The sequence below is a fragment of the Phyllobates terribilis genome, unplaced genomic scaffold (assembly GCF_046119375.1).
Source record: "Phyllobates terribilis strain yellow unplaced genomic scaffold, ASM4611937v1 Scaffold_13__5_contigs__length_258822181, whole genome shotgun sequence".
NCBI lineage: Eukaryota > Metazoa > Chordata > Amphibia > Anura > Dendrobatidae > Phyllobates > Phyllobates terribilis.
In genome coordinates, this window is record NW_027362773.1 from 197320115 (window position 1) to 197392203 (window position 72089).

Sequence of the window (72089 nt, forward strand, 5' to 3'; positions counted from 1 at the left end):
CCGAGGAGAGGATCATGGGCTTGTCACCTGGAGAGTAGTTTTAGCTTGATAGGCTAGAAGGCCATTCACATCATAGCAGATGCCTTGGGGGGAATCCAACTCTGCATCCAACTGTAGTCGTCCCCCCAAAGTAATTCTTCCTCTCTGGCAGGGATCACGGGAACAGTTACACCTTTCCTCAATAATCTACTCAGCTCCCAGCTGTTAGAACTCTCCTGTTAGGTATTTTCCATCTTGCTGGTCACATGACCTTTTTGCCTATTTAGTCCTGCTCCGCCCTCCTGGCCTTGCTGGACTTCATTGTAATTTCTACTCTTAAGCTAGCTTGGTGCTTAGTTACCTTTCTCAGTCAGTTTTGCTAGGTCTTCGGACCTTTATGTTCTATGTTGTCTGTTTGTCTTTTACTGCTACAATTTCTGCTAGGAGGTGTCCAACTTTATCCCAGTCCCTAGTTCTTGTAGGGATCCCTCCCTTGCATCTATAGGTCTTCGTACAGACTAGCCGAGGACTTTAGCGGGTCTGATCGCAGGATCAGGTTCCCCGTTACATCGTAGGGATCTAGCTTAGTTCTATTGTAGGGACAGATCTCCTTTCTTTCCTTAGTGCTTGTAGCAGATCATAACAGTAAGTCCAGCCCAAAAATATCTCTAAGGAAAGGCTTCCAGTTTCCATCATGGTGTCGGTTCAGGATTTGGCTCAACGCCTGCAGGGACTCTCTCTGGAGGTGGCCGAGCTCCAACAACAAGTGAGTAGTTTTTCTGGAGCACATTTTGTGGAGCCAAAGGTACGTTTGCCTGATTTATTTTTTGGTGATCAACAAGAATTTTTTTCTTTAAAAATGCTTGTTTGTTGTATTTTCGTTTGAGACCGAGATCCTCTGGTGATGAATCACAGCGCATAGGGTTCATAGTGTCACTTTTGCGCAAAGAACCTCAGGGATGGGCCTTTTCTCTCCAACCTAGTGATCCATGCTTTAGATCAGTGGATAGTTTTTTTTCTGCTTTGGGTTTGTTGTATGATGATCCTGATCGTGTCTCATCAGCTGAGACTGAATTGAGACGTTTGAGGCAGGGATCAGGTAATGTGGAAAAATATTGTTCTCGCTTCCGTCGATGGTCTGCCCAGGTGGGGTGGAACGATTCAGCTTTGAAAAGTTTGTTTCTTGCGGGGCTAGGTGAAAGGGTTAAGAATTTGCTGATTGCTTATCCCACACCTGGAAACTTGCAAGAGGCAATGCAATTAGCTATACGGGTGGACAGGACACTGCGTGCAAGGGTTAATGAGAGTAAATCCTCTGCCATGTCAGCTCCGAGTCTTGAGAGCGTCTGTACTGACATTGGAGAGCCAATGGAGATTGGGACGATGGCACCCCGCTCTCAGGAAAAAGACCGCAGGTCTTCTGAAGGTTTGTGCTTTTATTGCGGGAAATCTGACCATTTTATTATGAACTGTGTGCTTCGTATGAACAAAGAAAAAAAAAAATGTCAGTTACGCCCGTATAGCCTGTTTAAATACTAAGGGTGTATTTCTTTCTGCTACTACTGCTGCTCAGGAAGAATTAATTGAATTTCGGGTATTTGTGGATTGTGGTTCTACTCTGAATGTGATTGATGGGGGATTCTTGGAAAAACGTAAATTAAAACCCAAACCTTCGTCATCCCCTATTGCTGTGATTTCTGTCAATGGCTCTTCCTTGAAGAGTGTTACTCACAAGGTCTGTGAATTTCCCTTCACTATTAATGGTGTTCACCAAGAGAATTTGGATTTGGTAGTATTAAATAATTTGCCTTCTCCAGTAGTTTTGGGATTGCCCTGGTTAAAATTGCACAATCCTGTACTGGATTAGTCTACCAATGAAATTAAGTCCTGGAGCCCTAAGTGTTATGACAAGTGTTGTAACGGACGTATTGCTGCAGTGGAAAAAGGGGAATTACCTGTACCTATTCAGGATTTTTGGAGAGTTCTTTCTGAGGAGGAGTCACAAATTTTGCCTCCCCATAGAGACTATGATTGTACCATTGAATTTGTCCCTGGAGCGACTCTTCCTAAAAGTCGTTTATTTAATCTTACTATTCCTAAGAGAAAGGCTTTGGAGGAATACATACAGACAAGCTTGGCCGCCGGTCACATTAGGCCTTCCAAGTCTCCTGTGGCTGTTGGATTTTTTTTTGTTAAAAAAAAGGACGGCGGTTTACGTCCTTGTCTGGATTTTCGTGAGATTAATAAAATTACTGTATGCAATCCTTACCCACTGCCATTGATTCCTGATTTGCTTAACCAGTTAGTGGGGGCCAAGTGGTTCTCTAAAATTGATCTCCGGGGGGCATACAATTTGTTGCGCATGAAGGAGGGTGATGAATGGAAGACTGCTTTTGACACTCCTGCGGGTCATTTTGAGAATCTGATTATGCCTTTTGGTCTTACCAATGCTCCAGCATTTTTTCAGAATCTTATTAATGACATCCTTAGACCTTTGATCAGCAAAAATGTGGTTGTGTATTTGGGTGACATTTTGATTTATTCACCGGATCTGGAGTCTCATTGGCGGAGCGTACGTGAGGTATTACAGTTATTAATTGACAATTCGCTTTTTGCTAAGCTGGAGAAATGTGAGTTCACTGTACAGAGAATTCATTTTTTGGGCTACATTATCTCCAGCGAGGGCTTTGAGATGGACCTGGTGAAAGTTCAAGCTGTGCACGAATGGCCTAGGCCTATTGGTTTGAAATCGATACAGAGGTTTTAGGGTTTCGCCAATTATTACAGAAAATTCATTAAAAATTTTTCTATTATTGTCAAACCACTGACCGATCTCACCAGGAAAGGTGCTAATGCGGTTCAGTGGACTACTGAGGCCATTGAAGCTTTTGTGTTTCTAAAGGAGAGGTTCAGCTCTGCTCCCATCCTTATGCAGCCTGATGTGACTAAGCCGTTTTTGGTTGAGGTTGATGCTTCTTCGGTGGGGGTTGGTGCGGTGTTGTCTCAGAAAAACAAGGATGGAGTACATCCCTGTGCTTTTTTTTCAAAAAAAATTTCTGAGACTGAACTTAATTACGATATTGGTAATCGGGAATTGCTGGCTATTAAACTCGCATTTGAACACTGGCGTCATCTCTTGGAAAGTGCTGAATTTCCCATTCAGGTTTTCACTGATCATAAAAATCTGATCTATCTTGATGCTGCCAAGCGCTTGAATGCCCGTCAGGCTAGGTGGGCACTTTTTTTCTCACGGTTTAATTTTTCCGTTACTTACATCCCGGGCACCAAGAATGTTAAAGCTGATGCTTTGTCTCACAGCTTTTCTCCCATGGTCGGTGCTGAGGAGGAGGAGAGCATTTTACAAGAAGGTGTTGTGATTGCTGCTTTGGACTCCGTTTTGGAAGATGAGATTCTTAAAGCACAGGAGAATGCCCCATCTAACACTCCCCATGGGAGGTTGTTTGTGCCTAGGACCTTTAGGAGAGATTTGTTTGTCGAGTGTCATGAGTCTCGGTTGGCAGGTCATCCAGGAATTTCTGAGACCAAGAGACTTGTGGGTCGCAGTTTTTGGTGGCCTGGATGGCAGAAGGAAGTCATTAAGTGGGTGCGTCAATGTACGGTGTGTGCTAGATCTAAGTCTTCACATACTCCTGCAGCAGGGTTGCTTTGCCCTCTGGAGGTTCCTAGTGCACCTTGGACACATCTGGCTATGGACTTTATTACTGACCTTCCCCCCTCTGAGGGTTTCACGGTCATCTGGGTGGTCGTGGACCGTTTTAGCAAGATGTGTCACTTGGTTCCTTTCATCAAACTGCCCTGCGCTAAGACACTCGCTAAGGCTTTTGTCAAGGAAATTGTCAGACTACATGGCGTTCCTACTGACATTGTTTCGGACAGGGGACCTCAGTTCGTGGCTCGTTTTTGGCATGCGTTTTGTGACAGGTTGGGAGTTCATTTGTCGTTTTCATCCGGATATCATCCTGAGTCTAATGGCCAGACAGAAAGAAGAATCAGGATGTTGAGCAGTTCTTGCGTTGTTTTGTGGCAGACAATCAGGAGGGGTGGTCTGAGTTTCTGCCACTTGCTGAGTTTGCTCTTAACAACCATACATCCTCTTCTGCTGGTTGTTCGCCTTTTTTTTGTTGTTCTGGGAGACATCCGTCTTTGGGGTCATTCTCCAAATTGGTATCGGCTGTGCTTGAGGAGGAGAGTTTTTCCGGTGATTTGTAGAGAGTTTGGACGGATGTGCGTGGTAATCTTCAGGAGGCTAACAAAAAATCTAAGAGGTACTTTGATAGGAAACGGCAAGAGGTTTTGTTTGCTATTGGTGACATGGTTTGATTGTCCTCTAAGAATCTGCGGTTGAGGATTCCTTCTTAAAAATTGGGTCCCAAGTTTGTAGGGCCCTTTAAGGTGCTTCAGGTAGTTAACCAATCTGCTGTTAGGTTGGAGGTTCCTACCTCCTGGAAGATTAATCCGGTGTTTCATGTTTCTCTGTTGAAAAGAGCTTATGTGTCGGATGGTGACGCCTCTGCCACTGTTCCTCCGGTGGTGGAGGACGGGGAATACGAAATTTCCCGCATCCTAAATTCTAGACGGTATAGAGGGAGTTTGCAGCATCTCGTCGCTTGGAAGGGTTTCGGACCCGAGGATAACTCATGGGTGAGGGCGGATGATGTTTCTGCTTTCAGACTTGTCAGAGCGTTTCACAAGAGGTTTCCTGATAAGCCTGGGCCTAGGGGATCTGGAGGATCCTCATAGAAGAGGGGGTACTGTTAGAACTCTCCTGTTAGGTTTTTTCTATCTTGCTGGTCACATGACCTTTTTTGCCTATTTAGTCCTGCTCCCCCCTCCTGGCCTTGCTGGACTTCATTGTAATTTCTACTCTTAAGTTAGCTTGGTGCTTAGTTACCTTTCTCAGTCAGTTTTGCTAGGTCTTCGGACCTTTATGTTCTATGTTGTGTGTTTGTCTTTTACTGCTACAATTTCTGCTAGGAGGTGTCCAACTTTATCCCAGTCCATAGTTTTTGTAGGGATCCCTCCCTTGCATCTATAGGTCTTTGTACAGACTAGCCGAGGACTTTAGCGGGTCTGATCGCAGGATCAGGTTCCCCGTTACATCGTAGGGATCTAGCTTAGTTCTATTGTAGGGACAGATCTCCTTTCTTTCCTTAGTGCTTGTAGCAGATCATAACACCAGCACACTGTACACACTCTGCATCAGGATACTACACAATTCATCTGCTCCAACAGCTTCCTGCTTCCACTAACTAAAACACCATCAAGTCCACCATAGAGTCCTTTTCAGAGGCAGCAGAGTTCTCTTGTGGCCAGCTTCCAATACTGCAACAATGTCCAATCATTCCCATCTCAGAGTGAGACATAAAAACGTGCCAGTTTTACTTTTGTTGTGCACCAGGTTGCGCTCATCTAAAAATCATCTATACTAATCTAGATTCATTGGCAAATCATATTCTGCCTAATAAACACTGGACGAACAGCAATCAGGATCCCCCCGGGCTACCTAATATCAGAATGCAAATTAAGCTTTAGGGTTTATATAGACTAGAGATGAGCGTTGTTCTACTCGAACTGTTCGCCAATCTCAAATTCGAGCTGTTTTGGGCGGTGTTCGAGCCGATCGGCGAACACGAACAATTTGAGAAAAATTCGGCTGTTCGAGGTTATGTTCGATAACTGTTCGTGCACCAAAATCATAACTGGATTTTTTCTCAGTAATGATGAAAATTAATGTTAATACGCAGTTTGAGTGTACAGCGGGGCGGGGGGAGGGGCAGGGGATGGATCTCTGCAGGAACAATGAAGATCTCCATTTTTTTTTCTCTTTCCCGCATTTGCAGTGGGGAGGTGCAATCTGTCAGCCTATCAGCAGCGCACACACGGAGCGAAGTGCTTTTTTTCACACAAGCAAGGGCATGTGTCATTGGCAGTGTATGTCACATGTCCTTGCCCTATAAGACCAAGCCATTTTCCCCGTCGCCACCATTTTCTCACTGCTGCAGCTGCGTGTTAGATGGCACCGCTGTTGCTGTGTGCGCTATACCTTGTTAATTTCAAGCCAATTTTCGCACAAATATACAGATAGCTTGGGAGTAGGGAATAGTTGTGATTGCAGTCCTTTTAAGGACTAGGTTACAGCATTTCCTACGACTTTTATCAGGCAGGTCTGTGCTCTTAAATAGATAGATTGTGGGAGTAAAGACTAATTGTAATTGGTGTCCTTTTCAGGACTAGGTTACATCAGTTCCTATCAGTTTTTGCCAGGCAGGTCTGTGCCAGTGCTGTGCAAGTTTTTTTCACAGCATTTGGCTGAATCTAGCAAAGCTAATCCTTTTTGGCCTATTGCAGAGTGTGTTAGTCAGTGGAGTAGCCTATCTGTGTTGCAAGATATACCACCTGTGTATAGAATACCAATTTTTTTACTGCACCTAGTGAAGTAAAATCTTTTGGGCATAGCATCATTCTATTAGTCCATCTATACTGACCTCCATCAGGTTGCAAACTGAATATAATTTTTTTCTGCATCTAGCTCTGAAAAAATATTTGGGCTTCTAGCAGTGTGTGGGACTTGGTCTATTAGTCCATCTATACTGACCTCCATCAGGTTGCAAATTAAAAATAATTTTTTTCTTCATTTAGCTCTGAAAAAATATTTGGGCTTCTAGCAGTGTGTGGGACTTGTTCTATTAGTCCTTCTATACTGACCTCCAGCAGGTTGCAAATTGAATATAATTTTTTTCTGCATCTAGCTCTGAAAAAATATTTGGGCTTCTAGCGGTGTGTGGGACTTGGTCTATTAGTCCATCTAAACTGACCTCCATCAGGTTGCAAATTAAAAATAATTTTTTTCTGCATCTAGCTCTGAAAAAATATTTGGGCTTCTAGCAGTGTGTGGGACTTGGTCTATTAGTCCATCTATACTGACCTCCATCAGGTTGCAAATTAAAAATAATTTTTTTCTTCATTTATCTCTGAAAAAATATTTGGGCTTCTAGCAGCGTGTGGGACTTGTTCTATTAGTCCATCTATACTGACCTCCATCAGGTTGCAAATTAAAAATAATTTTTTTCTGCATCTAGCTCTGAAAAAATATTTGGGCTTCTAGCAGTGTGTGGGACTTGGTCTATTAGTCCATCTATACTGACCTCCATCAGGTTGCAAATTAAAAATAATTTTTTTCTGCATCTAGCTCTGAAAAAATATTTGGGCTTCTAGCAGTGTGTGGGACTTGGTCTATTAGTCCATCTATACTGACCTCCATCAGGTTGCAAATTAAAAATAATTTTTTTCTTCATTGATCTCTGAAAAAATATTTGGGCTTCTAGCAGCGTGTGGGACTTGTTCTATTAGTCCATCTATACTGACCTCCATCAGGTTGCAAATTAAAAATAATTTTTTTCTGCATCTAGCTCTGAAAAAATATTTGGGCTTCTAGCAGTGTGTGGGACTTGGTCTATTAGTCCATCTATACTGACCTCCATCAGGTTGCAAATTAAAAATAATTTTTTTCTGCATCTAGCTCTGAAAAAATATTTGGGCTTCTAGCAGTGTGTGGGACTTGGTCTATTAGTCCATCTATACTGACCTCCATCAGGTTGCAAATTGAATAAAAAAATTTTCTGCATCTAGCTCTGAAAAAATATTTGGGCTTCTAGCAGTGTGTGGGACTTGGTCTATTAGTCCATCTATACTGACCTCCATCAGGTTGCAAATTAAAAATAATTTTTTTCTGCATCTAGCTCTGAAAAAATATTTGGGCTTCTAGCAGTGTGTGGGACTTGGTCTATTAGTCCATCTATACTGACCTCCATCAGGTTGCAAATTAAAAATAATTTTTTTCTTCATTTAGCTCTGAAAAAATATTTGGGCTTCTAGCAGTGTGTGGGACTTGTTCTATTAGTCCTTCTATACTGACCTCCAGCAGGTTGCAAATTGAATATAATTTTTTTCTGCATCTAGCTCTGAAAAAATATTTGGGCTTCTAGCGGTGTGTGGGACTTGGTCTATTAGTCCATCTATACTGACCTCCATCAGGTTGCAAATTAAAAATAATTTTTTTCTTCATTTAGCTCTGAAAAAATATTTGGGCTTCTAGCAGTGTGTGGGACTTGTTCTATTAGTCCTTCTATACTGACCTCCAGCAGGTTGCAAATTGAATATAATTTTTTTCTGCATCTAGCTCTGAAAAAATATTTGGGCTTCTAGCGGTGTGTGGGACTTGGTCTATTAGTCCATCTATACTGACCTCCATCAGGTTGCAAATTAAAAATAATTTTTTTCTGCATCTAGCTCTGAAAAAATATTTGGGCTTCTAGCAGTGTGTGGGACTTGGTCTATTAGTCCATCTATACTGACCTCCATCAGGTTGCAAATTAAAAATAATTTTTTTCTTCATTTATCTCTGAAAAAATATTTGGGCTTCTAGCAGCGTGTGGGACTTGTTCTATTAGTCCATCTATACTGACCTCCATCAGGTTGCAAATTAAAAATAATTTTTTTCTGCATCTAGCTCTGAAAAAATATTTGGGCTTCTAGCAGTGTGTGGGACTTGGTCTATTAGTCCATCTATACTGACCTCCATCAGGTTGCAAATTAAAAATAATTTTTTTCTGCATCTAGCTCTGAAAAAATATTTGGGCTTCTAGCAGTGTGTGGGACTTGGTCTATTAGTCCATCTATACTGACCTCCATCAGGTTGCAAATTAAAAATAATTTTTTTCTTCATTTATCTCTGAAAAAATATTTGGGCTTCTAGCAGCGTGTGGGACTTGTTCTATTAGTCCATCTATACTGACCTCCATCAGGTTGCAAATTAAAAATAATTTTTTTCTGCATCTAGCTCTGAAAAAATATTTGGGCTTCTAGCAGTGTGTGGGACTTGGTCTATTAGTCCATCTATACTGACCTCCATCAGGTTGCAAATTAAAAATAATTTTTTTCTGCATCTAGCTCTGAAAAAATATTTGGGCTTCTAGCAGTGTGTGGGACTTGGTCTATTAGTCCATCTATACCGACCTCCATCAGGTTGCAAATTGAATAAAAAAATTTTCTGCATCTAGCTCTGAAAAAATATTTGGGCTTCTAGCAGTGTGTGGGACTTGGTCTATTAGTCCATCTATACTGACCTCCATCAGGTTGCAAATTAAAAATAATTTTTTTCTGCATCTAGCTCTGAAAAAATATTTGGGCTTCTAGCAGTGTGTGGGACTTGGTCTATTAGTCCATCTATACTGACCTCCATCAGGTTGCAAATTAAAAATAATTTTTTTCTTCATTTATCTCTGAAAAAATATTTGGGCTTCTAGCAGCGTGTGGGACTTGTTCTATTAGTCCATCTATACTGACCTCCATCAGGTTGCAAATTAAAAATAATTTTTTTCTGCATCTAGCTCTGAAAAAATATTTGGGCTTCTAGCAGTGTGTGGGACTTGGTCTATTAGTCCATCTATACTGACCTCCATCAGGTTGCAAGTTAAAAATAATTTTTTTCTGCATCTAGCTCTGAAAAAATATTTGGGCTTCTAGCAGTGTGTGGGACTTGGTCTATTAGTCCATCTATACTGACCTCCATCAGGTTGCAAATTAAAAATAATTTTTTTCTTCATCTAGCTCTGAAAAAATATTTGGGCTTCTAGCAGTGTGTGGGACTTGGTCTATTAGTCCATCTATACTGACCTCCATCAGGTTGCAAATTGAATAAAAAAAATTTCTGCATCTAGCTCTGAAAAAATATTTGGGCTTCTAGCGGTGTGTGGGACTTGGTCTATTAGTCCATCTATACTGACCTCCATCAGGTTGCAAATTAAAAATAATTTTTTTCTGCATCTAACCCAGCCAATAGTTTTGGCCTAATACCACAGTTTGGCCACTCAGCTCTGCTCGGTTACCATCCATTGTTTTTTTGTGCAAACAACTCCAGAGTTGTGAATTAGTTAACCACCAAAATGAGTGGAAAAAGGCCTGCTGCTGGTGGAAAGGGGAATAGGCGTGTTGGGAAGGGGAAAAAAGGTTGTGTCCGTGGGGTAGGTGCAGAAGAAAGACCATCTTCCAGCCAAACTAAAATGTCTACTTCTTTTAGCGGACAATGTGATAAGATCCCTTTCTTACGGCCACGCCAATCGCTACAAATTCCAGATGAGGCACAAAAACAGCAGGTGCTTCAACGGATATCAAGTGCTCCTTTAAGTGGGCTCTCCTCCACATCAACTTCAACATCACAAATACTCCAGTCCTCAAAGGTGTCACCCAAATCGCACTTGCTTCCTCACAGCTCCCAAATCTCCAGCTGCCCGTCTGAGTATGAGGTAGAACAGATGGTTGAGTCTGCAGAGCTGTTTACTCATACTATAGCCTGGGAATCAGAGGTCGACTCCAGCGCTTCTGTGAATCCAGACGAGGAAATGATCTGCACTGATGCCCAGAATCTTTATGAGTCGGATCCAGGACCAGACGCAGAAGGTTCTGACCATAATGTAGACCCTCATTCCCAAACTGTAACTCCTGTTGGTGGAGACAATGAGGAAGACGATGATAAGACTCAAATACCTGATTGGAGCGACAACTTTAGTTTTTTGTCAGGGCAGGAACAGGTTGGCTCTGAGGACGATGGGTGTGATAACGCACAGGGTGATGATGATGAGGTCGGAGATCCCACTTACTGTCAACCCACAGTCAGCCAAGAGATGAGGTCAGCAGAGGAGGTGGAGGAAGATGCTAGTGACGACGAGGTCAGGTTGCGCCTTCCTGGACAGAGACGTAGTACTGGAAGCACGTCAACAACTGCATCCTCAAACACAACTCTGCCTCTCACCACAAGTCGTGGTGGCTCTTCAGGTCGCATGGGTGCTAAGCCTTGCATAGCCTGGGCATTTTTTCAGATCGATAAAGATGACCCAACTCGTGTTATCTGTAACATTTGTCAGCAAAAGCTAAGTAGAGGCCAAAAAATACATAGTTTGAGTACTTCATGCATCAACCGGCACATGGACATGAAGCATAAGTTGCAGTGGGAAGCTCAGTGTGCTACAATGCGGTCTAGCCGGCCGGGCCAACCACCGTCTGCCATATCTTGTGCATCCGCGGCCTCTTCATCCTCTGTGACTGGGGGGACAGCAGTCACACCTGTTTTGGGGCGCAGACCTGCCACCTCTTTACCCGCAACAGCCAGCGTGATTGGCAGGTCATCATTTTCTTTGGAGGTGGTAACACCAGCTGGTCTTGAGCGCTGTCCGACATCGATAGCACCACCTTTGGATCAAGGCAACCTAACATGTCCACCTGCATCTTCCTCACAGACCGTCAGTTTGCCGGGGACACCCTTATCAACCCCGTCTAAGCACAATAGCCAGCCCTCGGTCCCTCAGATGTGGACAAGTAAAAGACCATTTCCTCCTAGCCATGAGAAAGCTAAGAGGTTGAATTTCACCATCTGCAAGCTCTTGGCTACAGAAATGCTGCCTTTCCGCCTGGTGGACACAGAGGATTTTCGAGACCTTATGTCCGTCGCAGTGCCCCAGTACCAGATGCCCAGTCGGCACTACTTCTCAAAGAAAGGTGTGCCTGCGCTCCACCAGCATGTCGCACACAACATCACCGCTTCTTTGAGAAACTCTGTGTGTGACAGGGTGCATTTCACCACAGACACTTGGACGAGTAGGCATGGACAGGGGCGTTACATGTTGCTGACTGGGCACTGGGTAACTATGGTGACAGCAGGACAAGGGGCTGCTGTCCAAGTCTTGCCGTCCCCACGAGTTGTGCGTCAATCCTCTTTATGTCATTTTTCCTCCACTGCTTCTGCCTCCTCAACCTCCTCTCGGTCTTCCACCTGCACCCAAAGCCTGTCTGGTCATGCCACAAGCTTTCTAACTGCGCAGAAGGGATCCTGCACACCTCCTTACTATGCTGGCAGTAGGGCTCAACGTCATCAGGCGGTTTTTACATTGAAATGTCTGGGAAATGTGAGTCACACAGCTGAGGAGTTGTGGTCAGCTCTGGAGAACCAATTTCATGAATGGTTGTCTCCACTGGACCTGAAACCAGGGAAGGCCGTGTGCGAAAATGCTGCAAACCTGGGTGCGGCCCTTCGCCGGGGCAATGTCACACACGTGCCTTGTATGGCTCACGTGTTGAACCTGGTTGTCCAGCAATTTTTAGCCCACTATCCCAGACTAGATGGCCTTCTGCAGAGGGCACGGTCGCTGTGTGCTCACTTCCGCCGTTCGCATCCCGCAGCTCAGCGACTTACATCTCTACAGAAGTCGTTGGGCCTGCCACTTCACCGGCTAAAATGCGATGTGCCTACCCGGTGGAATTCAACTCTGCACATGTTGCAGCGACTGTGGCAGCACCGACAAGCCCTGGTGCAATACGTTCTGACGTATAGCCTGGGCCAACGAGATTCAGAGGTGGGGCAAATCACGCTGGAGGAGTGGTCTCAGATCAGGGACCTATGCACCCTTCTGCACAGTTTTGAAATGGCGACGAAGATGTTTAGTGCTGACGATGCCATTATCAGCATGACTATTCCGGTGATTTACATGCTGGAGCACATGTTAAACAGAATTCGGAGTCAGGTGGTGGCACAAGAGGAGGTGGAGGAAGTAGAGGAGGAGGAGTTGTATGCGGAAGGGCTAACATCTGCAAGGTCCAGACGGTCGGCAGCACCAAGGCGGCAGGCATGTGAGGGTGGGGGAGATGATTTTACCAGGGCGCATGGTAGCAGCCAAACTAGTGAGGAAGGTGCAGGAGCCCAGGAAGAAGTGGAGGACGAACTGATGGAAGACTCATCAGATGAGGGAGACCTTGATCACATTTCTGTTGTGCGAGGTTGGGGGGAGAGGACAGAGGAAGGAAGCATGATTGCTACCTCGCCACCAACACAACAGGGACTTGGTGCTCCTGGATGCGCAACACACATGAGTGCCTTCTTGCTGCACTACCTGCAACATGACCCTCGAATTGTGAGAATTAGAAATAATCCTGACTACTGGGTTGCCACACTGTTAGATCCCCGGTACAAAAGTAAATTTGCAGAAATTATTCCTGCCATAGAAAGGGATGCACGCATGCAGGAGTATCAGCAGAGACTGTTGCAGAATCTTACATGTGCTTTTCCACAAAATACCAGTGGTGCACGTAGTGAATCTCACAGTTCCAACTTGCCAACCGTGGGACCGTCAAGTGTTCAGCACTCAAACCGTAACAGAACCACAGTATCTGCTGGTAACATCAATTTTGCGGAATCATTTCACCACTTTTTTAGCCCATCCTTTGCAAGGCCACAGGAGACAAGAAGTCTGACACATAGTCAACGCCTAGAGACGATGGTACAGGAGTATCTCCAAGTAAACATTGAAGCCACGACTGTGTCACTGGACCCTTGCTCTTTTTGGGCTTCCAATCTGGATAAATGGCCGGAGCTAGCCACTTACGCCTTGGAGATCTTGTCATGCCCCGCAGCCAGCGTTCTGTCTGAACGTGTGTTCAGCGCTGCTGGTGGTGTGCTGACAGATAAGCGCACGCGGCTCTCCACTGATAATGTAGACAGACTCACGTTCATAAAGATGAACAAATCATGGATCCGAAACGACTTTTCTACCCCTGTGTCATCCTGGGGAGAGTAAAAGCTTGATGATTGGTTAAAATCACCCTACCAACCGTTTTAAGCTTTCAAATTACTAATCATGTTTATCTGTATCTTGACTGGAAAATAATTTGGGCTTTGTAGCAGTGTGCAGCACTGATCCTATTAGGCCATCTATAATAAGCTTCACCAGATTTAAAATTAAAAATAATTTTTAGCTGCATCTAGCCCGGAAAATAATTTTGGGGCTCCGAGATGCGCAAGACACATAAGTGCCTTCTTGCTGCACTACCTGCAGCATGACCCTCATATTGTCAGAATTCGAAGTAATCATGACTACTGGGTTGCCACACTCTTAGATCCCCCAAACTTTTCGATCAACCTTTTCATTTTAATAAAGACCAAAAAAATGGTCATTTTTGAAATTATAAGCATTAGCAGGTTGTTAGAAACTGAAATCAAACAGTTTTCAACTCAAAACTTTATTCTAGGTGATGTTACATTTTCACATAGGACCCCTTGTTCGAAAGGAGCTTCTGAACTCTCTCGTCCATTGAATTTGTCAGGTTTTGGATGGTTTCTGCTTCAATTGTTTTGCATGAGGACAGAATACCCTCCCAGAGCTGTTGCTTAGATGTGAACTGCCTCCCGCCATCATAGACACTCCTTTTAATGATGCTCCAAAGGTTCTGAATGGGGTAGAGGTCAGGGGAGCATGGGGGTCACACCATAAGTTTGTCCCCTTTTATGCCCATATCAGCCAGAGATGCAGATGTTTTATGTGCAGCATGAGATGGTGCATTATCATGCAGAAAAATGATCTTGCTGTGAAATACACGGTTCTTCTTCTTGAACCATGGCAGGAAGTGCTGTTTGAGAAAATCCACATACATTATGGAGTTCATCTTTAGCGCCTTCAGGGATCCTAAAGGGGCCGACAATCTCTCTCCCCATGATTCCAGCCCAAAACATTACTCCACCTCCTCCTTGTTGGCGCTGTAGCCGTGTTTGCGTGGGGTGTCCATCAACCAGCCATCCTCCACTCCATTCATCTGGACCATCGAGCGCTGCACGGCACTCATCCGTGAACAAAACAGTTTTGAAATCAGTCTTCATGTAATGTTTGGCCCACTGGAGCCGTTTCTGCTTGTGTGAAGTGGATAGAGGAGGTCGACAGGATGGCATATGCACAGCTGCAAACCTCTGAAGGACCCTGCATCTTGTTGTTCGGGGGACGTTGGAGGCACAAGCAGCTTCAAAAACTTGTCTGCTGCTATGACAAGGCTTTTTTGCCGCTGCTGTTTCAACCTGACGTAATTGCCTGTAGGAAAGAGTCCTCAATTTGCCCTTATCAGCACGCACACGTGTGTACTGTGAATCAGCTACATACTTCTTGATTGCCAAGACACTTCATCCTGATCATCGCACAATGTTGATTGTAGTCATGCCTTGACCTAAACACTCCACAATTTGTTGCTTCTCAGCAGCCGACACATCCTTTTTCTTTCCCATTTTGGCAGAAAATGTAGGCTGCTTAATAATGTGAGAGAGCCTTCTTAAGTAGTCTTGCCTTTCATTGGACACACCTGCCAAACTAATTAGCACAGGTGTCTGCAATTGCTTACAGTGATATAAAGAGCCCTGACACACATCACCATCAATGAGTTTAACTGACAAACAAACAAATTCTTCCCTTATCACTCCTAAACACTTTTTGCATAATAATTTGGAACGCGGTGTACATGTGCTTTTCCACAAAACACCAGTGGTTCACGTAGTGAATCTTACAGTTCTAACTTGCCAACCGTGGTCTGTATGGAATTGTTCAATAAAGGGCCCAAAATTAAGATAACATAGATGGGAGAGGTCTCTATGAATAGGAATTCCTAAGTATTTGATACCCTGTGAGGGCCAGGCAAAGGGAAAGTTGGACTGGATGGAATCCTATATGGATTTAGGGAGGGAGACATCGAGGGCCTCAGACTTCGCTGCATTGATTTTAAAATTTTACCATGTAACAAAGTGATCTATTTCAGCCATAACAGCAGGGATGGATATATGTGATTGAGTGATATATACTAGGACATCATCAGCAAATAGAGAGCACTTGTACTCGGTGCCTCCCACCTCAATCCACCTAATATTGGGGTTATGGCGAATTGATGAGAGCAGGTGCTCCGTCACTAGGATGTATAAGAGAGGGGACAGAGGACATCCCTGCCTTGTCCCATTGGTGATTGTGAAAGGTGATGAAAATGTTCTGACGCACCCCCTGGGCCTTGGGACACCCGGAGCCGGACCCTTTTTGGTGGATGCTGGTGGTTGTAGTCTTCGTGGCGGCGATCCGGTTCCGTGGCTCAGGGCGGTCAAACCAGTGGCGGAACTATTTATGTGGTTTTGATGTTTAAATGTCCGACTACGCCACCCGTGGATTGCGGTCAGAGTGAACCGCCGCTACAGGGCAGACCGCTAAGGCTGGTGTTGTGGGTGCAGCAGAGCGTAGCATAACTCCCCACGGGAGGAGTATAGCCTCAGGGCAGTGTATGCGGAGGATGGGGGTGATGGTGCAGGGCAGCAGCAGTAACGACACGGAGTCAGTGATGCAGTTCAGGGCCTTTACTCACAGTTCTTATTATCCAGACCACGTCTGCAGGTAACGGCTGCCCACGTCGTACTGTGCTCACCAGGTGAGGGGCTCAGACAACTCCCAGATAACTTTGGAGCGCTTCACAGGACCCCCTTTGTGTGTCCTTTGTCTGGCCTTTCTTACCAACACTTCTGTCCGGCTGCCTCGGGCCTCCTCTTGGTAAACTTGGCGCCAGTTTCCCTGACCCTATGTGGTGCCTTCCTAGCGGGTGGAGCAAGGGGCTGCGCCACATAAAATGTCAGAGCCTCCGGTTTCTAGCTGAGGGTCGTTTCCTGCCTCCACTAGTTCGGGGACCGGTCTCCCCCTTTGGCCTGACCCCTCCACGCAGGTGGATTCGGGCGTGCGGTGGCGACTCGCCCGTCCGCACCCCTGGGATCCCTTCATTCCTCGTTCCTGGAGCCTTCTCCGCTCCTCTTCCTTCCTTCTCCCTCTTGCAGGCCTGGGCCTCTGTTACTAGGCCCGCCTCCGGAGCAGAGCTCATGCAGAGCCCCTGCTCCCTGCCACTTCTGCTCAGACTTCTCTGCACTGAACTAAGATGGTGCCCACCTTTTATACTCCCTTCTCAATGCACCCAGGAACTGCTTCCTCCCTGCTCCTGCACTGCAGGGTTCCCCTTCCTCAGTGTTCCCTCCCCCCACTCCAGCCAGGGACAGGGACTGTCGTGCCCATCTCAGGGGCATATTGGTCGCCCTGCCCCACGGCAATGTGGTGTAATGCATGCAGGTGTCGGGTCCTGATCCACACTCCATCCTTATCTGAGAGTGAGATATCACACCTCTGGGTGAGGTGCAATACGTCTGTAGCAACCGAGCCCTCGGTGCTACAGTTCCATTTATCTTCAGCCTAGGTGATGTATTGTGATACAGGGCCGTGATTTTGGCTATAAAAGGGTCCCCTAGACCCCTACCCCAAGCTTTTTAAGAGAATCATATATGGCGTGCCAGGAGACTCTATGGAATGCTTTCTCAGCATCCAACGAGAGTATCTACTTACAAATTTTTAACTGCATCTAGTCCAGGAAATACTTTGTGCCTAGTAGCAGTGTCTGCTAGTCAGCGGATTATCCCGGCTGTTAAGCAAGCTACACCACCTGTAGTTTGGACACTTAATTTTTTCAAAGGAAATGCTTCGGGACCACGGCAAACTTAGTGAAGAGCATCAGGAGGCACCCCAAGGCATAGGGGCTGGGACTGGCACTAGGATGCCTTGCGGTGGACAGCCGAGCTCGATCCTTATAAAAGCTTTTTAACTGCAGCAGCTTTAGTGGACGTTACTGGAGCTGGAATTACGCGGCTGCTGGCATGAGACTTGCCCTCCAATAGATCCTTGTAAATGGATTTAAAGTGTATTCATTTAAATTAGAGGGACAATTTAAATTAAAAAGCTTAGAGCTGCCTCCACCACAGGGGGGCTCTCTCGACCCACCAGCGGACAGGCACCAGTATTGGGAGAGGGGGGCTGGCCGTCAGGGTTCACCGCGGCTCTGGCACAAACCCGGCGACACGGAGGTGGCACGGGCAGGAGCGGACTGGCCGTCTCGGCTTCTCACTTTTTGGATTTTAGAAGGGCATGACATGCCTATATCTGTGTCTCCCCCTCCTTTTACTCCTCCACCTCTTTTCTTTTCGCATGACTATATGTACTTGTCACTTTTCCATGTGTTAGTTGTGTCTTCTGAGCAGTTTGTCAGCTTTTGGACACCTTTGAAGGTGTTTTCTATGTGTTTTTATGTGTTTTTGTTTGCCTGCCATTGGTTTTAACGGTGTTTGAAGGTGTTCGACGAACAGTTCGACGAACAGTTCGGCGAACACACGGGTGTTCGACGAACCGAACCGAACTCGAACACTACGGGGGTGGCTCAACACTAATATAGACCCTAATTAGACCTCCAGGCAAGTAGAATTTAGTGGGTAGGGAAACATTCAACTTCACCTGTTCTCATGTATTTTTCCAGGCAATTTGATTTGCGGAGAAGTTATTTCCTGTCAATTTAACATCCCTTATCATGGTCTGAGGTTTCTACATCTACATCTGACCCCAGAGCATAATAAACATAACATGTAAAAAATCAAAAAACATTTTTATGCTCACCTCTCCAGCCCCTGCAGTCTTCATCTTCACTCACATGGTCATCGAAGCATCTTCGGATCCATGACGCTCTCATTGATATCCCTAGGAGTCCTCACACTAGGCCATGATTTCCGGTTTTGAGGCCTGAGAGTGTTCTGCACCCCCTCTCCCAGGCTTGCTCAGGGCCTCCGCAGCCGGCACAATACTTACCTCTCACCGTGACTCCGCAGCAGCTCCGCGTCCTCTGACTGTAACGTCTCAGGTCAGAGGGCAATGTCGTCCTCTGCTGAGCCGTCACAGGCAGCGCAGAGTGGGAAGACGGCTGCATGGGTGAGGAGACCTGAGCAGCGGCAGTGGGTGAGAAGTGAGGTGAGTATTTGATTTTTTTTTTCTTTATGTATGGACGCATGGGGCATTATATGGGAGGGGAATGACATCCTACATGGGGCATTATATGGGGGGGAGTGACATCCTGCATAGGGCATTATATGGGGGGAATGACATCCTACATGGGGCATTATATGGGGGGTAGTGACATCCTGCGTAGGGCATTATATGGGGGGAAGTGACATCCTGCATGGGGCATTATATGGGGGGAGTGACATCCTGCATGGGGCATTATATGGGCGGAAAGTGACATTCTGCATGGGATATCTTGTAGGGGGGGGGGACAGACTGCATGGGGCATTATATGGGGGGGAGTGACATCCTACATGGGGCATTATATGGGGGGAAGTGACGTCCTGCATGGGGCATTATATGGGGGGGAAGTGACATCCTGCATGGGGCATTATATGGGGGTGACATCCTGCATGGGGCATTATATGGGGGGGAGGAGTTACACCCTGCATGTGGCATTATATGGGGGGGAATGACATACTACATGGGGAATTATATGGGGGGCGAGTGACATCCTGCATTGGGCATTATATGGGGAGGAAGTGACATCATGCATGGGCATTTTGTGGGGGGGGAGAAACAGCCTGCATGGGGCATTATGTGTGGAGGGGGGATAACCTGCATTGGGCATTATGTGTGTTGGGGAGAAACAGCCTGAATGGGGCATTATGTGTGTGGGGGGGGACAGCCTTCATGGGGCATTAAATGTGTGTGGGGAGATACAGACTGCATTGGGGCATTAAGTGTTTTTGGGCCGCAAACAGCCTGAATGGGGCATTATTTAGGAGGGAGGTGCCATCCTGAATGGGACATTTTATGGGGGGGGATGACATCCTGCATGGGGCAATATATAGGGGAGGAAGTGACATCCTGCATGGGACATTATATGGGGGGAAGTGACATCTTGTATGGAGCATTATATGGGGGGGGGGAGTGACATCCTGCATGGGGCATTATGTGGGGGGGATAAACAGCCTGCATGTGGCATTATGTGGGGGGATAAGCAGCTTGCATGGGGCATTATGTCTGTGGGGGGGAACAGCCTGCATGGGACATTATGTGTGGAGGGTGGGAAACAGCCTGCTTGGGGCATTATATGGGGGCCAGTATTCTGCATGGAACATTATATGGGGGCCAGTATTCTGTATGGAGCATTATATGGGGGCTAGTATTCTGCATGAAGCATTTTATGGGGTCCATTATTCTGTATGGAGAATTATATGGGGTCCATTATTCGGTATGGAGCAATATATGGGGCCCATAATACTGTATGGAGGACTATATTGTCCGGTCTGCACTGTGCGCTCCGAGGATTCACTGGTTTCTGAGCTATTGTGGAATTTACAATAGATATCACTCATGTAATGTAAGAAGTGAAATCTTCGGCCTTGTACTATATATATTTCTCTACCTTATCCTTGCATCATGAATCGTGGTATGTGTTAAAGGGGCCCACTGAGACGCTTTCGCCCGTGGCCCACAAAAACCTGGAGCCGGCCCTGATCTCACCAGTGCCAGAAGTCGAAGGTCAGTTTGAGAGGCCCAGGGATATCAGTGCAATAAGCGGGGATCAGAAGATGCAACGAGTTCCGAAAGGGTGATGGTGGTGAGGAACGAATGGTCGGCACAGGTGAGCGGTGAGGTAAGTATAAGGATTTTTTTGAATCTTTTAGTGGCCCTTTATGGTTCAGAAAATTGGTGACCAGTTTGTTGAATCCACCCAGAATCAAATGACTAAAAATCCACATTTAGGTGACTGAGTTCTAATTAAATTCCACTCAAATTTATTTTCTCATCTCTAATCACCAATAACATCAATGTATTTTATAGACCAAAAGGGACTAATGGCCACCAGTGATTGGGTTAGCATAAAGTACAAATAAGGGTGATTATAGGGAAGAAATTTCGAGATGTTGACCTTCTGGAATATTCCAACAACCCCAAACGTGGGGATTAGATACCAACAACCGTGCAGATTTTAGTTGTATGAGTGATTACCTTTGTAAAGGTAAGAATATATAACTAATGTACAATATATTACACTTTATCACAAGCCAACACCACAAAAATATCAATTAAAAATGTGTATTATGCCTTTAATTATCCAAGGATAAATGACTTCGGAAGTGACAAAAACAGAGATTCTTCCAAACAAGACTTTGGTTTTAATCCACTTAAATCACAGGTCTATTTCAATAAGAGGAACAGAGGGATAAAGTCAAAGGATGACACAAAACCTCAGGAAAAACATACCTCTGCCAAATAAATTTACATTGAGAGTGCTTCTTGGCGGTCAAGTCATCTTCAACATCAGCAAGAAATTTTAAAAGGAGATATCTCAATGGGTAGCCAAGAGGGCACATCCGTGATACCTTCTGTTCCTCTGTCTCTTTACGTTTCTTTCACATGTTATGTAGAGTGTAACAATGACACTAAAAATCAAATTTCTGATCCAGATAGGTCAAGGCAACAGATTTATTTAGAACTTGCCTGTAAAACAAAGTTGAATAACATAAAAGTGCCATGTTCAATAGAATGACTTCAAGAAAAGATTGCGCTCGGAACCCATCTGCCAAAATACTTGTCTTAACAGTTGGCCAGAATTATAGTTTCAAGAGATAAATAAATAAAACATATTTTTTTTACAGAGATGTCAAAAAATGTTGTATTTGAATAAACATTTGCAAATCAAAATGTTTAACGAGTCTATCAAAAAGGATTTTGGAACAGTTTTTATTTTTCTTCTCTTTCCCTCCGTTCCAAAGTTATGCCCCCTAGAAATAATAATACAAGTTTTTCTTTCACCTATCTGTGGGCAGACACCAAAGAAGTTCTCTGTGGGCGTTTGCTTTTCCCCCTCTGATATTGGCCAATGAAAACAAGGCCAAGTCCACAGAGAAGTTCTTTGGTGAACGTCCAGTTGGTAAATGGGAAAATCTGCACCATTATTTCTGAGGGCATAACTTTGGAACGGATGGGCACAAAGAAAAAAGAAAAATTGTTCCAGAATCAGTGAAGCAGCAGGAACTAAAAGGAGTTACTCGTTTTAAAATAATAATAAAAAATCCAGTGAAAAGTCCTTTTTAACTTACTGTTGTCCAGCGGTGTAATTAGAAAAGGTGAGACCCAAAGTGATATTTCCCCTACTTTCTAGTAGCTCTCTGTTCACCATGAGTTCATTGCTCCCCAGTCCCCAGACTAGTAATTGAAGGGGGTCATGAGCTCCTGCCAAATGTATACTTCAGGCCAGGGGTATTGTCAGGCCGCTGTCTGGAAACTGCACTGAAGCTGGCTGGGGCTAATGGTGCACTCTAGCAATTCTTGCCAGCTTCAGTGCAGTGCTTACAAGTAGGGATGAGCAGACCCGTGCAAGTTTGGATTCTCTCTCCCTCCCGCTCTCTCCCTCTTTCTCCCTCTGTCTCCTTCTCTCTTTCCCCCCTATTTCCCAATCTCCCTCTCTTTCTTCTTCTCTCCCCCTCTCTCTCTCCCCCTCTCTCTCTCCCTCCCTCTTTCTCTGTCTACTTCACTCTCTCCCTCTCTCAATTTATCTTTCTCTGTTCCTATTTTCCCCACACCCTCCCTCTTTCTCTCTGTCCCTCTCTCTCTTTCTCACTCTCTCCCTATCTCTCTCTCTACCTCTCTCTCCCCTTCTCTCTCCCTCTTTCTCTCCCCCTCTTTCTCTCTATCTCTGTCTCTCTTCCTCTCTCTTTCTATCTCTCTCTGTCTCTCTCTTTGTCCCTCACTCTGTCTCTCTCTGTCTGTCTCTCTCTTTCTCCCTCTCTCCCTATTTCTCTCTCTTCCTCTCTCTATCTTCCTCTCTTCTCTCTCTCTATCTGTCCCTTTCTCTCTCTTTCTCCCTGTAACATCCCTGGCGGCGTGTTTGCATAGTGCACCACCTCCCAATATGTAAGACCGCAATCTTACCTGTCAGTCCAGTCTGCAAATCTTGCTCAAGTTCATGCTGTGTGCATGTCTCTTGACTGACTGCTTATGGCGGCGGCCCGGTTACTCCCTGATTCTTATAGCTGCTGTGGGCGCACCCCTAATGCGTCTCCAGCCTATTGCTGTGGGTCACTGGATATTTAAACCCCGTCCACCCAGTAGGAGGTGCCTGAGCAACACTAACATTCAGTGTGCTCCTTGACTCTGAAGTTGCCAGGTCCAGTTCTGCTTCTTGTCTGTTTCCGCCTTCTCTGGGGGCTGCATACCCAGACCTGTTATCTGTGACTTCTTGTCCGTTTCCGCCATCTCTGGGGGCTGTATACCCAGGCCTGTTATCTCTGACTTCCAGTCTGTTCTGCCACTCTGGAGGCTCTATACCAAGGCTCGTTCTTGTATCTCATTGCAGTAGCAGTTCCTGTCTGAACTGTATCCTAGCCTGTTACCTGTATGTCTCTATGTCCGTACCTTCCCTTTTCCTGCAGTATCTGAACCTGCACCTAACTCCAACTCGTTGTCTCTGTACTTCTGTTTGTGAGTTTTGCGTCCACTCGCTACTTCATAGGAAGTACCTTGTGTGTATCTGGTTCTGCTTGTCCCTTTTCCCTTCCTCCGTATCTTCCTGTATTTTCCAGTCTGTTCCATGTGAACAGAGCCCTGTCCTCTCTGCCTTGTCCACCGCACCTGCGGTTTCGCTCCGCTCTGTCTTGCCCACCGCTCCGGCGGTTTCTCTCCACTCTGTCTTGCCCACCGCTCCAGCGGTTTCTCTCTGCTCTGACTTGCCCACCGCTCCGGCGGTTTCCCTCTGCTCTGCCTTACCCACCGCTCCGGCCGTTTCTCTCTGCTCTGACTTGCCCACCGCTCCGGCAGCTTCCCTCTGCTCTGCCTACCCACCGCTCCAACGGCTTCTCTCTGCTCTGACTTGCCCACCGCTCCGGCGGCTTCTCTCTGCTCTGCCTTGCTCACCACATAAGCGGTTTCTCTCTGCTCTGACTTGCCCTCCGCTCCGGCGGCTTCTCTCTGCTCTGCCTTGCCAACCGCTCCAGTGGCTTCACTCTGCTCTGCCTTGCCCACTGCTCCAGTGGCTTCTCTCTGCTCTGCCTTGACCACCACTCCGGCAGCTTCTCTCTGCTCAGCCTTGCTCACCACACCAGCGGTTTCTCTCTGCTCTGACTTACCCACCAATCCGGCGGCTTCTCTCTGCTCTGCCTTGCCCACCGCTCCGGCAGTTCCGCTCTGCTCTGCCTTGACCACCGCACCTGCGGTTTCTCTCTGCTCTGCCTTGTCCACCGCTCCGGCGGTTTCGCTCTGCTCTGCCTTGTCCACCGCACCTGTGGTTTTCGCTCTGCTCTGCTTGCTCACCGCACCAGCAGTTCCTCTCTGCTCTGCCTTGTCCTCCGCTCCGGCGGTTTCACTTTATTCTGCTTGTCTACCGCATCTGCGGCTCTGTACCTGTCTCCCAGTCTGTACTGGACCCTATCCAGCCTGCGTTTCAACCTGCTAGTACCTCCCGGTCTGCACTCCAGCCGTGCTTGCCAGTATCTCCCTGCCTGCATTCCAGCCTTGCTTGCCAGTGCCCACCTGTCTGCATACCAGCCGTGCTTGCCAGTGCCCACCTGTCTGCATACCAGCCATACTTGCCAGTACCCACCTGTCTGCATACCAACCGTACTTGCCAATACCCACCTGCCTGCCAGTCTAACCTGCCTGTTCCTGCATTCCCCAGTGTGGGTCAACAACTGTGACAGGGGTCTGACCTGGAGTCGTACCTGGTCCCTCTGCTCGGTTCCTCCTTGCTCCACGGAGTCGACTAGCCGCCGTGCGACCTTGGTCGGATCGGGTTGATACTTAGTTACGCCCCTCCAGGCACTCCTCGGTTCATGGTACAGTGGGATCACTAATCACGCTCACGCTAGTCAGTCCGGGCGCGAGCGTAACAGTTTGCTCAGGCCATGGCTCCCATTGAGCCCCACGGCCTTTCGCTCTCAGAGACATTTTGAATCTTTGTATGGCGAATACGTGCACCAAGAAAAAATTTTTTCTCAAGCTATGGCCCAGGCGATTTATGCACCAGCCAAATGGATCTATCAGCACTCGTTCCTGCGGATCCACCACGGTACTATGGGGATCCAAAACGAAGCCGTGCATTTGTGGAGCAATGCATGCTGCATTTCAAGTTCTATGCTCACTATTTTCCTACTGATCGGGTTAAAGTAGCATTCATGATGTCCTACCTAGCGGGTGATGCCTTGAAATGGATCACCCCCCTATGGGAAGCATGTTTTCCTATCATCTTTGACCTGCAGGCCTTCCTGGTGGCCTTTCTAATGGTCTTCGATGACCCTAATCATGAAGCCTCTGCTAAAGCTTCCCTTCCCAATATCCCAGAGCAGCCCTGATGGGTAATGAGTGTAGGTAGCCTACCAGTCCTCCAGCCTGAAGAGACTGCTGCCCACCCAGAATCCACAGAGGATGACTATGCTCCACAGAATACTTCTCTTCCCAACCTCAAGAGGCAGTCCAGACGTGCAAGGCATAGAGGTAAACCGTCACGCCAGGTTCTGTCCTCCCAAAGACCTCCTGTTTCCCAGCCTGTAGAGGCAGCTTTCCGCACAGAATCCATGAAGGATGACTATGTTCGTCAGGCAAAGCAGAAGCCAGATCTCAGTCACAAAATTGGATTGCGGTCCCGCTGCGGTGGTTTGGGACCCCCTGACGGTCTTTGTCCAGCAATGGTTGGAGAATCCCAAGACATTAGGCCTGTAGGAGAGGCTGCCCTTGGCGTTAGTGTTTCCTCTCCACAGATGACCATGACTGTCTCCGTGGCAAGTGAAGGCCTCGGATTAACTGGAAGTTTTGGGCTTAAAGCCTTGAAGAGTCGGTGTCTGATTCCCGTCCGACAACTCCAGAAGCCGGTTTGGGCATTGTCAGCAGAAGGACGAGCCCTACTCAGAAACAGTCAAAATATGTCTGTACAAATTAAGCTCCAGATTGGAGAATTACATATGAAGAAGTTCACATTCCAGGTGCTGACTGGCTTACCCACAGGTCGTCCAGAGCTGAGAGATCTAGTTCCCGCTCAGGTCTGGAGATCCTGCATGGTGTATCCTGGGGGACTGCTAAGGTACAAGGGGTGTCCAGTCCCCACATCTTCAGGACAGTTAGCAGTTTCTTCTTCTTCACCAGATCTGCTAGTCGCTGACTCGCTGTGCGTTGAAGTCTCCGAAGGAAGAGAAGCGGAGCCGTTGTCCCCACACAGTCTCGACGATTGTACCAATGATCTGGCTTCAGGTACCGTCCCGCCTTACAGACAAGTCATCTCTGAAACCAGTCTGAAAATGGTCCTAAAGCAAGGACCCTCCGTCTCTAATAAATATGGTCCTACGTCCATCAAGGCGGTGTTTACCCCCGAGACTCTGCACCCCTCCAACCAGGCGGAGGACCCCCAGTTTTCTCCTGAATCCTCCGGGGTGCTACCTGATAACAAAGGGAGAGAGACTTTCCTACACCCTGTACCTGGTACTTCACCCACTTCATCCAGTAAGCTTGGCAAAGTGTACATCGAAGCAGTGATTTCTCCTGAGTCTCTGCACCCCTCCAACCAAACGGAGGACCTCCAGTTGTCTCCTGAATTCCCCGGGGTGCTACCTGTTAAACAGAGAGAGACTTTCCTACACCCAGTACCTGGTACGCCGCCCACTTCATCCTGTAAGCTTGGCAAAATGTACTTCGAAGCAGTGATTACCCCCGAGTCTCTGCATCCCTCCAACCAGGCGGAGGACCTCCAGTTGTCTCCTGAATTTCACGGGGTGCTACCTGATAAACGGAGAGAGACTTTCCTACACCTGGTACCTGGTACGCCGCCCACTTCATCCAGTAAGCTTGGCAAAGTGAACGTCAAGGCGGTAGTTACCCCCGAGTCTCTGCACCCCTCCAACCAGGCGGAGGACCTCCAGTTGTCTCCTGAATCCACCAGGGTGCTACCTGATAACAAACGGAGAGAGACTTTCCTGTGTGCTGTTCCTGGTACTTCACCCACTTCATCTATTGCTGAGGATGGCTTGATAGGAGGAAGCATCCTAGTCACCAAGATGATGAGATCAGTTTCGTTTCCTTAAATGGACAGAAGAGGTAATCCTCTTGATGAGAAGGATTGGCCTCCAAATTCTCTGCAGAAGACCCTTGCAGGCTTGAAGAAGAGGGGGCGCAATGGGGGGGGTACTGTAACATCCCTGGCGGCGTGCTTGCATAGTGCACCACCTCCGACTATGCAAGACCGCAATCTTACCTGTCAGTCCAGCCTGCAAATCTTGCTCCAGTTCATGCTGTGTGCGTGTCTCTTGACTGACTGCTTAGGGCGGCGGCCCGGTTACTTCCTGATTCTTATAGCTGCTGTGGGCGCACCCCTAATGCGTCTCCAGCCTATTGCTGTGAGTCACTGGATATTTAAACCCCCTCCACCCAGTAGGAGGTGCCTGAGCAACACTAACATTCAGTGTACTCCTTGACTCTGAAGTTGCCAGGTCCAGTTCTGCTTCTTGGCTGTTTCCGCCTTCTCTGGGGGCTGCATACCCAGACCTGTTATCTGTGACTTCTTGTCCGTTTCCGCCATCTCTGGGGGCTGTATACCCAGGCCTGTTATCTCTGACTTCCAGTCTGTCCTGCCACTCTGGGGGCTGTATACCCAGGCTCTTTCTTGTATCTCATTGCAGTAGCAGTTCCTGTCTGAACTGTATCCTAGCCTGTTACCTGTTTGTCTCTATGTCCATACCTTCCCTTTTCCTGCAGTATCTGAACCTGCACCTAACTCCAACTCGTTGTCTCTGTACTTCTGTTTGTGAGTTTTGCGTCCACTCGCTACTTCATAGGAAGTACCTTGTGTGTATCTGGTTCTGCTTGTCCCTTTTCCCTTCCTTCGTATCTTCCTGTATTTTCCAGTCTGTTCCATGTGAACAGAGCCCTGTCCTCTCTGCCTTGTCCACCGCACCTGCGGTTTCGCTCCGCTCTGTCTTGCCCACCGCTCCGGCGGTTTCTCTCCACTCTGTCTTGCCCACCGCTCCAGTGGTTTCTCTCTGCTCTGTCTTGCCCACAGCTCCGACAGTTTCTCTCTGCTCTGACTTGCCCACCGCTCCGGCGGTTTCCCTCTGCTCTGCCTTACCCACCGCTCCGGCGGTTTCTCTCTGCTCTGACTTGCCCACTGCTCTGGCGGCTTCCCTCTGCTCTGCCTTACCCACCGCTCCGGTGGCTTCTCTGTGCTCTGACTTGCCCACCACTCTGGCGGCTTCTCTCTGCTCTGCCTTGCTCACCGCACCAGCGGTTTCTCTCAGCTCTGACTTGCCCACCGCACCGGTGGCTTCTCTCTGCTCTACCTTGCCCACCGCTCCGGCGGCTTCTCTCTGCTCTGCCTTGGCCACCGCTCCGGCGGCTTCTCTCTGCTCTGCCTTGCCCACCGCTCCGGCGACTTCTCTCTGCTCTGACTTGCCCACCGCTCCGGCAGCTTCCCTCTGCTCTGCCTTACCCACCACTCCGGCGGCTTCTCTCTGCTCTGCCTTGCTCACCGCACCGGCGGTTTCTCTCAGCTCTAACTTGCCCACCACTCCGGCGGCTTCTCTCTGCTCTGCCTTGCCCACCACTCCGGCGGCTTCTCTCTGCTCTGCCTTGCCCACCGCTCTGGCGGCATCTCTCTGCTCTGTCTTGCCCACCGCTCCGGCGGCTTCTCTCTGCTCTGCCTTGCCCACCGCTCCGGCGGCTTCTCTCTGCTCTGCCTTGCTCACCGCACCATATTAGAAAATCCCGGCACTCAAGGAATTTAGAAAAATGGGTATAAAGTTTTTAATGAAGTAGGTACAATCAAATAGACAAACGTTTCGGTCCCTCGGTACCTTCATCAGTGTACTACAAAAACACGAAAACAACAAACACACAGTTACATATAGTAATGATCATGTGTTCTGCGAACGTCGGTTGACATCGTCAGAGGAAAACATAAACAAGTGCAATTCTTGTGAGTCAAAAGACTACCTTCATAGGGCGACACGAAGGGAGGAAGGGATCAGGGAGGAGTTAGGAAGGATGTCCCATGGGGAATGTGAGGAAAAAGAAGAAAGAGGTAACATACCAAGGTAGGGGTCATGAAGGTGGAAAAAGGAATCCACTAAGATTGCTGTAAAGCAGAAATGAACCCATTAAAAAGGGAACTACATAGGAAACAAAGAAGAATGTAGATGTACAGAGAATGGGCATACCTGAGCAGAGAACTGGAACATATACCAAGGAGTATAGGCCAGGAATGGTACGTCAGTAGAGAAAGCTGTAATGGGATATCACAAATGAGGGAGGCTTTTTCAAAAGACTACAGGCTAAGGGGGCTAAAGGAGGGTGACACGTACCTGGAGGCAGAAGTCCAGAGTGAAGTAAAGACGCGGTATCCACCGCTTGTCAAAGGTGATGCAGTGTATGGGGTGTCACCCTGTGGTTATATATATGATGGGAGGAAGGGGAGGAGGTGTGTGTTGTAAGCGGTGGGACGCTGAAGTGCGTGCTGCCGAGAGGACCTGAACCGGAAATGACGCGAACGCGCGTCATCGGGTCATGTGATAGTCACATGAGCGGAAGTATCCCTTGTTTGCGTTCCAGGAGAAGAGCGGTGCGTTCCACTGCTTGTAGATGGTGTGTTGGTTGGTATAGGAAGCAGGTAGGAGGTGAGATCTCGAGAGGGGACATCCATAGGGAGCAGGGGAGGAGGTTGAGGTATTAGGAAGGTTGCTGGGGAGAGAAAAGGGGGAGATCACATTAAAAACCACAAGCATGTACATGAGGAAAAAGAGAATGAGGGTATACTCTAAGTATATTAATTGCTCTAGATAACTTTTCAAATAAAGTATTATGCAAGACAGAACAAATCATACAGAATTATGTAAAGCATAACCAATTGTACAGAATGGGAGTAGAGACCATCACAAAATACGTACTGAGAAAATCCCATTATAAATGCGGCTAGCTGTGTACTAGTGTTCATTGTAGACCAATTAGATAAAAGAGAGCAGGTCGTAGTCCCGATTGAGTCCTTTCGGGGATAATGTTTGAAGTTCATGAATCCAGAAAGATTCACGGCGTTTAAGCATACGGATGCGATCGCCGCCTCTCCGTGGGATGGGTACATGATCTATTACTTGGAATTTGAGCTGTGAGATGGTGTGTCCAGCGGTAGAAAAGTGGTGTGGTATGGGTAGAAAAAGGTTTTTACAACGGATAGTGGATTTGTATTTTGATATACGGTCTTTGACCGGTTGGGTAGTTTCCCCGATATAGATGAGACCACACGGGCACTTGATGAGATAGACTACGAAGGAGGAGTTGCATGTGAAGAAATCTCTAATGTGAAATTGCTTGCCGGAGTGTGGATTGTAAAACGTATTACCCCTGATGACATTGTTACATTGAAAGCAGTGGAGACAGGGAAAAGTCCCAGTTTTAGGGTTAGCAAGGAACCTTTGTCTGGGTATAGGAGGGTTGGTGGGTAAGTCAGCTCAGATCAGGCGATCTTTTATATTGGGCGCTCTTTTGAAGCACGGGAGGAAGGGGTTTTTGAATTCAGGAACTGATGGGTATGCCGTGTGTAGAATTTTCCAGTGTTGATGGATCCTTTTATGAAGGATGCGTACTGCAGGGTGGTAAGTGTGGACAAAGGGCAGACGGTCTGAGGTGGTGTGGCGACTTCGAGTGTCTGGGTTGAGAGATTTTTGTAAGAGAGCTGGGGGATACCCCCGTTCCATAAACTTGTGTTGCATCTCTCTGAGACGTGTGTCCTGTGTGGTGGTGTCGCTCACTATGCGTTTCACCCTGTGGAATTGGGACTTGGGTATAGATGAGATCGTGGATTTGGGATGTGCACTGTCAAAATGAAGTAAGCCATTTCTGTCCGTTGGTTTGACATATAGATCTGTGGACAGTATTCCCTTTTCATTTTTAATGACCTTGGTGTCTAGAAAATTAATAGACTCAGGACTAGAAGTAATTGTAAATTTAAGGCCTTCCCATGCCGTGTTGATGATGTCAAAAAAGGTCTCAAGAGTTTCTAAAGGGCCCCCCCATATGAGGAAAATATCGTCTATGTACCTTTTCCATGTAATCGCATGTGATTTGTACAGGTCGTTGGAATAGACAATTTCCTGCTCGAATTCCGCCATATAGCAATTGGCGTACGGGGGCGCTACATTTGAGCCCATTGCAGTCCCCTGTTTTTGAAGATAGAAGGTGTTCCCAAACAAGAAGAAGTTTTTGGTGAGGACTAAGGTTAATAGATCTATGCAGAGATTCTGTGTGTCTACGGGTGTGTTGAATCTATTTAGCAAGTTGCCCACACATTCTATGCCTTTGATATGGGGAATAGATGTGTACAAGCTATTGACATCAAGAGTGACAAGAAAGGCAGTGGGTGGTATTTGATGAATACAATGGATTGTATCAAGGAAGGCCCCTGTGTCCAATAAGTAGGATGGATTTTTGTGAGTCAGAGGAGTCAATATCTTTTCCAAAAAGATGGATAAAGGGGACAGTATTGAGTCTGTAGAGGCCACAATGGGACGGCCCGGGGGGTTTTCAAGATTTTTATGAATTTTGGGAAGGATGTAGAATACTGGTGTAATGGGATATTTTTTTATTAAAAAGTCTCGTGTTTTGAGATCAATTGTTTTCTGTGCCAAATAATGGTCAACTGTGTTAAGGATTGAGGTACTGATGATGTATGTGGGATCTATTTCTAATACAGAGTATACCTTACTGTCATTTAGTTGTCGTTGTATTTCGTGAGTGTATTTATTTGTATCCATGACTACAATGGCCCCTCCCTTATCAGCCGGTTTGATTATAATGGTTTTGTCAGTCTCTAGAGATTTGAGGGCCTGTTTGTCTACACTTGACATATTGTGATGGTAATGAATCAGACCTTTTTGCATGTCCCCCCTTAATTGTTCAAAGGAGCTGTTGATAAAACCTATAAAGGTTTCTACCGCATGTTTGTCCCTGGGTGGACGTTATGCGCTTTTAGACTTAAGGCCGAGGCTAGCTGCAGTGATTTGGACTGGGTCTGGTAGTGGAGCGTTTTCAAAGCTCGTGAATGTAGGTTCATGTGCGAAGTGAGCTTTGAGACGTATGGAGCGGTAAAATCTCTGAAGCTCCATATCGAGCATGAACGTGTTACCCCTGCTGAAGGGGCAGAAGTTCAGTCCTTTTTGTAAGGCAGAGATCTCAGCTGTACTGAGGGATCGTGAAGAGATATTAACTACTAGTGTGGTAGTACCTGAGAGCGAGTAATCCGGGTGAAGTCCGTTTTGCTTCTTCCGGGCGCCTCCTCGTCTGGTCCTTTTCTTCTCGTGTTTCTCTTCTGTGTGCCTAAAAAACGAGTAGAAGAAATAGGGGCATGCCGGTCTGTCTCCGAGCCTGAAGTGGAGGGATCTGATGAGTAGTTTCTGTGATATGTATAGTTGCGCCTCGGGGCTTGTCTGTCGCGCCATCTGTAAACCTTGTCTTGTTGGTAGTCTTCTAGATCTCTTGCGAATTTGATTCATTTTCTACTCTCCGTATCCCGTCTATGTTGTTCGATGATGGTGTCCGTTTTCCTCTTTAAGGTTTCAAACTCCTCGGGTGGGATTAAAGTGGAGAGTTGTGACTCAATGCTTGAGATTTGTTCCCTGGATGTCGAGATGTCCTTCTGTAGAAATTCAACAGTGAGAGTCATTAAATCAAATGAACATTTGTTAAGTATTTTCTCGAATTTAGTGCAGTACTCCTTTTTATCACTAAATAGAGTTGGGCGCAGAGGAACCCTGAGGCCTCGTGGGATGCGCTGGACACGGATATATTCGGATAAGGTTGCGCAGTGGAGTTCGATGTTGGTGAGGTGTCTCCGTTCTCTCTCCCAGTCCTTCCCCCTTGTTTCCTTGGGTGGAACTTGAAGAAAGTCGCAGGGAAGGTTTGCTTGTGAGATAACGTGAGTGGTTTCCTCAGCGTTGTATGAAAAAATATTTGTAGTGGTCATGACCTTTTATGTCAGGGTGCTAGTATATAGGAGGCATACAAAGATACAAAAACTACCGCACTCCTGATTTGTTCTTGGTGCACAGGTAAGGTATCAAGCCCAAAGTACAATATTAGAAAAACCCGGCACTCAAGGAATTTAGAAAAATGGGTATAAAGTTTTTAATGAAGTAGGTACAATCAAATAGACAAACGTTTCGGTCCCTCGGGACCTTCATCAGTGTACTACAAAAACAAGAAAACAACAAACACACAGTTACATATAGTAATGATCATGTGTTCTGCGAACGTCGGTTGACATCGTCAGAGGAAAACATAAACAAGTGCAATTCTTGTGAGTCAAAAGACTACCTTCATAGGGCGACACGAAGGGAGGAAGGGATCAGGGAGGAGTTAGGAAGGATGTCCCATGGGGAATGTGAGGAAAAAGAAGAAAGAGGTAACATACCAAGGTACGGGTCATGAAGGTGGAAAAAGGAATCCACTAAGATTGCTGTAAAGCAGAAATGAACCCATTAAAAAAGGAACTACATAGGAAACAAAGAAGAATGTAGATGTACAGAGAACGGGCATACCTGAGCAGAGAACTGGAACATATACCAAGGAGTATAGGCCAGGAATGGTACGTCAGTAGAGAAAGCTGTAATGGGATATCACAAATGAGGGAGGCTTTTTCAAAAGACTACAGGCTAAGGAGGCTAAAGGAGGGTGACACGTACCTGGAGGCAGAAGTCCAGAGTGAAGTAAAGACGCGGTATCCACCGCTTGTCAAAGGTGATGCAGAGTATGGGGTGTCACCCTGTGGTTATATATATGATGGGAGGAAGGGGAGGAGGTGTGTGTTGTAAGCGGTGGGACGCTGAAGTGCGCGCTGCCGAGAGGACCTGAACCGGAAATGACGCGAACGCGCGTTATCGGGTCATGTGATAGTCACATGAGCGGAAGTATCCCTTGTTTGCGTTCCAGGAGAAGAGCGGTGCGTTCCACTGCTTGTAGATGGTATGTTGGTTGGTATAGGAAGCAGGTAGGAGGTGAAATCTCGAGAGGGGACATCCATAGGGAGCAGGGGAGGAGGTTGAGGTATTAGGAAGGTTGCTGGGGAGAGAAAAGGGGGAGATCACATTAAAAACCACAAGCATGTACATGAGGAAAAAGAGAATGAGGGTATACTCTAAGTATATTAATTGCTCTAGATAACTTTTCAAATAAAGTATTATGCAAGACAGAACAAATCATACAGAATTATGTAAAGCATAACCAATTGTACAGAATGGGAGTAGAGACCTGTGCTCCAAGAACAAATCAGGAGTGGGGTAGTTTTTGTATCTTTGTATGCCTCCTATATACCAGCACCCTGCCATAAAAGGTCATGACCACTACAAATATTTTTTCATACAACGCTGAGGAAACCACTCATATTATCTCACAAGCAAACCTTCCCTGCGACTTTCTTCAAGTTCCACCCAAGGAAACAAGGGGGAAGGACTGGGAGAGAGAACGGAGACACCTCACCAACATCGAACTCCACTGCGCAACCTTATCCGAATATATCCGTGTCCAGCGCATCCCACGAGGCCTCAGGGTTCCTCTGCGCCCAACTCTATTTAGTGATAAAAAGGAGTACTGCACTAAATTCGAGAAAATACTTAACAAATGTTCATTTGATTTAATGACTCTCACTGTTGAATTTCTACAGAAGGACATCTCGACATCCAGGGAACAAATCTCAAGCATTGAGACACAACTCTCCACTTTAATCCCACCCGAGGAGTTTGAAACCTTAAAGAGGAAAACGGACACCATCATCGAACAACATAGACGGGATACGGAGAGTAGAAAACGAATCAAATTCGCAAGAGATCTAGAAGACTACCAGCAAGACAAGGTTTACAGATGGCGCGACAGACAAGCCCCGAGGCGCAACTATACATATCACAGAAACTACTCATCAGATCCCTCCACTTCAGGCTCGGAGACAGACCGGCATGCCCCTATTTCTTCTACTCGTTTTTTAGGCACACAGAAGAGAAACACGAGAAGAAAAGGACCAGACGAGGAGGCGCCCGGAAGAAGCAAAACGGACTTCACCCGGATTACCCGCTCTCAGGTACTACCACGCTAGTAGTTAATATCTCTTCACGATCCCTCAGTACAGCTGAGATCTCTGCCTTACAAAAAGGACTGAACTTCTGCCCCTCCAGCAGGTGTAACATGTTCATGCTCGATATGAAGCTTCAGAGATTTTACCGCTCCATACGTCTCAAAGCTCACTTCGCACATGAACCTACATTCATGAGCTTTGAAAACGCTCCACTACCAGACCCAGTCCAAATCACTGCAGCTAGCCTCGGCCTTAAGTCTAAAAGCGCATAACGTCCACCCAGGGACAAACATGCGGTAGAAACCTTTATAGGTTTTATCAACAGCTCCTTTGAACAATTAAGGGGGGACATGCAAAAAAGTCTGATTCATTACCATCACAATATGTCAAGCGTAGACAAACAGGCCCTCAAATCTCTAGAGACCGACAAAACCATTATAATCAAACCGGCTGATAAGGGAGGGGCCATTGTAGTCATGGATACAAATAAATACACTCACGAAATACAACGACAACTAAATGACAGTAAGGTATACTCTGTATTAGAAATATATCCCACATACAACATCAGTACCTCAATCCTTAACATAGTTGACCATTATTTGGCACAGAAAACAATTGATCTCAAAACACGAGACTTTTTAATAAAAAAATATCCCATTACACCAGTATTCTACATCCTTCCCAAAATTCATAAAAATCTTGAAAACCCCCCGGGCCGTCCCATTGTGGCCTCTACAGACTCAATACTGTCCCCTTTATCCATCTTTTTGGAAAAGATATTGACTCCTCTGACTCACAAAAATCCATCCTACTTATTGGACACAGGGGCCTTCCTTGATACAATCCATTCTATTCATCAAATACCACCCACTGCCTTTCTTGTCACTCTTGATGTCAATAGCTTGTACACATCTATTCCCCATATCAAAGGCATAGAATGTGTGGGCAACTTGCTAAATAGATTCAACACACCCGTAGACACACAGAATCTCTGCATAGATCTATTAACCTTAGTCCTCACCAAAAACTTCTTGTTTGGGAACACCTTCTATCTTCAAAAACAGGGGACTGCAATGGGCTCAAATGTAGCGCCCCCGTACGCCAATTGCTATATGGCAGAATTCGAGCAGGAAATTGTCTATTCCAACGACCTGTACAAATCACATGCGATTACATGGAAAAGGTACATAGATGATATTTTCCTCATATGGGGGGCCCTTTAGAAACTCTTGAGACCTTTTTTGACATCATCAACACGGCATGGGAAGGCCTTAAATTTACAATTACTTCTAGTCCTGAGTCTATTAATTTTCTAGACACCAAGGTCATTAAAAATGAAAAGGGAATACTGTCCACAGATCTATATGTCAAACCAACGGACAGAAATGGCTTACTTCATTTTGACAGTGCACACCCCAAATCCACGATCTCATCTATACCCAAGTCCCAATTCCACAGGGTGAAACGCATAGTGAGCGACACCACCACACAGGACACACGTCTCAGAGAGATGCAACACAAGTTTATGGAACGGGGGTATCCCCCAGCTCTCTTACAAAAATCTCTCAACCCAGACACTCGAAGTCGCCACACCACCTCAGACCGTCTCCCCTTTGTCCACACTTACCACCCTGCAGTACGCATCCTTCATAAAAGGATCCATCAACACTGGAAAATTCTACACACGGCATACCCATCAGTTTCTGAATTCAAAAACTCCTTCCTCCCGTGCTTCAAAAGAGCGCCCAATATAAAAGATCGCCTGATCAGAGCTGACTTACCCACCAACCCTCCTATACCCAGACAAAGGTTCCTTGCTAACCCTAAAACTGGGACTTTTCCCCGTCTCCACTGCTTTCAATGTAACAATGTCATCAGGGGTAATACGTTTTACCATCCACACTCCGGCAAACAATTTCACATTAGAGATTTCTTCACATGCAACTCCTCCTTCGTAGTCTATCTCATCAAGTGCCCGTGTGGTCTCATCTATATCGGGGAAACTACCCAACCGGTCAAAGACCGTATATCAAATCACAAATCCACTATCCGTTGTAAAAACCTTTCTCTACCCATACCACACCACTTTTCTACCGCTGGACACACCATCTCACAGCTCAAATTCCAAGTAATAGATCATGTACCCATCCCACGGAGAGGCGGCGATCGCATCCGTATGCTTAAACGCCGTGAATCTTTCTGGATTCATGAACTTCAAACATTATCCTCGAAAGGACTGAATCGGGACTACGACCTGCTCTCTTTTATCTAATTGGTCTACAATGAACACTAGTACACAGCTAGCCGCATTTATAATGGGATTTTCTCAGTACGTATTTTGTGATGGTCTCTACTCCCATTCTGTACAATTGGTTATGCTTTACATAATTCTGTATGATTTGTTCTGTCTTGCATAATACTTTATTTGAAAAGTTATCTAGAGCAATTAATATACTTAGAGTATACCCTCATTCTCTTTTTCCTCATGTACATGCTTGTGGTTTTTAATGTGATCTCCCCCTTTTCTCTCCCCAGCAACCTTCCTAATACCTCAACCTCCTCCCCTGCTCCCTATGGATGTCCCCTCTCGAGATTTCACCTCCTACCTGCTTCCTACACCAAGCCACACACCATCTACAAGCAGTGGAACGCACCGCTCTTCTCCTGGAACGCAAACAAGGGATACTTCCGCTCATGTGACTATCACATGACCCGATGACGCGCGTTCGCGTCATTTCCGGTTCAGGTCCTCTCGGCAGCACGCACTTCAGCGTCCCACCGCTTACAACACACACCTCCTCCCCTTCCTCCCATCATATATATAACCACAGGATGACTCCCCATACACTGCATCACCTTTGACAAGCGGTGGATACCGCGTCTTTACTTCACTCTGGACTTCTGCCTCCAGGTACGTGTCACCCTCCTTTAGCCCACTAAGCCTGTAGTCTTTTGAAAAAGCCTCCCTCTTCTGTGATATCCCATTACAGCTTTCTCTACTGACGTACCATTCCTGGCCTATACTCCTTGGTATATGTTCCAGTTCTCTGCTCAGGTATGCCCGTTCTCTGTACATCTACATTCTTCTTTGTTTCCTATGTAGTTCCTTTTTTAATGGGTTCATTTCTGCTTTAAAGCAATCTTAGTGGATTCCTTTTTCCACCTTCATGACCCGTACCTTGGTATGTTACCTCTTTCTTCTTTTTCCTCACATTCCCCATGGGACATCCTTCCTAACTCCTCCCTGATCCCTTCCTCCCTTCGTGTCGCCCTATGAAGGTAGTCTTTTGACTCACAAGAATTGCACTTGTTTATGTTTTCCTCTGACGATGTCAACCGACGTTCGCAGAACACTTGATCATTACTATATGTAACTGTGTGTTTGTTGTTTTCTTGTTTTTGTAGTACACTGATGAAGGTCCCGAGGGACCGAAACGTTTGTCTATTTGATTGTACCTACTTCATTAAAAACTTTATACCCATTTTTCTAAATTCCTTGAGTGCCGGGTTTTTCTAATATTGTACTTTGGGCTTGGTACCTTACCTGTGCACCAAGAACAAATCAGGAGTGCGGTAGTTTTTGTATCTTTGCTCACCGCACCAGCGGTTTCTCTCTGCTCTGGCTTACCCACCACTCCGTTTTATTGGTTCTTTCATTTTTCTATGCATATTGTGAGGGATGTCTCTTTTTTCATGTGTAACCACTGCTATTTTTGTTGAATAAATCATGATGAATGTTATATTTGTGCCTATATAGATCCCAGTCCCTGATGAAAATCAAAATGATTGAAACGATCGTCGGATTTTTATGCGGATCTGTCATATAAATAAACAAAAAATTTTTATTTGCATCAATTTTTCTGTTTTCTCATATGTGTGCCGGGAATATATCTTTATTATATTGAGACTACTTTTTCCTGAGCACCTATTTTATCGGTTGAGCACAGCCTTCTCTCTTTTCATACTTCAGTTGTTTTTGGCTGTTGCACCCGATACATACAAATGTCTTGTTCCGTTTTTTTCATACGCTGATGAAGAGACTTCTGCAATCTTATCCAAGGTGACCTCTACAGATTCCTTTTTAATGGTACCTCCAGTTTAACTTAGGACTAAGGAATATACTAATATCAATAAGCGCCTGATAGCATTAGAGCTTCATTCCTTTACCTTGGCAGAATACCATCGAGCTCAGAGGATACCACGAGGACTACGAGTACAATTAAGACCAACACTTTTTTCTGATGACAAGGATTTTTGTGATAAGTTTGAGCAGATTTTAAATAAATGCTCTATGGATATTATTTTATTAACCATTGAAAGACTGAGTAAGGAAATTGCCGCATTGGACATTTCTATACGAACCATTGAGGAACAGCTGAGAGGTACTCTTCCTGTCTCGGATTTTTCTGAACTTAAATCATCTACTTTGAACACCACTACGGAATTCAAGAAATCACTACAAGCTAGAAAACGTGATAAATTTATCAGAGATCGAGACGATTATATTAACCACAGAGTATATCGATGGCGTTTGGAGACTCCTCACCTCTCCCCAGAACTACCTACGGACCATCGAGCAGCAGCGAATATGGGTCGGACAACTCTTCTCATTTTTTAGGCCCACGGCCACCCCGAAGGGGAAGACGAGGCTGGGGAAGAGGCGATCGTCAGAGGCAATACGGGGTCAGAACACGATCACAGGTAGGTCGAATCTCGTATATAACATCTCCTCCTACATACTCTCGCCAAGTGAACTTGGGTTGTTACAGAAGGGTCTTACATTCTTTCCCACCCCCAGCTTCAACACCTTTACTCTCGATCAGGAACTTAGACGGTTCTTTAGAATGTTACGACTAAAATCACATTTTTCCACTCGACATGTTTCTTCGGCTGACACATGCCCGCCTAACCCTGAGACTTCATTTTCTTTCGATCAGCTCAACTTACATGTACCTAGTAGCTTCTGCCACCCCCCCGTTGTTATCATCCGATTGAAACCTATATTGGCCTTGTATCTACGGATATCAATGCTATTCTCTCTTCTATTGCACAGGGTAATTTCCCTCTTAAGCATAATCTTAATCAAGTAGAATCCCAGGCCCTCAAGTCTTTGCAGTCCAATACAGGTATCGTTATAAAACCAGCGGATAAGGGTGGGGCACTGGTCATACTAGACAAATCATATTATGTTAATGAAATTCTATCTCAATTATCTGATACCTCTACTTATACAGCTATTTCCACTAATCCTACTACATCGATTCAGGCTCTAATCAAGACGCTTGTCGATAAACATCTGACATTGGGCACCATAGATACCAAGCTTGTACAATATCTGATCAAGAGACATCCTGTTGTCCCAGTGTTTTATACCTTACCTAAGGTGCACAAGAACCTGTGGAGGCCACCGGGACGCCTCATTGTGGCTTCCACTGATTCTGTATTATCACCTTTAGCGATCATGCTTGACAGGATCTTGAGTCCTCTGGTACCTTTGATCACATCATACATCAAGGATACCAACGACTTTTTACAACAGATCAAGGATGTACCATTTTCATTTGATCAATGTCTTCTAATCACGCTAGATGTGAACAGCTTATATACTAGTATCGACCACGATCAAGGCTTACAAGCCGTATCGTGGTTCTTGGATCAGTATAGTTCATTTGATCATAATCAGACTACTCTCTGTATGGAAGCCCTACGTATAGTTCTAGGACAGAACTTTTTCTTATTTGGAGATTAATTTTATCTTCAGTCTAAGGGGACTGCGATGGGGTCAAATGTCGCACCTTCGTATGAAAACATATATATGGCCCATTTCGAGGAAACTTTCGTCTATGTACATAATGCCTTTAAAACTCATGTGGTAACCTGGAAACGGTACATAGACGATGTGTTCCTTGTATGGCGGGGCGATGTAACATCCTTCAATGTCTTTTTTTCTGAACTCAACACAATGACCACCAACCTTAGGTTTACGCTGCATATTGGCGAGTGTGAGATCAATTTCTTGGACACAATTGTATGCCTTGACACTACTGGCAATCTCGTATTTGATCTCTATAGGAAACCTACTGATAGGAACAGCTTGCTTCATTTCTCTAGTGCACATCCCAAACATGTAAAGTTGGCTCTTCCTAAGTCACAACATACGCGGGTGGCCAGGATTGTCTCAGACCAAGGGACTAGAACTATCCGTCATCAAGAGACGACCCAACGATTTTTGGACAGGGGTTATCCACTCTCTATCAGTGAGCCTCACTTAACAACTAGGACATCCTCACATTTTAAACCTGTCCGTGTTCCGTTCATTACCACATATCATCCATATCAAAAATTGATAACTAATGTTATACGGAAACATTGGCCCTTATTACAACAGACCTATCCCTCTATATCTGAATTTGCATCACCACCTTTAATATGTCACAAAAGAGCTCGTAGCTTGAGAGATACTCTTGTTAGAGCTGACATAGGTTCTCTCTCTGGTTCTCTGAGACAGTCCTTCTTGACCACAAACCGAAAAGGGAACTTTCCATGTTTACACTGTCTCCAGTGTTCACACATCATTAAAGGTACACATTTTTCGCACCCACGTACTGGCAGACTTTTCCCAATACATGGATACTTTACTTGTGAGTCATCATATGTAGTTTATTTGATGAAGTGTCCGTGCGGTCTTGGATATGTTGGAGAGACTACCCAGCTTATCCGAGACCGCATTTCCAAACACAAGTCTACAATTAGATGCAAGCAAACTGTTCTTCCCATCCCCCATCATTTCATATCTAGGGGGCACAACATCTCTCAGCTGCGCTTCCAGGTGTTAGAGCATGTTCCGTATAGTAGGAGAGGAGGCAATAGAATCCTCCAATTGCGTCAAAGAGAAGCATACTGGATTCATACCCTACAGACACTTGAACCTCTGGGTATGAACAGAGAGTACGACATGGTACTCTGAACTGCCGTGACGTATTTTGACTCCTTATTTACTCAATCGTCGTCTATAGATCATTTTATTGATGCATTGCTGTATAGTATCATATTATAATTAGTGCTGTAATTTGTCTTTCTCAATCCTACGCTATACTGACATTGTATTCTTTTCCATTTTAGAATTGAACATTTTACCCTGCCATACCTGCTGTCACCATAAGGGGTCTCACCGTTCCTTCTTTTCAACGCTGTCCCATACTCCCCTATGTTATTGTATCCATACATGCACGTTTTTGCGCTTCACTTCTGCGTTCCATGCACCGGAAACAGGAAGTCACGTGACTTCCCTATTTACTCTGGTCATTGCTATTGCGTATTTAAACGATGCAGCGCGGCGGGCACAGCACATTCGACGGCAGAATCACCTGGTGCGGCTCCTAAGGTAGACATGTGGTATTCTTTCACTTCTTTTGTCAACACCTTGATATATTTATTGATACTGGCATTTTCTTTTTCAGTTGCCACCCTATGCCCTGTATTTACCTTTCATTTATAACTACAAAAGTCCTTGCATTACGGATTCCTTGTGTGTGGTATCGATCTTCCTCCCCTTTTTCTCATATTGGGCTCTCCCTGTACAAGTATCCTTTTGGGAAGAAGATCCTTCTATGTATACAACTGGGTGATTCTATTTCTCTATATACCATTAGGTCATTTATTCATGTATTATCAATTCCTGTCACTTTGTGCATTTTATGTGCACAGGTAAATACATCTAATGTAATTTTTTTTCATATATTATTAATCTTTGTCACTCATTGTATTCTATACATATATGGGAATACATCTAATGTATAAAAAATTTTTATATACAGGACCCGGGTCGCGGGTTACTGAGCCACGACATTGGCATCCTATTCAATATATTTGATTTGAGGTATTCTCATGATTTGTTTTTCTTTTTTTCTTTTTTATTTCATCATTTATGTATATTTTCCGTTTTATTGGTTCTTTCATTTTTCTATGCATATTGTGAGGGATGTCTCTTTTTTCATGTGTAACCACTGCTATTTTTGTTGAATAAATCATGATGTATGTTATATTTGTGCCTATATAGATCCCAGTCCCTGATGAAAATCAAAATGATTGAAACGATCGCCGGATTTTTATGCGGATCTGTCATATAAATAAACAATAAAATTTTTATTTGCATCAATTTTTCTGTCTTCTCATATGTGTGCCGGGAATATATCTTTATTATATTGAGACTACGTTTTCCTGAGCACCTATCTTATCGGTTGAGCACAGCCTTCTCTCTTTTCTTACCCACCACTCCGGCGGCTTCTCTCTGCTCTGCCTTGCCCACCGCTCCGGCGGTTCCGCTCTGCTTTGCCTTGCCCACCGCACCTGTGGTTTTCGCTCTGCTCTGCTTGCTCACTGCACCAGCAGTTCCTCTCTGCTCTGCCTTGTCCACCACACCTGCGGTTTCTCTATGCTCTGCCTTGTACACCGCTCCGGCGGTTCCGCTCTGCTCTGCCTTGCCCACCGCACCTGTGGTTTTCGCTCCGCTCTGCTTGCTCACCGCACCAGCAGTTCCTCTCTGCTCTGCCTTGTCCTCCGCTCTGGCGGTTTCGCTTTACTCTGCTTGTCTACCGCATCTGCGGCTCTGTACCTGTCTCCCAGTCTGTACTGGACCCTATGCAGCCTGCGCTCCAACCTGCTAGTACCTCCCGGTCTGCACTCCAGCCGTGCTTGCCAGTATCTCCCTGTCTGCATACCAGCCGTGCTTACCAGTGCCCACCTGTCTGCATACCAGCCATGCTTGCCAGTGCCCACTTGTCTGCATACCAGCCGTACTTGCCAATACCCACCTGCCTGTATGCCAGTCTAACCTGCCTGTTCCTGCATTCCCCGGTGTGGGTCAACAGCTGTCACCTGGGTCTGACCTGGAGTAGCACCTGGTCCCTCTGCTCGGTTCCTCCTTGCTCCACGGAGTCGACTAGCCGCCGTGCGACCTTGGTCGGATCGGGTTGATACTTAGTTACGCCCCTCCAGGCACTCCTCGGTTCATGGTACAGTGGGATTACTAATCACGCTCACGCCAGTCAGTCCGGGCGCGAGCGTAACACTCCCTATTTCTCTCTTCTTCTCTCTCCCCTCTCTCTCTCCCCTCTCTCTCCCTCCTCTTTCTCCCTCTTTCTCTCCTCCTCTTTCTCTGTCTCACTGTGTCTCTCTCCCTCTCTCTTTCTCTCTTTTTCTCTCTCTCTGTCCCTCACTCTGTCTCTCTCTGTCTGTCTGTCTCTTTCTCCCTCTCTGTCTCCCTGTTTCTCTGTCTCCCTGTTTCTCTCTCTTCCTCTCTCTCTTTCCCTATCTCACTCTCTCTTTCCCTATCTCACTCTCTCTTTCCCTATCTCACTCTCTCTTTCCCTATCTAACTCTCTCTTTCCCTATCTCACTCTCTCTTTCCCTATCTCACTCTCTCTTTCCCTATCTCACTCTCTTTTTCCCTATCTCACTCTCTCTTTCCCTATCTCACTCTCTCTTTCCCTATCTCACTCTCTCTTTCCCTATCTCACTCTCTCTTTCCCTATCTCACTCTCTCTTTCCCTATCTCACTCTCTCTTTTTCTCTTTTTCTCTTTTTCTCTTTTTCTCTTTTTCTCTTTTCTCTTTTTCTCTTTTTCTCTTTTTCTCTTTTTCTCTTTTTCTCTTTCTCTTTTTCTCGCTATCCCCCATACAGGTTTAGGCAACATAAAGCCTAAGAAGTGATATGCTTCTCACAATAAGACACCTATATTTATTCAGTCACCAGACTTCAAAATTATCACCTCCATGACCAGATCCATCCAAAATTAAATTGAAACTTCATATCAACCCCCCAAATCAATTTAGATACCAGACCAAACCACCACATTATTATATTTATTAGACTCTAGACCAGCCCAAAGAGATGTCGACTGTTGCTTTTTGCCCTGAAGGATACATAGTATTCAGTTCTTTTTACAAGGTCAAGCAAGACATAGTTAGTGCTCATGGTGCTCTGGGGTCTTTATAGCATGTTTCAATGCCCCCCAAAAAATAAAAACAAAAATAAAATAAAAATTATAATATACAGTATGATAGTCTGTGTCTCTCCAGTGCACTATCATATTTTCTCTTAATATACTTTACTATATATGTATATATTTTTGTTCCACAGCCATGAACTGTTGGATGTTCTGAATGAATAGTTGAATAATGGGATTCAGATGAAACCTTCAACAGAGTCTTTGAGGACAATGAAACAAAGGGAGTCAAAAGTCTGCAATTTTAGACTTTATTTGGCCTCCTTGAAAGCGTGTCCATTTTTTTTAGTCTTGCACAGTAGCATAAAATTCTACATTTATCTAAAATTCCTGGACTCCATAGACCACTGTTGACCTACGTGAACGATCCAGACACTCAGTAAAATGCGGCGTTCCTTTCACTTTAATTGGCTCCAGTTTTAATCATTTTTATTCAATTGTAGTCAATGAACTATCCTGTCTTGCAGAAATGAGCATGTCGGCACTCTGTTCAGATCCCTGCCGTAGGTCGTCCTTGTAGACCCCCACCCATGTTTTTACAGTAGGAGACATATTAGTAAAATTAAAGGGACTCTGTCGCTATTTTTTGTAATGTAATCTGAGAGCAGAATGATGTAGGGTTAGATAACCGGAATCCAGAGGTGTATCACTTACTGTGCTGCTTGCTGTAATTACGATGCAATCACAGTTTAATCTGTTGCAGATCTACCAGTTCTCTTAATGCTCAGCTGTGTATAACCCCACCCACACCACTGATTGGCAGCTTTCTGTATCCACTGTGCAGAAGCCGAAAGCTACCAATCAGTAGTGGGGGGCGTGGTTGGACTATGTGGCAGCAAGTTTACTAGTCCTCAAGTGATAATTTCCTGCTGAAAAAATAGTGATTTTATTGAAACTACAACAAGTGACACATCGCTGGAATCAGGGTCTCTGTCTCTACATCATGATACTGTCAGATTAAATGGCAAAGACCTGGTGACCGATTTCTTTCAAGACCACAAGAAGACTCGCGATACTCTTTACTACTTTCTAACTTATCCCAGTAGGTTATTATTTTTTTTGTTTTCTTTAATTTACTAGAGAAGAACATTTTTCTGAGCACATTGTACATTTTTCTAAATACAATGGGGAGAAAATAAAACATTTGCCTTCAGAAAATATAAGCAGTGCTACATTCTCAATTTATTTCCAGTATATATTACAAAGCAGAGGCAGATCCCCGGTGCCTGGAGCTGTACTGCCACTAATGTAGGGTTCACTGCTTGTGACCCACAAATAATTCTTGTTTTCCTCTTCCTACCTCCATCATGTTACTGGAAGGTGAGACCTTCATATATCTAATCTAATTAACCTTGCATTATTACTTCCCGTTGCATTTACTGTTTTTACATATACAGTCTATTTGCAGAATTTTGATATTTAACATATAATAAATTAGTTTATTAAATGATTAATGACAGGACATCATTGTATGGAGGGGGATCTGGATGTGTCACCTCGTCGTGAGCATAAACATCAACAATCTGACTATACAATTTTGATAATTATAGTGTTGTAGAGCTGAATATAGTGTTTTATTGTTTTCAGATAAAGTATATCTGATTCATAATGAGCCCACAGATTTATAATTACACCCTCACTAGATTACAGCGCTGATTGTTTTTTTTTATTGAAATACCCTTATTCAACTTTTTGTTCATGTTTGTCTTCTGAAAACGCAAATTTCCTTAGCTTGTTCTTTAACGAGGATGTCCATTACTTGGACAACCCTTCCTAATTCCTCATGTTTGGTCTCGTTAAAATAAAAACACCTATACTCACTTCCTGTGCCGCCACCATTCCATTACTTAAACAACCCCTTCTTATTCCCCATGTTTGGTCTCATTAAAATAAAAACACCTCTGCTCACTTCCTGTGCCGGAGCTAGTCCATTACTTAAACAACCCCTTCTCATTCCTCATGTTAGGTCTCATTAAAATAAAAACACCTATACTCACTTCTTGTGTCGGCGCCATTCCATTACTTGGATAACCCCTTCTCAGTCCTCATGTTTGGTCTCATTAAAATAAAAAAACACCTATACTCACTTCCTTTGCCCGCACCATTCCATTACTTGGACAACCCCTTCTCATTCCTCATGTTTGGTCTTGTTAAAATAAAAACACCTATACTCACTTCCTGTGTCGGCGCCATTCCATTACTTTGACAACCCCTTTCCATTCCTCATGTTTGGTCTCGTTAAATTAAAAACACCTATACTCCCTTCCTGTGACGGCACCATTCCATTACTTGGATAACCCCTTCTCATTCCTCATGTTTGGTCTTGTTAAAATAAAAACACCTATACTCACTTCCTGTGCCGGCGCCATTCCATTGCTTGGACAACCCCTTCTCATTTCTCATGTTTGGTCTCGTTAAAATAAAGACACCCATACTCACTTCCTGTGCCGGCGCCATTCCATTACTTGGACAACCCCTTCTCATTCCTCATGTTTGGTATTGTTAAAATAAAAACACCTATATTCACTTCCTGTGTCGGAGCCATTCCATTGCTTGGACAACCCCTTCTCATTCCTCATGTTTGGTCTCGTTAAAATAAAAACACCTATACTCACTTCCTGTGTCGGCGCCATTCCATTACTTTGACAACCCCTTTCAATTCCTCATGTTTGGTCTCGTTAAATTAAAAACACCTATACTCCCTTCCTGTGACGGCGCCATTCCATTACTTGGACAACCCCTTCTCATTCCTCATGTTTGGTCTTGTTTAAATAAAAACACCTATACTCACTTCCTGTGTTGGCGCCATTCCATTACTTGGACAACCCCTTCTCATTCCCCATGTTTGGTCTCATTAAATTAAAAACACCTATACTCCCTTACTGTGACGGCGCCATTCCATTACTTGGATAACCCCTTCTCATTCCTCATGTTTGGTCTTGTTAAAATAAAAACACCTATACTCACTTCTTGTGTCGGCGCCATTCCATTACTTGGATAACCCCTTCTCAGTCATCATGTTTGGTCTCATTAAAATAAAAAAACAACTATACTCACTTCCTTTGCCGGCGCCATTCCATTACTTGGACAACCCCCTCTCATTCCTCATGTTTGGTCTTGTTAAAATAAAAACACCTATACTCACTTCCTGTGTCGGCGCCATTCCATTACTTGGACAACCCCTTCTCATTCCCCATGTTTGGTCTCATTAAATTAAAAACACCTATACTCCCTTCCTGTGACGGCGCCATTCCATTACTTGGATAACCCCTTCTCATTCCTCATGTTTGGTCTTGTTAAAATAAAAACACCTATACTCACTTCCTGTGCCGGCGCCATTCCATTGCTTGGACAACCCCTTCTCATTTCTCATGTTTGGTCTCGTTAAAATAAAGACACCCATACTCACTTCCTGTGCCGGCGCCATTCCATTACTTGGACAACCCCTTCTCATTCCTCATGTTTGGTATTGTTAAAATAAAAACACCTATATTCACTTCCTGTGTCGGAGCCATTCCATTGCTTGGACAACCCCTTCTCATTCCTCATGTTTGGTCTCGTTAAAATAAAAACACCTATACTCACTTCCTGTGTCGGCGCCATTCCATTACTTTGACAACCCCTTTCCATTTCTCATGTTTGGTCTCGTTAAATTAAAAACACCTATACTCCCTTATTGTGACAGCCCCATTCCATTACTTGGACAACCCCTTCTCATTCCTCATGTTTGGTCTTGTTAAAATAAAAACACCTATACTCACTTCCTGCGCCGGCGCCATTCCATTGCTTGGACAACCCCTTCTCATTTCTCATGTTTGGTCTCGTTAAAATAAAGACACCCATACTCACTTCCTGTGCCGGCGCCATTCCATTACTTGGACAACCCCTTCTCATTCCTCATGTTTGGTATTGTTAAAATAAAAACACCTATATTCACTTCCTGTGTCGGAGCCATTCCATTGCTTGGACAACCCCTCCTCATTCCTCATGTTTGGTCTCGTTAAAATAAAAACACCTCTACTCACTTCCTGTGTCGGCGCCATTCCATTACTTTGACAACCCCTTTCCATTCCTCATGTTTGGTCTCGTTAAATTAAAAACACCTATACTCCCTTCCTGTGACGGCGCCATTCCATTACTTGGATAACCCCTTCTCATTCCTCATGTTTGGTCTTGTTAAAATAAAAACACCTATACTCACTTCCTGTGCCGGTGCCATTCCATTGCTTGGACAACCCCTTCTCATTTCTCATGTTTGGTCTCGTTAAAATAAAGACACCCATACTCACTTCCTGTGCCGGCGCCATTCCATTACTTGGACAACCCCTTCTCATTCCTCATGTTTGGTATTGTTAAAATAAAAACACCTATATTCACTTCCTGTGTCGGAGCCATTCCATTGCTTGGACAACCCCTTCTCATTCCTCATGTTTGGTCTCATTAAAATAAAAACACCTATACTCACTTCCTGTGTCGGTGCCATTCAATTACTTGTACAACCCCGTTCAATTCTTTATGTTTGGTCTTGTTAAAATAAAAACACCTATACTCCCTTCCTGTGACGGCGCCATTCCATTACTTGGATAACCCCTTCTCATTCCTCATGTTTGGTCTTGTTAAAATAAAAACACCTATACTCACTTCCTATGCCGGCGCCATTCCATTGCTTGGACAACCCCTTCTCATTTCTCATATTTGGTCTCGTTAAAATAAAGACACCCATACTTACTTCCTGTGCCGGCACCATTCCATTACTTGGACAACCCCTTCTCATTCCTCATGTTTGGTATTGTTAAAATAAAAACACCTATATTCACTTCCTGTGTCGGCGCCATTCCATTGCTTGGACAACCCCTTCTCATTCCTCATGTTTGGACTCGTTAAAATAAAAACACCTACAGTGGTGGCCAAAAGTATTGGCACCCCTGCAATTTTGTCAGATAATACTCAGTTTCTTCCTGAAAATGATTGCAATCACAAATTCTTTGGTATTATTCTCTTCATTTAATTTGTCTTCAATGAAAAAACACAAAAAGAATTGTCCTAAAGCCAAATTGGATATAATTCCACACCAAACCTAAAAAAGGGGGTGGACAAAAGTATTGGCACTGTTTGAAAAATCATGTGATACTTCTCTAATTCATGTAATTAACAGCACCTGTAACTTACTTGTGGCACCTAACAGGTGTTAGCAATAACTAAATCACACTTGCAGCCAGTTAACATGGATTAAAGTTGACTCAACCTCTGTCCTGTGTCCTTGTGTGTACCACATTGAGCATGGAGAAAAGAAAGAAGACCAAAGAACTGTCTGAGGATTTGAGAAACCAAATTGTGAGGAAGTATGAGCAATCTCAAGGCTACAAGTCCATCTCCAAAGACCTGAATGTTCCTGTGTCTTCCGTGCGCAGTGTCATCAAGAAGTTTAAAGCCCATGGCACTGTGGATAACCTCCCTAGATGTGAACGGAAAAGAAAAATTGACGAGAGATTTCAACGCAAGATTGTGCGGATGGTGGATAAAGAACCTCGACTAACATCGAAACAAGTTCAAGCTGCCCTGCAGTCCGAGGGTACAACAGTGTCAACCCGTACTATCCATCAGTGTCTGAATGAAAAGGATAGGATACCCAGGAAGACCCCACTTCTTACCCCGAGACATAAAAAAGCCAGGCTGGAGTTTGCCAAAACTTACCTGAGAAAGCCTAAAACGTTTTGGAAGAATGTTCTCTGGTCAGATGAGACAAAAGTAGAGCTTTTTGGGAAAAAGCATCAACATAGAGTGTACAGGAAAAAAAAGAGGCATTCAAAGAAAAGAACACGGTCCCTACAGTCAAACATGGCGGAGGTTCCCTGATGTTTTGGTGTTGCTTTGCTGCCTCTGGCACTGGACTGCTTGACTGTGTGCATGGCATTATGAAGTCTGAAGACTACCAACAAATTTTGCAGCATAATGTAGGGCCCAGTGTGAGAAAGCTGGGTCTCCCTCAGAGGTCATGGGTCTTCCAGCAGGACAATGACCCAAAACACACTTCCAAAAGCACTATAAAATGGTTTGAGAGAAAGCACTGGAGACTTCTAAGGTGGCCAGCAATGAGTCCAGACTTGAATCCCATAGAACACCTGTGGAGAGATCTCAAAATGGCAGTTTGGAGAAGGCACCCTTCAAATATCAGGGACCTGGAGCAGTTTGCCAAAGAAGAATGGTCTACAATTCCAGCAGAGCATTGTAAGAAACTCATTGATGTTTACCAGAAGCGGTTGTTCGCAGTTATTTTGGCTAAAGGTAGTGCAACCAAGTATTAGGCTGAGGGTGCCAATACTTTTGTCTGGCCCATTTTTGGAGTTTTGTGTGAAATGATCAATGATTTGATTTTTGTGTTTTTTCCTTGCAAGCAAATTAAATGAAGATAATAATACCAAAGAATTTGTGATTGCAATCATTTTCAGGAAGAAACTGAGTATTATCTGACAGAATTGCAGGGGTGCCAATACTTTTGGCCACCACTGTATACTCACTTACTGTGCCGGTGCCATTCCATTGCTTGGACACCCCCTTCTCATTCCTCATGTTTGGTCTCGGTAAAATAAAAACACCTATACTCACTTCCTGTGTCGGTGCCATTCCATTACTTGGACAACCCCTTCTCATGCCTCATTTGGTCCCATTAAAAAAAACACCTATGCTCACTTCTTGTGCCGGCGCCATTCTATTACTTGGACAACCCCTTCTCATTCTTCATGCTTGGTTTCGTTAAAATAAAAGCAGCTATAATTACCTCCGGTACTGGCGCCGTTTCAGCAGTGTAGCAGTGCTGGCACTCACGTTCCCGGCGCTCATTCGAGGTTCAATCAGTGCTGGCATCACTGTACCCATCTTCCGATAAATCGAACATCAAGAGGAAGTCAGAGAACAACCGTAGAGCTGACTTCCTGTTGATTTTCAACACATCCGGAAGCGGGGATAGTGAAGCAGGCGATGATTGTGCACAGGGCTTGTGTGATGTAACAACCTCACGTGAGCCTCGGGAACATTAGTGCCGACATTACTGGAATGGCGCCGGCACAGGAAGTGAGTATAGGTGTTTTTTTAATGGGACCAAATATGAGACATGAGAAGGGCTTGTTCAAGTAGTGGACAACCCTTTAAGTCTAGAGGGCTGAGATCTGATAAAATGTGGACTGGACACATCTGGAATTTGCTGATTGATTTCCAAAAGTGTCTATGTATTGCATAAAGCAACACTCCATCTTTTTTTTATTTCAGCACTGGAGTGATGCCACTAATCTAAGTTTCCTGATCCTACTATTATACTTTCCAGCTGAAGTCTTCAGTACTTCCCGGTGCTGCTCCGGTCCCGATCTGCCAACTTGTGACCTCAACTTCTAAGTCAGAGGCAACGGTTACAAGTTCTTAATATAAGACTGTGAAAGCTTTGTTCTAGCCTCGTTCTAGCCATCATAGCCTTACACTGAGTTGTGATATCTGGATCGCCCAGGAAATGCTGGAGCAATCAGGCTGGTGACAACCTACAATAGACTAACCTTAGTGGCACTGATAAAAGAAGAAGATGGCTGTTGGTAAGTATGATACTAGTGGAGGAGAAACTAGATTAGTGGCAACACTACAGTGGTAAAATAAAAATAAATGCTGGTGCTTTAAAGTGGATGCAATGATTAAGGACATAGTTCTGAAACGCGTTAGAGACTTTAAAGTTTGTTAGAAGTGGACAGATCCTTAGTAAAAGAGCACGTGATTTCAAGCTCTTTGATCTAGAAGCTGGCCGGATTGCTGGATCCTGCCAGCTTTAGACCAGAGGCGATTCATCGATGCTGCAGAGGTAATCAACAGATCAAAACTTTAGAACAAAGAATATGATATCTCTTTAATGTGCTCATATACATTAAATAAAGTTGAAGAAAATGATGCCTTCAACCAGTGTTCTTTGGCTGGACTTTGGCTGATGACATGCCATCTTCATCTGAAAAAAAATTGGTCAGGTTATAAATTTTCAGTTGTGAACTTCCTTATAAAATGACCAAAAAGATCATTTGATCATTGTCTTTGAACAAGTATGTAGAGTATGAATGACTATTACAGGCAACAGATTTCAATGTATATGGCTGGATTGTCGTAATGATGGTTCACCAGAAGATCGTTTTGTTAACAGTTGTTCCACCCAGTTCATTTTCCTCCTGGGCATCCAAGTGATTTTATCTAGCATCTCGCGTGGCTACCTACAAATCTCACATGACTATGCACATAAACTAAAAACTGCAGAGCTAGAAAAATGTGGAAATGTTCAGCTTTTTCCTGTCTTTACCCTACACTGATTTGACTTCCCTTTTCCTCAATCATTATGTGATGTGACCTCCAATGTTTACTAAGTTCTGAACATATTCCACCAATGGTAACCTCTCGGACATCATGTGCAGTATATATCACTGGGAATTCCTTATATTGATGTCGCAAAGCAGCATTTGGTTCAAGGCATCCAAATCCTCCATCGGCATGTCATTCAAAGAAAACTTTCACAAAATCCTCTTGGGTGGGATCTATATTCTTAACTAACTTCACAACCTGAACTCTACTTTTCTCAACCTACAAATACCTCACCACCCAGCGCACCTGGGCAATTAACGGGGCCCTGGACAGCAGGGGGGCCCACTCACCTCCGTTGCAATGTGAGCGCTGCGGTGCTGCGCACGGCGTCCTGGGTTACCGCCGGCTGGCAGATGCATCCTTAGCCTCCCAGCTCCGGCTATTGAGTGCCGCAGAACGCATGCGCCGGCAGACATCCAGTCTGTCTGATGGCACCAGCTCAATTGTCTACAGCACATGCGCTGCCTTCAGCCTGTGTCCCTCCTCCGAGCTTGAGCTTCTCAGAATTCAAGAGCCAGCCAGCAAACACCGCCAGTAGCTTTATCTGTGTCAGAGACTGCACTTCTTATGTAATGCCTTTCTATATATAGGTACAGTACAGACCAAAAGTTTGGACACACCTTCTCATTTAAAGATTTTTCTGTATTTTCATGACAATGGAAATTGTACATTCACACTGAAGGCATCAAAACTGTGAATTAACACATGTGGAATTATATACTTAACAAAAAAGTGTGAAACAACTGAAAATATGTCTTATATTCTAGGTTCTTCAAAGTAGCCACCTTTTCCTTTCATGACTGCTTTGCACACTCTTAGCATTCTCTTGATGAGCTTCAAGAGGTAGTTACCGGAAATGGTCTTCCAACAATCTTGAAGGAGTTCCCAGAGATGCTTAGCACTTCTTGGCCCTTTTGCCTTCACTCTGCGGTCCAGCTCACCCCAAACCATCTCAATTGGGTTCAGGTCTGGTGACTGTGGAGTCCAGGTCATCTTGTGTAGCACCCCATCACTCTCCCTCTTGGTCAAATAACCCTTACACAGCCTTGAGGTGTGTTTGGGGTCATTGTCCTGTTGAAAAATAAATGATGGTCCAACTAAACGCAAACTGGATGGAATAGCATGCCGCTGCAAGATGCTGTGGTATCCATGCTGGTTCAGTATGCCTTCAATTCTGAATAAATCCCCAACAGTGTCACCAGAAAAGCACCCCCACACCATCACACCTCCTCCTCCATGCTTCACGGTGGGAACCAGGCATGTAGAGTCCATCCGTTCACCTTTTCTGCGTCGCACAAAGACACGGTGGTTGGAACCAAAGATCTCAAATTTGGACTCATCAGACCAAAGCACAGATTTCCACTGGTCTAATGTCCATTCCTTGTGTTCTTTAGCCCAAACAAGTCTCTTCTGCTTGTTGCCTGTCCTTAGCAGTGGTTTCCTAGCAGCTATTTTACCATGAAGGCCTGCTGCACAAAGTCTCCTCTTAACAGTTGTTGTAGAGATGTGTCTGCTGCTAGAACTCTGTGTGGCATTGACCTGGTCTCTAATCTGAGCTGCTGTTAACCTGCAATTTCTGAGGCTGGTGACTCGGATAAACTTATCCTCAGAAGCAGAGGTGACTCTTGGTCTTCCTTTCCTTGGGCGGTCCTCATGTGAGCCAGTTTCTTTGTAGAGCTTGATGGTTTTTGCAACTGCACTTGGGAACACTTTCAAAATTTGCCCAATTTTTCGGACTGACTAACCTTCATTTCTTAAAGTAATGATGGCCACTCGTTTTTCTTTACTTAACTGCTTTTTTCTTGCCATAATACAAATTCTAACAGTCTATTCAGTAGGACTATCAGCTGTGTATCCACCTGACTTCTGCACAACACAACTGATGGCCCCAACCCCATTTATAAGGCAAGAAATCCCACTTATTAAACCTGACAGGGCACACCTGTGAAGTGAAAACCATTTCCGGTGACTACCTCTTGAAGCTCATCAAGATAATGCCAAGAGTGTGCAAAGCAGTCATCAAAGCAAAAGGTGGCTACTTTGAAGAACCTAGAATATAAGACATATTTTCAGTTGTTTCACACTTTTTTGTTAAGTATAAAATTCCACATGTTTTAATTCATAGTTTTGATGCCTTCAGTGTGAATGTACAATTTTCAAAGTCATGAAAATACAGAAAAATCTTTAAATCAGAAGGTGTGTCCAAACTTTTGGTCTGTACTGTACATGATGTCGCAGTCACATGCTGCATCATCATGTATCTATATACGGTATAGAAAGACATATATATGTGACGCGCCCCCTAGGCCTGTGTTGTGCAGGGGAACCCGGAACCGGGCCTGTTGTAGAATGCTGGGGGTTGTAGTCTCCGTGTGGCGGTGACCCGGTCCGTGCCCAGGGTGGTCAAACCAGTGGCAGTCTATTTGTATTGGAATAAGTGTCCGACTACGCCACCCGTGGATTGCGGTCAGTGGGGACCGCCGCTGCGCTGCAGACCTCTGAGGCTGATGTTGTTCGCGCAGCTGAGTATGGGATGACTCCCCACGGGAGAAGTATTGCCTCAGGGCAGCTAATGTGGAAGATGATGGGAGTGATGGTGTGAGGGTCCCAGTGCTAATGGTGTAGGAGTGGCAAGGAATCACAGAGACGTGTGGTGCAGTTCAGGGTCTTTACTGATGGTACAAGGCAGACCCTCCCGGGAGTACTGGCTAGTATAAGGGGCCTGGTCAGTCTGCAAGCAAGCAGGAGTTCCCCTGGCCAGGTGGAGTTGTAGGCCTCCCCGTTTATCTGCACTCTTCCTGGCTACCTTGCTGTCAGCGGTTACAAGTAGCCCACGTCCCTGAGTATACCGTGTGGTGCTCACCCGTATGGCTGGTGACTTGGGGCCTTCTGTTAGCCTCCGCTCCTGGATGGCGGCGCTGGTCCCTTCTTTGTGACTGAGCCTCCGGGCTTCTATGGCCAGAGGACCTCGAATCCCCTGCCGGCTGGTTTCTGCTGCTGGGTGTATATCAGTCCCCACAGCCTCGGACTCCTGTGTCCGGTTTTAGTGTCTTCGTCCAGGGCGAGCTCTGCTCAGCTCCAGCCCCTGGACTTCAGCTACTGCTCCTCCAGAGCTCCTGATCTCACTTTCCCTCTCCAGATTCTGACTGCTCTAATCCCGCCCCAGACCCAGTTTTTAAGGGCAGATTCCTCCCCTCCCAGGTCTGGGTGGGCTAACTACTTTGGGCCGCAAGGAGGCCACGCCAGACAAGTTTTCTCTTCCGCGGCCATCTTCACAAGAGGCACCAAGGTGCAACTATCTACAAAACTGTTCCGGTTATCCAGTGTCCATAACCTGTTAGTCCAAATAAATCTGCAGGGTAACTGAGAAACATAATTAGTAACAGGCAACAAACATAAACCATAAACATTTTTCACTAAACAGTCAACTTTACAGTGCATTGGTTTAGATTCTCCAGCGAGCGGGCATCTGACCTCTAGTGACTCTAGTGGACCTACGGAGCTCACTAACTTGTTCTGCACTACAGGGTGTAGGAGGTGTTATGGGCAAGCTGGGCAGCTTTCTGCGCACTCTTTGGCTCACTAGGGGCACAGCAGGCTCACTACTAGCAGAGGGTTGATCCTCCTGTACTGCTGGTGTGGACTCTTCTGCCCCTTGGGCCGGCTGCTCTTCCAGCTCTACCGGTTCCTCTGTAGGCACTTGCGGGGCTGGCTGGAGAAAGGTGAGGGCCATCTTCAGCTGGCAGAAGGACTCCTCTTCCAGCTTTTCCCACCTGAAGGGCGGCTTCTGGTTTTTGGCTTTCCGAGATTGAACTATCAGGAGGTCCTGCATAGGGGCTGCCATTTTGGTGAAACCGGGAATGAATCTTCGGTAGTAGCCTACCAACCCGAGGAACTGCCGCACTTCCTTTATGCTGGAGGGTCTTGGCCAGTCCTTAATCACGGTGATCTTATCAGGGTCGGGAGCCACTCCGTCAGCACTCACCACGTGTCCCAGGTACTGCACCTTTGGTTTCAGGAGGTGACACTTGGAGGGTTTCACCTTTAGGCCGTAATTCGCCAGAGCTTCGAACACTTCTGCCAGGTGTTTCAGGTGGTCCTCGTAGGTCTTGGAATAGACGATGACATCGTCCAGGTATAACAGGACCGTATCGAAGTTCCGGTGTCCCAGACAGCATTCCATCAACCGTTGGAAGGTTCCTGGTGCGTTGCAGAGCCCGAACGGCATACAGTTAAATTCGCTGAGACCCATCGGGGTGGTGAATGCGGTCTTCTCCCGGTCCGCCTCTGCTACAGGAACCTGCCAGTACCCGCTAGTGAGATCCAAAGTAGAGAAGAGGTTAGCAGATTTTAATGCAGCTAAGGACTCTTCTATCCTTGGTAACGGGTACGCATCTTTGTGTGTGATACGGTTGACCTTCCTGTAGTCTACACACATTCTCATGGTGTTGTCTTTTTTCACTAAGACTAGTGGAGCTGCCCAGGGGCTACAGCTGTCCCTGATTACCCCAGCCTCCTTCATGTCTCTAAGCATCCCCTTGGCGTGTTGGTAGTGTGCCGGGGGTACGGGTCGGTATCTCTCCTTTATGGGAGGATGGTCTCCCGTGGGGATGTGGTGTTCTACCCCCTTTACTCGCCCGAAGTCTATCGGGTGTTTACTAAAGACTCTTTCGTACTCCTGAACCACCCGGTAGACTCCCTGTTTTTGGTGTGAGGGAGTGGAGTCAGTACCCAAATGCAGTAGCTGACACCAGTCCTCCATTGGTTTCTTAGAGCCGTTACCTTCCTCTGGTTGAGATGGAGGCAAGGGTTCCACGGCCTGTACAGAATTCTGGTTTATGGTGAACAATTTGGCTAGCGTGGCATACCGGGGCAGGTGTACTTCTCTCTCCCCGATATTTATGATGCGAACGGGCACCCTCCCATGGCGTACATCGACTACCCCCCGTGCTGTCAAAATGGTGGGCCTACTTTCTGAGTAGACGGGTTCTACCATTGCTTGGTAGTCTCTACCTCTTAGACCAATAGCTGCCCGGCACCAAATCATCATCTCACTTTTTGGGGGCATGGCAATAGGGAACGGGTCACACATTCTCACGCTACCTATCTCACCACCAGATAGTTCCACCTGTTGCCGCTTCATCAGTGCCCGAATCTCTTTTTGGAGCACACGCTGCTGGCCGGAACTGGCGTTCTTGGCAACCTGCTGTAAAATGAGAATCACCTCTGCAAGACAATTTTCAATCACATTAGTTCCCAAGGTTATTCTAGGGTGACTCTCATGACGGTCTATGTCCACTATAATCAGTCCTTGTGCCGCCAGTTCGACTTTACCGATCTTAATGGTCACCTCTTTGAATCCCACCTGCGGCACGGGCTGACCATTGCTGGCGATGATACTCAGGTCGTCATCTGGGTAGCGGGTTATGTCCGAGTCATTCCAGTACTGCTTGAAGAGCACGTACGGGATGGTGGTGACCTATGACCCGGTGTCTAGTAGGGCACTCATAGGAATGCCATCCAGTACCACAGGCAAGATTGGACGTCCCCCTACGTATTTATCACGCCAGTTTGATGGGCCTGATGGTCTTATGCCTGGGGGTTGGCCCTCTACCCCAGGTTGTGCCCGTTTAAATGACAGTACCTTGCCACATGTCCGGGTTGATTGCAGCGGCGGCAGATGGGTCGTCCGTCCTCGTTGTATTTGTCGCTGGGTCTTCCTCTGGCCGGTGGGGTCCTCCTCAGTCGGCGCCACGGGACGTCCTCCGGTCCGGAGGCCAGCTGGATCTTTCCTGGAGAAGAGACCTGTAAAGACTGCACAGTTCTGGTTAGCGCGGCAACGCTCTTAGTCAGCTCTTGGACCTGATGGTGCAGGTCTGTAGCCGGGTCACTGTTTAAAGCCTGTGCATCAGCTCCCACAGGCCCTGCAGACAAGGGCGCCGTCTCCTGGTGGTTAGTGATAGCAGGGCGCCTGTGGGTCACAGCGCCACCTGGTGCCGGTTCTCGGAGCACCCGGATGGCTCTGTCCTTGAACTGTGCAAAGTCCAGGTCAGGGTCCTGTAAGGCCATTGTCCGCAACTGGGTTCGGTGGGCATTGCACAGTAGACCCTCAATAAATTGTTCAGTCAACAGCTTATCTTCATTTCCCACGCTGTCAGGGTCTGCCTGCTTAATGGCTCTCAGGGCCTTTTGTAGGTTTAGAGCATAGTCTCTTACACTCTCATGTGCCCGTTGTTTGCACCCATAAAATCTTAGTTTTATTTCGGCTGAGGTGCGGGTGTCAAATGTGTCTTTCAGCCGGGTTAGTATGTCTCTGACAGTCCTCTTCCTCCCAGGTGGCCAGGACTTTACCTCCGTTTGGGCTGCCCCGATTAATTGGGCCACCAGGATGCTCACTTTTTGCTCTTCTGTGAGGGGGTACACCTGGAAGAGGCTATCCAGTCCTTCTCTAAAGTCATTTAGAGTATGTGACTCCCCTGAGTACTGGGGTAGCCAGGTTGCCCCCGGGATATAGGGCATGGTGAATGGCATGACTGCTGCAGCGGTTGCGCTGGCGGTGGCTGTGGCAGTGGAGCTCCCCTCGGCATCCTCCTCCCCCCTAGTGGACCGTGGCCTACCTTGTGATGCTCTTCTTCCGTAGGCCGCGGCTCCGCAGTCGATCGTCGGTGTTGATGACCTGGCGTCGCGCTCCGATGACGTCGGCGTCGCTCTTCCTCCCTTCCAGGACCTTGCGCAGCGTCAGAGAGTGGGGCGGAGCTTCGGATCTCGCGCGCTTTCGGCGTCCACGCCCCTCTTCTTCCCGTGCGGCGTCCCGAAGATGGCGTCCGAAGGCGGGAAGCAGCTGCGGATGGCGGGAAGAAGGCAGAAGATGGCGGGAAACGGTCCAAGATGGCATCTGATGGCGGGAATCTGCTCCGGATGGCGGGAAACGACTCCGGACGGCGGGAAACTTCACCACAGGTAAGTATAAAAGTCTCTTTTTCAGGCACGCAGTACCCGGTGGTTGCGGGCACGAAATCCTGCCGACTACGCCAAAGTTGACGCGCCCCCTAGGCCTGTGTTGTGCAGGGGATCCCGGAACCGGGCCTGTTGTAGAATGCTGGGGGTTGTAGTCTCCATGTGGCGGTGACCCGGTCCGTGAACAGGGTGGTCAAACCAGTGGCAGTCTATTTGTATTGGAATAAGTGTCCGACTACGCCACCCATGGATTGCGGTCAGTGGGGACCGCCGCTGCGCTGCAGACCGCTGAGGCTGATGTTGTTCGCGCAGCCGAGTATGGGATGACTCCCCACGGGAGAAGTATTGCCTCAGGGAAGCTAATGTGGAAGATGATGGTAGTGATGGTGTGAGGGTCCCAGTGCTAATGGTGCAGGAACGGCAAGGAATCACAGAGACGTGTGGTGCAGTTCATGGTCTTTACTGATGGTACAAGGCAGACCCTCCCGGGAGTACTGGCTAGTATAAGGGGCCTGGTCAGTCTGCGAGCAAGCAGGAGTTCCCCTGGCCAGGTGGAGTTGTAGGCCTCCCCGTTTATCTGCACTCTTCCTGGCTACCTTGCTGTCAGCGGTTACAAGTAGCCCACGTCCCTGAGTATACCGTGTGGTGCTCACCCGTATGGCTGGTGACTTGGGGCCTTCTGTTAGCCTCCGCTCCTGGATGGCGGCGCTGGTCCCTTCTTTGTGACTGAGCCTCCGGGCTTCTATGGCCAGAGGACCTGGAATCCCCTGCCGGCTGGTTTCTGCTGCTGGGTGTATATCAGTCCCCACAGCCTCGGACTCCTGTGTCCGGTTTTAGTGTCTTCGTCCAGGGCGAGCTCTGCTCAGCTCCAGCCCCTGGACTTCAGCTACTGCTCCTTCAGAGCTCCTGATCTCACTTTCCCTCTCCAGATTCTGACTGCTCTAATCCCGCCCCAGACCCAGTTTTTAAGGGCAGATTCCTCCCCTCCCAGGTCTGGGTGGGCCGTGTTGCATGTTTAGGGCTCCTGACCAGAGAAACCTCCCACTTGCTCTCAGACATAATATCTCTATTACTGTGGCAACCAGACCCCTGGGGTGTCACATATGCCTGCAGCATCTTACAAGAAATCCTGGCCCTGTCTGTGTGGAATGGCAGAGGCAGGCAGGCAGGGGCAGGGATGATGGTGACAGTCTCTTCTGCTATAGGAGGGCTATAGGGTGCACAGCCTGCAGGGGGCATTGTACGGAGACCCAGCCTGCATGGGGCATTGTATGGGGGCCCAGCCTGCATGGGGCATTGTATGGGGGCCCAGCCTGCATGGGGCATTGTATGGGGGCCCAGCCTGCATGGGGCATTGTATGGATACCCAGCCTGCATGGGGCATTGTGTGGAGACCCAACCTGCATGGGGCATTGTATGAAGACCCAGCCTGCATGGGGCATTATATGGGGGCCCAGCCTACATGGGGCATTGTAGGGGGGCCCAGCCTGCGTGGGGCATTATATGGGAGCCCAGCCTGCATGGAGCATTGTATGGGAGCCCAGCCTGCGTGGGGCATTATATGGGAGCCCAGCCTTCATGGGGCATTATATGGGGGCCCAGCCTGCATGGGGCATTATATGGGGGACCAGCCTGCATGGGGCATTGTATGGGGGACCAGCCTGCATGAGGCATTATATGGGGGCCCAGCCTGCATGGTGCTTTATATGGGGGCCCAGCCTGCAAGAGGCATTATATGGGGGCCCAGCCTGCATGGGGCATTGTATGGGGGACCAGCCTGCATGAGGCATTATATGGGGGCCCAGCCTGCATGGGGCATTGTATGGGGGACCAGCCTGCATGAGGCATTAAATGGGGCCCAGCCTGCATAGGGCAATATATGGGGGCCCATCCTGCATGGGGCACTGTACGGGGGCCCAGCCTGCATTGGGCATTATATGGGAGCCCAGCCTACATGGGGCATTATATGGGGGCTCAGCATGCATGGGGCATTATATGGGGGCCCAGCCTGCAAGGGGCATTATATGGGGGCATAGCCTGCATGGGGCATTGTATGAGGCCTCAGCCTGCATGGGGCATTATATGGGGGCCCAGCCTACATGCAGCAATATATGGGGGCCCAGCCTACATGGGGCATTATATGGCGGCCCAGCCTGCATGGAGCATTATATGGGGGCCGAGCCTGCATGGGGCATTATATGGGAGCCAGTAATCTGTATGGAGCATTATATTGGGGCCAGTATTGTGTATGGAGTATTTTATGGGAACCAGTATTCTGTATGGAGCATTATATGGGGTCCAGTATCCTGTATGGAGCTTTATATGGGGTACATTATTGTTATGGAGCAATACATGGGGCCCATAATACTGTATGGCGGACTATACTGTCCGGTCTGCACTGTGCGCTGCGATGATTCTCCGGTTTCTGAGCTATTGTAGAATTTACAATAGAAAGACATATATATATATGTCTTCTGCATCTTACAGGAAATCCTGTCCCTGTCTGTATGGAACGGCAGAGAACAAAGAGGCAGGCAGGCAGGGGCAGGGATAATGGTGACAGTCTCCTCCGCTATAGGAGGGCTATAGGGGGCACAGCCTGCATGGGGCATTGTATAAGGGCCCAGCCTGCATGGGGTATCATATGGGGGCCCAGCCTGCATGGGGCATTGTATGGGGGCCCAGCCTGCATGGGGCATGGTATGGGGGCCCAGCCTACATGGGGCATTGTATAGGGGCACAGCCTGCATGGGGCATTATATGGGGACCCAGCCTGCATGGAGAATTGTATGGGGGCCCAGCCTGCATGGGGCATGGTATGGGGGCCCAGCCTACATGGGGCATTGTATAGGGGCACAGCCTGCATGGGGCATTATATGGGGACCCAGCCTGCATGGAGAATTGTATGGGGGCCCAGCCTGCATGGGGCATTGTATGGGGGCCCAGTCTGCATGGAGCTTTATATGGGGGCCCAGCCTGCAAGAGGCATTATATGGGGGCCCAGTCTGCATGGGGCATTATATGGGAGCCCAGCCTGCATGGGGCATTATATGGGAGCCCAGCCTGCATGGGACATTATATGGGGCCCAGCCTACATAGGGCATTATATGGGGGCCCAGCCTTCATGGGGCATTATGTGGGAGCCCAGCCTGCAATGGGCATTATACGGGAGCCCAGCCTGCATGGGACATTATATGGGGGCCCAGCCTGCATGGGGCATTATATTGGGACACAGCCTGCATGGGGCATTATATAGGGCCCAGCCTGCATGGGGCATTGTATGGGGTCCCAGACTGCATGGAGCAATATATGGGGGCCCAGCATGCATGGGGAATTATATGGGGGCCCAACCTGCATGGGGCATTATATGGGGCCCAGCCTGTATGGGGCATTGTATGGGGGCCCAGCCTGCATGGGGCATCACATGGGAGCCAGTATTCTGTATGGAGCATTATATGGGGGCCAGTATTCTGTATGGAGTATTTTATGGGAACCAGTATTCTGTATGGAGAATTATATGGGGGCCAGTATCCTGTATGGAGCGTTATACGGGGTACATTATTCTGTATGGAGCAATATATGGGGCCCATAATACTGTATGGAGGACTATACTATCCGGTCTGCACTGTGCGCTGCGAGGATTCGCCGGTTTCTGAGCTATTGTAGAATTTACAATAGATATCACTCCTGTAATGTAAGAAGTGAAATATTTGTCATTGTACTATATATATATATATTTCTCTGCGGTATCTGTGCATCATGAATCGTGGTATGTGTTAAAGGGGCCCACTGAGACTCTTTTGCCCAGGGCCCACAAAAACCTGGAGCCGGACCTGTTAAGAATCTTGCCATTCCAATTTTTTTCACTAGTATATCTGGCCTCAAAGCTCTGCGTGGATCTAAGAGTGCAACACATGTATGCTGGGACCATAAAGTCTGGAAGCAATGTTGAAATATTAGCTGACTGTTGCTTTTTAAGTTCATATTTTCCCTTCATTAGCAAACTTATTTCTCAACATAATTGGATAAAAAAAGAACTAAGGGAATAAGTATTATAAAACCAAACCTTCCAGCAACAATTAGATGTCTGGAGAGATAAGACCCACTCCGGTTTGGTCAAGTCTTTGGTTTCACGGACAATGAGAACTTGCACAGAGATGTGATGCAATGTGCTGACATTTTAGACATCAAGGAAGTTAAAAATATACTCAAATGGGTTTAGGTCACAAGGACTACTTGTTTCTGAACTTGGTTCTGTAGTTAGAAGTGTGGGGGTGTCAAGCTGACCCTGAATAGGGTCTGCTTTATTTTTCTTATGGAGACTCCCTTCAATGCGTCATCTTGAGATTTATTTTAAGTAAATCTCATTCATATTGTGGAAATGTTACTGGGGAACATTTAAAAAATTACAAAAATTTTGAAATGTACTGAAAATAAACAATTTTGTGTTATGCATGTACCACACTCACACACGGGTAAAGGGAGTAAGGAAGACTTACTATAGAGAGATCCCTATACAGACTAGTAAATCCGTTGCCACCCAACTAAAAACACCTCCTCGGACATGACTCCCTAAAAGCTGTTGAGGGGCTTCTCGTGCTCCTGAAGAACCAGAGGGGAGGCTGCACTGCCAACAAGGAGAGAGGAAGGTTTGCAGGTGAACACAAAAACTCAGGGTGAGAAACTTAAATCATGTTTATAAAAGAGTAGAGAGGAAAGAGGAAAGAAAACCCAAAAATAAATGAAACTCCCAGAAATCTAACAGTGGTTAAAGGAAATGGTGCTGAGAAGTCAGACAAACAGACACTCGGCAAGAATATCAATGGTGTACCGTAAGTCTAGCAGGGTAAATCCCTTCCCTAAAGGGTTGGAACTCCTTAGCACACATCCACATAGAAGTATAGCCAGCAAGGAAGTGCAGTGAATGGATAATATATAACGCTCCACCCAGAACATGATAGGGCAGAAGAAAATGGAAAGCACCTGGAAAGAGAGAAAATAAAGAAAATCAGCATTTGGTCAGGGAATGAAAAGAGCAATAGCTCATCAGACAGAAGAACCAGCCACGAAGAAACAGGTCACCTGATCGAATCTCCAAACTGAGCAAATGACAATAAGTTTGTCTTCTTCCACTTTCAGCTTTGGTACTATTAGCTGCGGAAACATTTTAGTAGTTCTTGATTCACATGGTGAAGCCACATATTATGTCTTTTGGTGGCATTGACTGTCAGTCACGAACCATGCACCAAAGCATTTAGGATAAGGTTGAACGGTGACTTTACAGATCCTCGCTATGCTCATACTTGGCCTGGTAACTTTGTAGAAGAATGGAAAATAATGCAAATTGGTTCCACGTTACTTCCCTTTGCTTAGACAAAGTTATGTTCTTACCATTTTGGGAACGTTGATCTGCACAGCGAGCTGGTGGCGCAGAGATTTGCTTCCAAGAAAGTAGTGAAGATTTCAGCTGAAAATTCCTTAGAAGCAAAGTACAGTTAATAGAAAATGGCATCCATAAGAACAAAGAAGCCAAAACAGTCTCCTGGTAGGAGAAAACATATGACAGACCTAGAGGCTGCTTCAAAGCTGCTGTCATTACAGCGTCTGCCAAACAGCCAGATGCTCCCGCTATGAAATATTGTGTGTGACTTGGCAGAGTCCCTAAAGTGAGTGCATTTCAGACTGAACAGAAGGACTGCTTTAATATAATATGGTTAGGTATATGGCCACCTCATCATGAAGGATTTGAGAGTACGTTCTTACAGATATATCTGCGGGATGTCACAATATAATCCGCGATTTGTCTGTACTACGACTATGTCTCTCGCTGTCACTATTTTACACATACCATCTATTTCTCTTTGGTACAGTACCTGCAATCCCATGCTTTAAAATCTTCCCAGGGGCATCTTGCCGTAATATGTAAAGTTGTTTTCGAGAGTCGACTTGTAAGAAGTAAACTGAGCTGCGGAGCCTATAAATAAAGATGCCTTCAGTTCACATCAGGCTGTCTTAAGAGGTACTGTGGTTCTGCCTCAGGATCCTTCATGGAATAGACTTGTAATTAGAGTTGGCTATATGCTTATGCCTTTATTTGCAGATGTAGTTTTATAAAAAGGTTCCTTGGCAAACAGCGTAGCTACAGTAAAGAGGGTACAAGGGTAACAGTTGCGCCCAAGTCCTGGCGCCTAAGTGGCTCAATGGCCTATCTATTACATGAGAATACAAAATTACTTAAGTTGATTCATGTTATTGTGGAACCTCCTAACATGGTATAATCCCACTTTCTATCACTTTGCAAATAAAAGGATTACACTAAAGGCCTCGATAAATTTTTGGATACCCTCGTTTGTCCAGTAGCTATCTCGCTTTGCACTCTCATGTTCTCTATGAGAGAGCTAATGCAGTGGGTTTCCTTTTAGACACCAAAATGATTGGCAGTCCGAAATCGGTCAAGCTAGACCCTTATCTCCATGGCCCCATACACATTAGACGGCCAAACCCATCATTATCGTAGGGTTTAGCCAACATTAGTCTAATTTATATGGAGGATTTAAGGTTGCAAGTTTTCACCTATATACAGGACACAGTGGGTAATAAATTTCTGACAGCTGGGACCCCGAAAAATCCCACAACAGGTCTATGGAATCACTTAATTGAATGATGTCCTAGCATGCACACCAAAAATCAATTTTTTGCCTATGGGAAAGTTGGATACATGAGATCTTTTTATTTGGATATCTCTGCCAGTCCTAAAGAGAATGAAAAGAGAGGTAGTACACATGCTTGTCCATTAATTCATTTAGGCATGAGACGAGAGAGTCCTGTTCTTGGGATCAGTAGGGGACTCAGTATTGTAGGGTTTCACACTTCCTGGCAGCGGTATGGGTACAGACAGGCATTTGGTTTTGGTGCAAAACAGTCTTATGTTTATTTTCCAGATTAAATATTAACAACATTCACGTGAAAGTAAAATATCTGTTCCCCGACTCCAAATGAATAACAACAAAGGAAATAAAAACAGTCTCTGTTCTCGGTACACAAGACATAACATGGTCTCTCACCTTTTAGCAATTCCTGCACTACCTGTAGCTCAGGCGGCTCAGCCACAATGAAAAAACTGTAGCTTCCACACGTTGCCCTAAATGGTTGCTGTCCATAGCTAGATGGCATGTACACTCTCCTCTCAGAGAGATTCTGGAGTGTCCCTCTGTAGTTAAAACACAACCCACTCTGCTCAGCTCCCCCAGCTGACTGACCAACAACTGAATAGAGGGCCTGGCTCTATACAAAGCTAGCCAGGTGCTAGTAATCAGGACCTCCAGTGCTAGGTTTTAACCCTGTCCTACCTGGCTTTCCTACATACCTTCCCTCTCCGCCCAAAACCAAGGGTGTTATTGACTCGCCCCCTGGGCCGTGGGGCACTAGGAACCGGGCTTCAGTGTAACGATGAGGGTAGTAGTGGCGACCCGGTCCCGTGGCTCAGGGTGGTCAGACCAGTGATAGTCTACTATGTGCTTTAGGTAATGTCCGACTACGCCACCTGTGGATTGCGGCTATTATGAACCGCCGCTGCAACGCAGTCCCCTGAGGCTGATGGTGTGTGCAGCTGAGATGGTATAACTCCCCACGGGGAGAGTGTAGCCCCAGGGCAATGTAGTGGATGGTGGGGGTGATGGTGCAGGGAGTCCCAGTACAGTTAGTGCTGGCGAAGTAAGAAGCACAAAGACAACATGTTGCAGTCCAGGGTGTTTTACTAACCGTTCGTATACTCCAAGCCACTTCTGCACAGGTAGTGACTGCCCGAGCCGTGCCGTGTCCACCAGGTGAGGGGCTCGGTCAACCCCCAGGCAATTCCGGAGTATGGCACAGGACTCCCTTCTATCCTTCCTCTGGCTCGTGCTCCACCAGTGACCAAGATTTTGTCCAGCTGCCACGGATCCACGCGGGTAAACGTGGGCCCCGTTTCCCGCTATCCTATATGGTGCCTTCCTAGCAAGGTTTAGTAGGGGGTCGCACCAAGTAATGATCACGACCTCCGGTTCTTGGCTGAGGGTAGTTTCTCCTCCACAAATTTGGGATCCGGTACCCTTTTCTTGCCTGACCCGTCACCTGTAATTTCCTGGTTCCTTAGGGTCCCTTCTGCCTTTTTGTTCCTGAGCCCTTCTACACTTTGGGTACTTATCTTCCTTTTCTGTTCCTTTCTGTTTCTGTTCCTTTCTGTTTCTGTTCCTTTCTGTTCCTGTTCTCCTCTCCTCTCTGGCTCCGGCCTTCACCCTAGGCCTGCCAAGTGGAGCTGGGCCCAGACTAAGCCACAGCTCCCTGTCAGCCCTCTCTGGCTGAACTCCTTCTCTCACTGAACTCAACCCAGAACTAAGATGGTGCCCACCTTATATACCCTTCCCTAGTGTGTGAGCTCAGGTGACCAGCAACCAATGAGCTCCTACCTATGCTCAGAAACCGTCCCCTCCTGCTCCTACATCACTGGGTTTTCCTCACCCCTCCCCACTCCAGCCAGGGACATAGTCTGTCTTGCCTGCATTACTATATAAATGGGAGCACCGTTGAGCTGTCCCCCGGAAATGGGGTGTGTGTGATGCATGCAGCTAACTGAGCCCTGATCCATACTCCATCCTTACCCGGGAGTGGAATATCACACCTCTGGCAGAGGTGCAATACACCTGTAGCGGCCGAACCCTCGGGGCGCTACATTATGATCTGCAACATGTACTAAGGAAAGAAAGGGGAAAGCTATCCCTACAATAAGACTAAGCTGAATCCCTACGATGTAGCTGGCTGCCTGTTCCTTGCGAACAGACCCACCTTAGTCCTTGGCTAGTCTGAATGAAGACCTATAGCATAAAGGAAAGGGTTCCTAAAAGAACTAAGGACTAGAACAAAAATGAGACACCTCCTGAACAGAGAAGGTTATTGCAGAACACAAAAAGATAAACTGACAAAAAGGTACTAGAGGTCCCAGAAGGACCAAGCGAACTGAGAGAGATAGGCACAGAAGCACCTGGCTAGCAAAACAGTCAAACAACACTGAAGTCCAGCACAGCCAAAACGCTGGAGCTGGAATATAAAGGCAGATGGTCATGTGACCGCAAAACACAAGATGGAAAAAATAAACAGGAGGGTTCTAACAGTACCCCCTATTTTATGAGGATCCTCCGGATCCTCCAGGCCCAGGTCTATCCGGAAACCTCTTGTGGAAAGCTCTAATAAGCCTAGGAGCAGAGACATCATCTGCCCTTACCCAGGAGTCATCTTCAGGACCGAAACCCTTCCAAGAGATGAGATACTGTAATCTCCCTCTATGCCATCTAGAATTCAAGATACGAGAAATTTCATATTCGCCATCTTCCACCACAGGAGGAACTGTGACAGTGGCATTCCTATCTGATACATCAGCCTTTTTCAACAATGAAACATGAAACACAGGATTAATCTTCCAGGAAGTAAGGACATCCAACTTAACCGCAGACGGGTTAACAACCTGAAGAACTTTAAATGGACCCACAAACTTAGGACCCAGTTTTTTAGAGGGAATCCTCAACCGCAAGTTCCTTGAGGACAACCAAACCATGTCACCCACAGTAAAAAAAAAACTCCTTACGTTTCCTGTCAAAATACTTCTTGGACTTCTTAATAGCTGCTTGAAGGTTGCAACGTACATTAGTCCAAACTCTCTCCAAATCACCGGAAAAATTGTCCTCCTCCGGCACCGCCGACCCCAATTTGGAGAACGAACCAAAAGACAGCTGTCTCCCAGTACAACAATAAAAAGGAGAACACCCACCTGAGGAGGATGTATGATTGTTAAGAGCAAATTCTGTGAGAGGCAGAAACTCAGACCACACCTCTTGATTGTCCGCCACAAAACAGCGCAAAAACTGTTCTACATACTGGTTCTTTCTTTCAGTCTGTCCATTAGACTCAGGATGATACCCAGACGAAAATGACAAATGGACTCCTAACCTGTCACAAAAAGCACGCCAAAAGCGAGCCACAAACTGAGGGCCTCTATCAGAAACAATATCCGGAGGAATGCCATGAAGCTTGACAATCTCCTTAACAAACGCCTTAACGAGTGTCTTGGCGCAGGGCAACTTAATGAATGGAACCAAATGACACATCTTACTAAAACGGTCCACGACCACTGAGATGACAGTAAAACCCTCGGACACAGGCAGATCAGTAATAAAATCCATTGCGTGATGCGTCCAAGGCGCACTATGAACCTCCAGAGGACAAAGCAACCCTGCAGCAGGAGTAGGTGAAGCCTTTGACCTTGCACCCACAGTACATTGACTTGATGACTTCTTTCTGCCATCCAGGCCACCAAAAACTGCGACTGATAAGTCTCTTGGTCTCAGAAATTCCTGGATGACCTGCCAACCGAGACTCATGACACTCCACAAACAAATCTCTCCTAAAGGTTCTAGGCACGAACAACCTCCCATGGGGAGTGTTAGATGGAGCATCATCTTGAGCTTTCAGAATCCCATTCTCCAAAACGGAGTCCAATGCCGCCACCACAACTTCTTTCTGTAAAATACTCTCCTCCTCCTCGGCACAGACCATAGGAGAGAAGCTGCGAGATAAAGCATCGACTTTAACATTCTTAGTACCAGGGATATAGGTAATAGAAAAATGAAACCGAGAAAAGAAAAGTGCCCACCTAGGTTGACGGGCATTCAAGCGCTTGGCAGCATCCAGATAGATCAAATTCTTATGATCTGTGAAAACCTGAATAGGAAATCTAGCGCCTTCCAAAATATGACACCAATGTTCAAACACGAGTTTAATAGCCAGCAACTCCCGATTTCCAACATCATAATTCAGTTCGGTTTCTGAAATTTTTTGTTTGAAAAAAAGGCACAAGAATGTACTCCATCCCTGTTCTCATGAGACAAAACTGCTCCGACCCCCACCGATGAAGCATCGACCTCGACCAAAAAAGGCTTGGTCTCATCAGGCTGCATAAGGATAGGGGCAGAACTGAACCTCTCTTTGAGATACTTAAACGCTTCAATGGCCTCAGTAGTCCACTGGACCGTATTCGCACCTTTCCTGGTGAGATCAGTTAGAGGCTTAACAATTACAGAAAAATTCTTAATGAATTTCCTGTAATAATTGGCAAAACCCAAAAATCTCGGTATAGATTTCAAACCAATAGGCCTAGGCCATTCCTGCACAGCCTGAACCTTCACCGGGTCCATCTCAAAGCCCTTGCTGGAGACAATGTAGCCCAAAAAACTAATTTTCTGCACAGCGAACTCACATTTCTCAAGCTTAGCAAAGAGTGAATTATCACTCAATAACTGCAAAACTTCACGTACACTCTGCCAATGGGACTCCAGATCTGGCGAATAAATCAAAATGTCATCTAAATACACAACCACATTCTTACCAATCAAAGGTCTCAGGATGTCATTAATAAGGTTCTGAAAAAATGCAGGTGCATTGGTAAGACCAAAAGGCATCACCAGATTCTCAAAATGACCTGCCGGAGTGTTAAAAGCAGTTTTCCATTCATCACCCTCCTTCACTCATAACAAATTGTATGCCCCCCGGAGATCAATTTTGGAGAACCACTTGGCCCCCACTAACTGGTTAAACAAGTCAGGAATTAACGGCAAAGGCTAGGAATTGCGTACGGTAATCTTATTCATTTCACAAAAATCCAGACATGGACGTAAACCCCCATCCTTTTTTTAACAAAGAAAAATCCAACTGCCACAGGCGACTTAGAAGGTCTAATGTAAGCAGCAGACAGGCTAGTCTGTATGTACTCCTCCAAGGCCTTTCTTTCAGGGATAGTCAGATTAAACAAGCAACTCTTGGGAAGAGTAGCTCCCAGAACAAACTCAATGGCGCAATCATATTCCCTATGAGGAGGTAAAACTTGCGATTCCTTCTCCGAAAAAACCCTTCAAAAATCTTGAATAGGTATAGG

The 72089-nt window shown here is 46.2% G+C and overlaps 1 long non-coding RNA gene across 1 annotated transcript; it reads right to left on the minus strand.

Moving 5' to 3' along the window:
• Nucleotides 1-28670: 28670 nt before the first annotated feature.
• On the minus strand, nucleotides 28671-42081 carry LOC141174654 (uncharacterized). The gene is made up of 3 exons (XR_012252933.1): nucleotides 41955-42081; nucleotides 31942-32352; nucleotides 28671-29405 (listed from the first exon to the last, which is right to left on the minus strand). It is a non-coding gene; the product is annotated as an uncharacterized lncRNA (long non-coding RNA).
• Nucleotides 42082-72089: the final 30008 nt, after the last annotated feature.